This window comes from Notechis scutatus, chromosome 9 (assembly GCF_049901735.1).
Source record: "Notechis scutatus isolate UNSWTSFEM ecotype Mainland chromosome 9, rNotScu1.2, whole genome shotgun sequence".
Taxonomy (NCBI): Eukaryota; Metazoa; Chordata; class Lepidosauria; order Squamata; family Elapidae; genus Notechis; species Notechis scutatus.
Window position 1 is genome coordinate 4,160,166 of NC_142017.1, and position 71,406 is coordinate 4,231,571.

Sequence of the window (71,406 nt, forward strand, 5' to 3'; positions counted from 1 at the left end):
CAGGTCCGTCGAAGGGGGTCGGTACTGGGAGGGAGGGGCCGCCGGGGGCTCCTCGGGGTGCAAGAGCTGCTGCTGCTGGTGCTGGTGCTGGTGCTGGTGAGGATGGTGGTGGAGGTGATGGGGAGCTTGGAGGAGCAGGCGGCCGGCGGAGCCGCAGTGCGCCAAAGGCGGCGAGGCGCCGCCGGCGGCGGCGGCTTCTTTCCCAAGCCCCGTCTGCTCGGGGCTTTCCTTACAATCCGAGTCGCTGGAGGCGCCGTCCGTTTCTTTGCCCCCTCCGACGCCTTTGGGGTCTGCGGGGCCTGCGGAGAAAAGCCGGAGAGGCCCAGGGGGCGCCGCTGTCAGACTTCTGCGGCTCAGCGCCGGCCTTCACGCCCCCCACCCCCCCGGAACCTGACACCCGAAGAAGCCGTTCCTCTGGCCTGCTTTTCCCACCCAGCAGACGGGCCGAGTAAGCCGTCTAACCCCCTAGGGAAAAGGGTGGGTCTTTTTCTATCTTTCTTTTCCTTCCTTCCTTCCTTCCTTCCTTCCTTCCTTCCTTCCTTCCTTCCTTCCTTCCCCATAACTTAATTCTTTCTCTTTTCTTTCTTTCCTTCCTTCCATCCATCCTCCTTCCATCCCATCCTCTCCTTCCCTTGTCTTCCTTTACTTCCTTCTTTCTTTCTTTCTTTCTTTCTTTCTTTCTTTCTTTCTTTCTTTCTTTCTTTCTTTCTTTCTTTCTTCTCTCTCTCTCTCTTCCTTCCCTTCCTCCCACTTTTTTTCTTTTCCTCCCTTCCCTCCCTTCTTCCCACTTTCTTTCTTTCCTTCCTTCCTTCCTTCCTTCCTTCCTTCCTTCCTTCCTTCCTTCCTTCCTTCCTTCCTTCCCCATAACTTAATTCTTTCTCCTTTCTTTCTTTCCTTCCTTCCATCCCTTCCTCTCCTTCCCTTGTCTTCCTTTCCTTCCTCTTTCTTTCTTTCTTTCTTTCTTTCTTTCTTTCTTTCTTTCTTTCTTTCTTTCTTTCTTTCTTTTCTTTCTTTCTTTCTTTCTTTCCTTCCTTCCTTCCTTTCTTTTCTTTCTTTCTTTCCTTTCTTTCTTTCTTTCTTTTTCTTTCTCTCTCTCTCTCTTCTTTCCTTCCTCCCACTTTTTCTTTTCCTTCCTTCCCTCCCTTCTTCCCACTTTCTTTCTTTTCCTTCCTTCCTTCCTTTACTTCCTCCCACTTTCCCTCCCCCCTCTCTCTCCCCACAACCCCAAATTTCCGATTGTGCGAATGAGGGCCGTGAGACACTTTACTGATCTACTTCAAGCTAGTCGTGAGAATACAGACCCTCGGGTTTCCTCTCCCCTTCCCCCACCCCAGCCTCTTCCTCGGGCTACCAAGAGCTGCTGGGCACCTTTTCCGGGACAGGCCCCTTCGCTTTTCCTGCACCCTTTAAAGCTGCTGGAGACCTCTCTCCCCTCCTCCTCCAGAGGACCCTGGCCTGAAAGTGGGGACACCGACCACCCCCCACGCCTCTTCTCCACCCACCCCTCCCCATCTAAGCTCAATTCAGGGACAAAAACGGTCCTTTTCAAGGCCTCCAAGCCCCAAAATTAAGCCAGCTACGTTCGGGGGCAGGAGGAGGAGGAGGAAGAGGAAGAGGCAGCGGTGTCTCTTACCAAGCTGACCCGCCTCGGAGTCGCCCTTCTCCTCGAGTTTGGCCGGTTCTTCGTCGTCGTTCTTCTCCAGGTCGATGTTCTCTTCTTCTTCCTCGTCCTCGCTTCGGTTCCGGGGCGTCCAGGTCATCTTGTTCTCCTTCTTGAGGCGGCGCCGGGCGTTGGCGAACCAGGTGGAGACCTGGGTGAGGGTCATCTTGGTGATAATGGCCAGCATGATCTTCTCGCCCTTGGTCGGGTAGGGGTTCTTGCGGTGCTCGTTCAGCCAGGCCTTCAGCGTGGCCGTGGCGTCCCGCGTGGCGTTCTTGCGGTAAGCCGGGTCCCCATAAGGGTAGGAGCCCAGGGGGGCGGCGTAAGGATGGTACCCCAAGGAACCCGCCATGCCGGGCGTATGGTCGTAGGGCGAGCCCTGCAGGGGAAACGAGAAGGGAGAAGGAGAAGGAGAGGCGAAGCAGGCCCGAGTGAAAAAAAGGAGAAAAATCCACCCCGGCTGGGGAAACTCCACCGTGGGACAATATTTACAACGAAGAGTCCCTTTTTCTCCCGCCCCTCCCTTAACTCCCCCGCCCCCCACCCCGCTACCCACATAATAACAACTCGAATAACGACCACCGAGGTAATAATAACGAATAAACCCGGCCTGAAAGAAAAACCGCGACAAGGTAATAATATACAACCACGCGAGTCGCCCGAACGTCTGAACGCGGGCAGAAAAGATTCGCCACTCGCCACTCCAGCGGGGTTTTTCCCCCACCGCTACTTTTGCTACAGCCTCCCACCCCCGCTCGGTATCTCCCTGCCCCCCACCACCTCTGCTTCCCTCTACGCCGGATTATCCGCCTGTAAACAGCAACAAATTATACACCCCGCCTTCTTCTCTCCCCTTTAATGAAAGGCAACCTTTCGCCCCAACTTCTGCCGTTTCGGCTTTATTTTCCTTTTTTAAACACCCCTAGAAATGGAGAGCTTGTATCGAGCCGGCAAAAGGGGAGAGGAAAACAACCGAAAACCAACCCTCGACGTCGGAAAGAGCCCGGCTGGGCTACTCTGATTTAAAACCCAGCTAATCGGACTCAAGTAGGAGTTAAGACTAAGGAGTATTTTTTTTCCTTTCTCCCCCCTCACCCCCCGTGGCCTAAGGCAGTTGCCTTAAAAATGGATTGGGGTTGCTGTGGCCGGAGCCCTAGGAAGGCAAGGCAGGGCGCCCGAGGCGAATCCGCAGGGCGTAAAAGAAACGCGGGGCTGGCTTGCTTTATTTCACTGGGTTTCCCCCCTAAAGATTTCCAGGGTGACGGGTTCGGTAAGGGACCCTAAGCCGGTTGCCGCAGGTCGCTTTGCACATTTTTATTTATTTATTTATTTTTTTAAACCTATATTTATGAGTAACCGCGGCGGTGATTTCTTTAAGCGACTTGGCGCTTGGATTCCACAGCCGCGGGACGGGGGGGAGAGCAAGGGGCGAAATCTGAGCGGTTTCACTTCCCCACCCCTCCCCAACTCCCCCGTCCCCTTCTTCAGCAGCCAAACTGATGGGCGTCTAAACTGATTGACCTGACTTGAATTCAAAGGAGGGGGGGGGGGCGGGTGGTGGGAGCGCATTGCTCCGACGTGCACGGACAAAAATAAAGGGATGGTGTGGGGAATCTCTGAAGAGCTAACCAGATCACGTCCTAAATTTTCTTTCTTTCTTTCTTTCTTTCTTTCTTTCTTTCTTTCTTTCTTTCTTTCTTTCTTTCTTTCTTTCTTTCTTTCTTTCTTTCCTCTCCCTCTCTTTTTCTTTCTTTCTCTATCTCTCCCTCTTTCACTCTTTTTCTTTTCCGTCTCTGAATTGCCAAAAAACCGCTCTTCGCCTTCCCTCCACTATTTAGACCCCAGTTCTAAAGAGCTGGACACTCGAACCCGTTTCGCCTACGAGTTCTCCCGAATAAACAGGCTGCTGCAGCCGAGAACGGCTTGGGCTTTCGCTGGAGGGGAAGCAGGCAGCAATTCCCCCCTTAGGATCTCCCTTAAGGGCAGAATTGCCCCCAATTTAAGCCGAAGCAGGATCGGACGCAACCTGTCTCCGGGTAAGAGAAACCGGTGGGGCCGAGACTTCGTAGGGAAGGGGCCCGGAGCCTCCAGGCGGCCGGCTTGCTTTCCTTCTGCTCTCGGCCTCCTTTCTCCCTTTCCCGGCGGATTCCCCTGAAGCCAGAGCCGCTTTTGCAAGCTCCCAACCAAAGCTCCAGCTCTCGGCGTCTTCCCCGCCTCCCCTTTGCTCCTGACCTCGGGGTCTCTCTCCTCGCCCAAGCCCCCTGCCCAGCTCTGCCTCTTTCCAACCAGTGCCGAAGAAGGAAAGAAAGGAAGGAAGGAAAGAAAGAAAGAAAGAAGGAAGAATTAAGTTATGGGAAAGGGAGGGAGGGGAGAGAAGGAAGGAAGGAAAGGAAGGAAGAATTAAGTTGGAAGGAAGAATTAAGTTGGAAGGAAGGAAGGAAGGAAGGAAGGTCGGGGGAGCGGTGCTTACCACGTAGGAAGAGAAGGCAGCCGCGGCCGCCGGATCTGTGCCGTACTGGAGGTGCGAGTTGTAGCCGGGCGAAGGAGCACTGAAGGCGGTGGAGCCGGCGTAGGGGGAAAAAGCCGAGCCGGACGACGACCTTCCCAGTTCATCGGTCCGCGGACCGGAGATCACGCTGGTGCTGTAGGCAGGGCAGGAGTAGAGGGCCAAGGAGGCGGACGGTTGGTACAAGTAACCCTGAGGATACGACATGGCCGGAAGCTGCTGGCAGAACTCCGCCAGCCAGCCAGCCAGCCCCAGCCAGCCGCGCAAGCAGCTGCTGCAAGCCGCCGCCGCCGCCTCCTCCTCCGCCGCCGCCAAAGCGCAGCGCCGCTCCGCGCTTCGGCGCTCGGGATCCCGGCTCTCTCCGGAGCGCGTCGTCGAAGCCTTTGCCGCGGCGGGCGGCTCTGCCAACGGCGGGCGGACGGGCGGAGAGCCCCTCTTCGCCGCCTCCCCTCCGCAGCGGCTCTGGCTGGAGTCTCCGGCGCGCGGCACCTTTCGCCCCCCCTCCTCCTCCTCTTCCTCCTCCTTCTCCTCTTCCTCCTCCTTTTCGCAGGCGTCCTCTTCTCGCTTCCCGCTCCCCCTCCCTCCTTCCCTCCCTCCCTCCTTCCGCTGGACAAGGAAAGGGCGCTTTGGGGCTGCGGGCTTCTTCGTCCCCTCGCCTGCCTTCTTGACCGCCCGTCGCCCCCCCTTCCCTGTGCGCGCTCCGCCAAAGGTCCTGCCAAGACGCGAAGTTGGGAATTGAGGATTCTGACGCCTCCGACGCAATGCGCCCAAGCTCCGCCTCCCGCGGGGGGGGGGGTGTTGGTGGAGCGAGAGGCGGGGTGGGGGAGGGGAAAGAGGAAAGAGGGAGGGAGAGGCGGGGAGTGGACGGGTGGTGGTGGTGGGGAGAAGGGAGAGAGAAGTAAAAGTAAAAGAAATGCGAAGGGGCTGGTTGGAGCTGCGGCTGGCCAAACCCAAGCAGCTCTCCCTTTCTCTCTCTCTCTCTGTCTCCCCCCTTCTCTCCCCCTTCTCTCTCCCGCCCCCCTCTTCTCTTGCCGGCTCAATTGCGCCGGCCTCTGGCAATCAACAGCCAAGCTGTTTAGCAAAGATCACCTCCAACTTTCTTCATTTGCTAAATACACCATCAGCGCAATTTCTCTTTTGATTTATGGCAACGGGCATGCCGGCTGGGTCCTCGCTCGCTCGTTCTCCCGCTGGCGGGCCTGCACTGGAATGCGAATGCGTTCGTTTGATGAAATGGAGGGAAGGAAGGAAGGAAGGAAGGAAGGAAGGAAGGAAGGAAGGAAGGAAGGAAGGAAGGAAGGAAGGAAGGAAGGGAGAGAAAGAAGGGAAGAAGGAAGGAGAGAAGGAAGGAAGGAAGGTGAGAAACAAGGAAGGAAGGAAGGAAGGAAGGAAGGAAGGAAGGAAGGAAGCAAGCAAGCAAGCAAGCAAACAAACAAACAAACAAACAAACAAACCTGGGAATAAGGAAGTAAAAAGAAGTCCCAGTAAATCAAAAGCCATCTGTCGAAGAAGAGAAAACAGTTTTTCCAAATTTGGCACTTTGCTTTGCCGTCCTACCTGCCTTAACAGCTTCCATCTAATATCTTTGCTACTGTTGTTAATACAGATATTATCCCATGAAGGATTCCCACCCACCCTCACCTCCCGTTAAATGGTCCTCCTGTAGGGCACAGAAAGCTACCCCCCCCTCCTTATTCCAGAGGACCCCAATTCTGATTTGCTCAGATTCCCCTTCTCCCTTCCGTTTCTCCAGCACAGCAGCCGCAGAAGAAGACCGGGCCTGGGGATTTAGTTGCTTAAAATTACAGCTCAGTGATGGGGACGGCGGCGGGGGGGAGGGGGGGAGGTTGGCCAGGTAGACTTTAAAGTCGCTCCTTTCTACCCTTTTAAGGGTGGCTGGGAAGATACGTTCGGGCCGCGGAGCGACTCCCAGGGATCCTTCTGTATGAAACGAAACGGTGCTCTCCGGTTTCCTTACTGAGTTACTGATATGAGCCAATAAACTCGAAACCGAATATAGTTCAGGTGGTGAACTAACTCTCTGGGTTTGCACACCTGGACCAAAGTTATCTCCCAAATCCAGTTCTCTTTACAGGGCCCGAGAAGAGGCGAGGACGTGCGCCCCCCACCCCGTGTTACTGCCACCCCCACGCCAGGGTCTCTTGTTCCCTCTTTGCCCAGGTAGGCAGGGGAAGAAGAAGCGAAATCTCTCCCACGCGGCCCTTTTCCCGGGGCCCTGAGCAGAGAGGGCGCCCCTTGGCCAAGTCGTCCCGAGAAGAAAAACCAACCGCCCATCCCGCCCTCTTGTTGGGACAGTTAGCAGAAGGGTTAGGGTTGGGATTCTGCCCCCTTGGCAGGGAAAGAAAGGGGGGGAAAAGGAGTGGGGGGGAAGGAAGGGGAGCCCAGGAAAAGCCGCGGAGGGCGACGGAAGGAGAAACGGGGCTGCGGAACGGCCTGCTTGGGCGAAGCTTGGCCTGGGCATCTCGGGGGGGAGAAAGAAAAGAAAAGAAAAATGATAATCCAGGTATCTGTTCCTTTCTCTACCCCCCCTTAAACCCCATAAAAGGGTAGTAGTAGCCAAAGCAGATTAAAACCAGATGGAGTGGAGAAAGTCCATGCCTAGCGCAGAATGTAATCTCCTTTGATTCTGCAGGTATCTATTACCCAGTAGGATCGCGTTCTGTTCTCTCTCCCTCCATTCTTTCTTTCATCATTCATTCTCTCCCCTTCTCTCTCTCCCTCCCTCCTTTCTCTCTCTCTCTCTCTCCCTCCCTCTCCCTCTCCTTTCTTTCTCTCTCTCTCCTTTCTTTCTTTCATTCATTCTCTCTCCCTCTCTCTCTTTCCCTCCCTCCTTTCTCTCTCTCTCTCTCTCTCTCTCTCCTTTCTTTCTTTCTCTCTCTCCTCCTTTCTTCTTTCTTTCATTCTCTCTCTCCCTCTCTCTCTCTCTCCCCTTCTTTCTCTCTCTCTCTCACACTCTCTCTCCCTCTCTTTCTTTCTCTCTTTTCTCTGTCCCTCCATCCTTTCTTTCTTTCTTTCTTTCTCTCTCCCCCTCTCTCCCTCCTTTCTTTCTTTCTTTCTTTCTTTCTTTCTTTCTTTCTTTCTTTCTTTCTTTCTTTCTTTCTTTCTTTCTTTCTTTCTTTCTTTCTTTCTTTTTCTCTTTTCTTTTTCTTTCTTTCATTCTCTCTCTCCCCTCTCTCCTCCCTGCTTTTCTCTCTCTCTATCCATTCTTTCTTTCTTTATTCCTTCATTCTCTCTCTCTCTCTCCCCTTCTTTCTCTCTCTCTCTCACACACTCTCTCTCCCTCCCTCCTTTCTTTCTTTTTTATTCTCTTTCTCTGTTTCTCTCTCTCCCTCCCTCTCTCCCTTCTTTCTCCCTCCCCTCTCTCTCACACACTCTCTCCCTTCTTTCTTTTTCTTTCTTTCATTTCTATCTTCCTTTCTCTCTTTCTCTCTCACTCCCTTTCTTTCTCTTCCTTCCTTCTCTCTCTCTCTCCTTCCCCCTTCTCTCCCACTTCTCCCTTTCACAGGAGAGGCAGCACTGATATCTGTCTACCCCCCACGAAAACGGATCCGTCTTTCCAACCCACGACCAGGCGAAGGACACCTTTCCACCTCCGGCTGCTTGAGCTTCCGAAGTTTCCTTTTCAGCTTAAGAAACGGCCCCCACTCGCGCGCGGGGCCCACCTGGGTGTAAAGGAGCCAAGGGCCAGCCTGCAAAACTAGCCACGGGGGGGCTTCCTGGCTTGGACTGGACACCCCTCCACTCCTTCAGCCCAGGTGGCTGGCTGGGGGGGGGGGGGGGGTGGCGAGATCTCCTTCAGGGCAGGCGACGTCTAAAGCGTTTTTTGGAGAGGCGGAGGAGCGCGAGTCAAAGTTGGGCGCGCCAGACTACAGAGGCTCTGGGATCGCTTTAAATCTTTGCGAAACTTTCTAAGTTCGAGGTTCGATTCGGCAGATTTTGGTTTTTTGTTTTTTCCTTAGGGGGCATGAGAGTGGGGACGGGTGGAGACAGAGAGAGAGAGAGAGAGAGATGGGAGGGAGGGAGGGAGAGAGGGGGAGGAGGGAGGGAGAGAGAGAGAGAGATGTGTACTGAAATCTGAGAAAGGCAAAAAAATCCCCAGAAGATCGGGAAAGAAGGTTAGTTAGCCGAAGGGAAGGACTCGGAGTAGTAGCGCTCTGGGCGCAGAATCGGCTGGGAAGCGAATTTGGGGCGTCGGTATTTTTCCAAGCAAGCGTGTGTGTCTGTTCTTATTCGATTCTTATTCGGAAGAGGCCGAGATCTTCGGAGAAAGGCTCAATTTTGCACGCCTCCACTCACGCCCGGATGTCCAAAGGAGTTTAGAAAGTTCTCCACGAAGTGAGGCCGGGATTAAGGACGTAGCCGGATCGATCCCCGCGCAACTGGCACGGTTGCAAACAAAAAAACTGTTACCCATTTTCGGAAGGGAACCATTGATCGTTAATAATTCAAAAACCACCGGCCCCCCGTTTCTTCCTAAAGAGAGCTGCGGCTTGAGGCTAGGAGGCAGAGCCAAGCCTGCTTTTCCGCGGACAGAAGTTTCGTTTGCTTACACCGGAGCTTTACTCCCGAGTAACGCAGACACGGATACTACCTGCCAAGCGCGGGCGGGTGCAGTTGAGCTCCATCAAAAAGTTTCAATTGGAGTACCCCGCATTTACTTGGAAATAAGATCCATGGGGTTGAATAAGATGTCCCCTCCTCGCTCCCCCCTCCATTTCTCTTCCCCCTCCCCCACCCGTTAGGGAGGGGACCCCGCTGCCCATCACCGTTCCAATTGCGACCCCCCCAAAGCAGCGGCCGCGCCTGTCTCCTCTCCATCCCAATTAAAGAAAAGCAAACACACCCGAGGCTACCGAATATCTTGGCCCGAGGGTGGCGTTTCGAAAAACACACCGAATTCTAGATATTCAAAATCTCTGATCAAAACTTTCCCGGTTTGGGGAGGAGGGGGAGAAGAAGGGGAGGGTTAGGTCTCCCAGGATGGTTTTGTCATTCTTCCGGATCAAAGAAATAAAAGAGACAGAAGGAGGGCTTGCTTGATGAACCTCTCGCCACAGACAACTAACTGATACAAGGCAAGCATCCAGAGGGGGATTATTTTCTTCTATTCACAGATATTGAGTTCTTCTTCTTCTTCTTCTTCTTCCTCTTCCTCTTCCTCTCTTCTTCTTCTCCCTCTTCTTCTTCTTCTTCTTCTTCTTCTTCTTCTTCTTCTTCTTCTTCTTCTTCTTCTTCTTCTTCTTCTTCTTCTTCTTCTTCTTCCTCTTCCTCTTCCTCTTCCTCTTCCTCTTCCTCTTCTTCCTCCTCTTCTTCCTCTTTCTCTTCCTCTTCTTCCTCTTCCTCTTCCTCTTCTTCCTCTTCTTCTTCCTCTTCTTCTTCTTCCTCTTCTTCCTCCTCTTCCTCTTCTTCCTCTTCCTCTTCCCCTTCTTCCCCTTCTTCCCCTTCCTCCTCCTCCTCCTCCTCCTCCTCCTCCTCCTCCTCCTAGGCCTTCGGATGAAGGATTTCATTTGATCCTAAGCTTTCAGCATTTGCTAAAGGCAGAGTAAGAAAGGGGTGTGTGAGAGAGAGAGAGGAGGAGGAAGTAGGATAGAGGAAAAAGGGAGGGAAAGAAGGAAGGAAGAAGGAAAGAAGAGAGGAAGGGAGGAAGGATGAAAGGAAGTGGAGGGAGGACGACAGAAGGAGGAAAGAGGAAGGGAAGGAGTGGAAGGATAGAGGAAGGAAAAAGTGAAAAGAAAGAAGGGAGGAAAGAAGAAAAGAGGGAGGAAGGAAGGAGGAGGATAGAAGGAGGAAGAGAAGTAAAGGAAAGAGTAGAAGGATAGAGGAAGGAAGTAGTGTGAAAAGCAAGGAAGAAGGGAGGAAAGAAGAAAAGAGGAAGGGAGGGAGGGAGGAAGACAAATACTAAAAATATCTAATGATCTGAATAGTTTCATCCTGAAATGGTAGACAAGATTTGGCCTCTATCCCACAAAAATGGGGGCCCCTAAACTCAACCACTGAGACAAGGCCACAATGCCTAAGCCAGTTCTAGACCCCACATCCAATTATCAACCCCCAAGAAACCCTTCTTGTACCCCTTTTCTTGCCTTCCTTTCTCTCTTATCATTTAGGATAACTAAACCCTCCACCTGCTCTTCCTCACTCACCCTGGTCTTGAATCAGAGCCGAAATGAGAGTGAAACCAAGAATCCACCACGGAAGCTCAAAGCTTGGTCTGAAACTAACCCAAGCTACCTTCCAAGGTTGCTTGCATTGTCATTTGGGGAGGAAAGTGAAAATGCCAGCCATGAAAGGGGGATATATAATCATAAGGGTCATAACTCTCTTCCAAATCGGTGCGTCCGAAATCTGCTTTATTGGCACCTGCCATTTTCACGTCAAAGGGCAGGAGAAAGACTGAGATTATTATTATTATTATTTTATTATTATTTTAATGAAACTGGAAGAAGAAACTCCAAACGGCGGTTTGTACGAAGAGCAGCCGCCAGGTTTCGGGACTACGTTACCCACCCGCCTCTCTGCTGTGCGGGTCTCCCTCGCTCCCTTCTCAACCTGCTCATTGGCTACCGCCTCGGGCGGGGTGGCCGAAGGCTCCCTCCCGATTGGTTGGTCAGCTGCCACTCGGGGTGGCCCAGGCAGGGCGGAGGCACTGTGGCCCCGAGAGAGTTTGCGACAAGGGTGGCTTCTCCCTCCCTCCCTCCTTTCCCTCTCCCCCCCTCCTCTCTCTTTTCCTTTCCTTTGCTGTGTTCCTGGGCTGGCGCTTCCCGGAGCGCTCAGGTGAGCCAGTTTGCAGGGCAGGCCACCTCTAGGGGGAGGAGCAGAGCCGTGCATCGTCCCCCCCTCTTTTTTTTGCAACGTTGGGCTCGGGGAAACCTTCCTCCACCCCCCCCCCCTTCCATCTCCTTGCCTTGCCTTTGCAGCGCATCCTTTGCCTTGCCCCCCTCCCCTCCCAGTCTCCCCTTCCCCAATTGGCCCGCGTTGCAAAGGAGTTTCTTTGCATCTGGATCGGGACTTTGCAAAGGGCAAGTTGCGGATGGCAGCGCAGGCTATTCGGCTGTGACTTTTTCTTTTTGCTTTTTTTGGTCTTTTTTTCCTCCCTCCCTCCCTCCCTCTCTCCCTTCCTTCCTTCTCTCCCTCCCTCTCCCACCCTCCCTCTCCTTCCTGCCTCCCTCCCTCCCTCTCCTTCCTTCCTCCCTCCTTCTCTTTCCTTTCTTCCTTTCCTTCTTTCTTTCCTTCCTTCCTTCTTTCTCCCACCATTCCTCACCTTCCTTTCTTCCTGCCTTCCTCCCTCCATCTCCTTCCTGCCTTCCTCCTTCTCCTTCCTTTCCTCCTTTCCTTCTTCCATTCTTTCCTTCCTTCCTTCTTTCTCCCATCATCCCTCTCCTTCCTTCCTTCTCTCCCTCCCTCTCCCATCATCCCTCTCCTTCCTTCCTGCCTTCCTCCTTCTCCTTCCTTTCCTCCTTCCTTCCTTCCCTCCCTCCGTCTCCCTCTTTCTTTCTTTCTTTCTTTCTTTCTTTCTTTCTTTCTTTCTTTCTTTCTTTCTTTCTTTCTTTCTTTCTTTCTTTCTTTCTTTCTCTCTCTCTCTCTCTCTCTCTCTCTCTCTCTCTCTCTCTCTCTCTCTCTCTCTCTCTCTCTCTCTCTTTTTCTCTCTGTTTTGTTTCGCTGTCTAAAGAGATCCCGTTTCCTTTGCAATCCGCAGTCTGGGCTGCTCGCAGCGTCTGGTCGCGGCTGCGGCTGCGGCTGGAGCGCTCCGCAGATGCGGCGCATCCTTCGGGCGCTCCTCGGCTGTTTGGACGGGGAAGAGGCAAGAAAGGGTCAAGTAGGTTTCTCAACCCAGCTCTCTCTATCTCCCTTGGCAGCTTGCCGGGGGAGGGGGAGCCGTGCAGAGTGCAGGAAGGCAGGTAAGTGGCTGGAGTTGCTGAGCCCGGAGAACAATGAATGGGCGCGCGTTTCCACGGCCCCCTGAGGCTGAAACCGTGCTTACTTGGTGTCTAGACGCACGTGGGTGGGTTTTGTGGGGTGGGTGGTTACAGGCAATGCCAGAGGAGATGGCTGTAGATTATTCTGCAAGGAGAGTTTCCAAATAGGTTGGCGTGTCTGTGTCTTTCCCTCTCTGTGCGTGTGTGTTTTGTTTGTAAATGCACGCTGGGGTAAGTGGGAAATCTGTTTGGGCAAAGTGCCAAAGTTGTAGAGAGCCCAATCAGCCAAATGTGTCCATATGCCAGCACAGTTCTTTGCATTGTCTATGGAGGTTCTCAATCATCCAGGCCACAGTTGTCCCAAAGGTGCTTTTTTCCCCCAAAAAGGCAACTGGACTTTCTAGTTGTTTTTCCCTCCCTTGAAAACATTTTGCATCTCATCCAAGAAGCTTCTTGAATGAGAAGCGAAAAGCTTTGAAGGGGAGAAAACAAACCCAAGAAAGTCCAGTTACTTTTTGGAAAAAGCACATATTTATTTTGCATTGACAGGACTTGCTTTGAGTGCATGCTATTTGTTGGGTCAGCACATGGTGTGAAGTTATGCTTGGGTTATAGTTAGTTCTTGGTTTAATTGTGGGTTGTGTTTATTGGTTTTTTTAGAGGAGTTTCAGTTAGCTAGCTTTAGGCATCATTTTAATCTTCACGTCCCGGTTTCTAAACTGCAAGAAAAGCTCACACAGAGCTGAAGAAGCTTCTTGGATGAGAAGCAAAACACCTTCAAGTTAAAAACCAAGAAAGTCCAGCTGCCTTTTGAAAAAGCATCTTTGGGACAAACCATAACCTGGATGACTGAGAATCTTCATAGACATTGCAGATTAACACATAGGCATAACGAGAGAAAATATGTATTAGTATATAATAGGCATAGCTACTGCACACATATAGTATATACTTGCAGAATCCTCACGACATTTGCAAGACTATAATCCCCAAATTAAGTGTCTAATGAAAACCCAGTTAAATTAAATCAAACTTCTAGAATCTTAAGCAGGGAGGGTTTTTTTTTCTCTCCAGAGATTATTATTATTTTCCCATGCGTGTGTGAGAATGTGTTCCTTAATTTCAAAAAAAAAAAAAAAGTCAGTTGTTTAAAAGAAAGCTAAAGTTTACATCCTGTAAAAAAATATTGTGTAAGATTTTCTTTTCTGGAAAGATGCACAAAATGGCATCTTTCCAGAAATGCACCAGATTTCTCAGCATTCTTACACACTCAATCCACACAGGTGTGCCCTTCGATCAGTTTTTAAAAGGCAAGCAGTACAATTATTGGTCATTTCAGCAAATATGTCTCCCACTTTCTTTTCACTCCCCATCTCCAAAAAAGCTTCCGTCATAATTCACAGCACCGTATCTGAGTCAGTAAATGAGAAATCCTTTTTGCAATTTTTTTAAAAAATTTTAAATAAATTTTTACTGAATCAACATTCAAAACAACTGAACACAGTGCAACTTTCTTGGCCATCAAACCAGAAATGTTCTTACTGGGAATTATTAATGAGAAATACAGTAAAGGAACAATATATTTTAATGATACATATAGTAACAGCTGCGAGATTGGATTCTTCCAAACTGGAAGAATGAAGATACCCCTGCAGAAAATGAAACATTAAGGAAAATATTAGTCTGTGCAGAGATGGACAGATTAACTTTAGAAATCAAAGATAAGGGTGAGACAGAGTATTATGAAGTCTGGGGTAGAAGGTATCAATGGCTAGAGTCAAGGGGAAAAAAAGAAAGGGTTGATGCTTTATAGGAATGAAAGTTAAAGTTTTGTAAACCAAAGAGAATGGAATATAATGGACAAATACAAAATGATACGAATGCATGAATATAAAAGATGGTTTAAATATGTATATAATTGTGTATAAATGTAGATAAATGTAAATAGAAATAATATGTAGCTAGCACTATACTAATAACACAAGGGAAAAAGGAAATCAACTGTTATACTCTCTATACTATAGCTTGTATGGTCCTTTTTGCAATATTTTTAACGTATTTAATGCCTTACGCGTGTGAGAGAGAGACACACACACACATACGGAGGGAGAAAGAAATTCCAATGAATAACTTAATTTATTTCTTGAGTCTTTCTTCCTACAGCATAATGTAGAAACGCATCAGAACGGTTTCCATTGACTTGATGGCTTGGGAAAAGGTAAGAGAATGGTTATCTCATTATTTTGTTTGGGTGCTCCTTGCTTAAAGGAATAAATGGTTACGTTTGCAAGCTCCCTGACTCAGGCTCTTGAATGAAGTAAGGCAGGTACAGGAGTGTGCATATGTATATACACCTGGTTCTCCACTTACAACAGTTTGCTTAACGAAGTGACATCGTCACGGAAGAATGTGACTTGTGACCATTTTTCACAGGTACGACTTTTTTTCCAGCATCCCCATGGTCATGTGATCAAAATTCGGAACCCCCCCCCCATTTATGACCATTGCCGTATCCTGGGGTCGCATGATCTCCTTTTGCAACCTTCAACCAGCCAAGTCAACGGTGTGTGTGTGTGGGGGGGGGAAACCCGTGGCAAGAAAGGTCGTAAAACAGAGGCAAAACCTCACTGAACCAACGTCTTGCTTAGCAACAGAAATCAGGGGCTGAATTGGGGTAGTCGTAAGTCGAGGACTACCTGTCTAAACATCTTGGCCCCTTTGCTTTGGCCACAGAGCTCCTCACCTCCCAGAATTCCAGCTTTTGAAAGCCCTGGTAGATAATTTTTTGAAGTACCGAACGATTTAGTCAAAGCCTCCTTCGCTGTGGTTGTCACCTCTGTTTTGCATCAAACTGCAAAATGCGTTTCTTCAAGATCTCTCTCTCTCTTTTTTAATGCTTTATCTGCACATTGATAGATTCTGTGCGTGACCAGGCTGGAGTGAGACATACTTGGGAAGGCAATATATATGTTTAACCCACGGCTCACAGAGAGACAAGACCCAGATCTAATCTCCTTTTCATGGGCTCGTTGGACTCCAGTTGATTAAGGGAAAAGGTGAAGTTTGATTGGGAAGTTTTCTCCTCCTAGATGCTGTAGGTTGTTGCTGCCACAGATCTCTTTGAGAACCATGAAAAGCCATAAATATCATGCTTGGGAAGTTTTCTTTCCCCTGAATAGATGAGGGGAGAATTGTTCGTGGTTATGAATTGGTGCATCTTTTCTAACTGGTTTTTTTTTTTTTTAAAGAAGTATTTAAAATAACAGAGTGGGAAGGGACCTTGGAGGTCTTCTAGTCCAACCCCCTGCTTAGGCAGGAAACCCTACACCACTTCAGACAAATGGTTGTCCAATCTCTTCTTAAAAACCTCCAGTGTTGGAGCACCCAGCACAATTTCTGGAGACAATTTGTTCCACTGATTAATTGTTCTCACTATCAGAAAATTTCTCCTTAGTTCCAAGTTGCGTCTCTCCTTGATCAGTTTTCATCCGTCCTTTCTTGTCTTGCCTTCCTAGTGCTTGGGAAAATAGGTTGACCCAGAATAATAGAATAAAAGAATAAGAGAGTTGGAAGGGTTCTTGGGGGGGGGTGTCTTGTAAATCTCTTAGAAAACCTTTGGGTTTTGCTTTGGATGTTGGAGAATGGAAGGATTTACATTCCTTTCAGACAGATGGTCATTTGCATCCTTTTAGAGGGTCATTGAAGCACTTGGGGGTTTACCTGCATCCTCCTGGTTCCTGTAGCCTGCAATTTTTTCCTCTGGAAGTCCATTCCTACTCCCACTCCGTTCAAAGGGTGTTCAACGATCCTTTGGAAGGATGCAGGCTGTCTGCAAGGAATATAAATCCTTCCATTCCCTACCATCCAGTCAGATCTGAAGAAGCTTCTTGGATGAGAAGTGAAACATCTTCAAAAAGAAAAAAAACAAGAAAGTCCAGTTGCCTCCTGAAAAGCACCTTTGGGTCAACCATGACCTAGATCAGGGGGTCTCCAACCTTGGCAACTTTAAGACTTGTGGACTTCAACTCCCAAAGTTCCTCAGCCAACATTGCTGGCTGAGGAACTCTGGGAGTTGAAGTCCACAAGTCTTAAAGTTGCCAAGGTTGGAGCCCTGACCTAGATGACTGAGAATCTCTAGAGATTAATAGAGATTAATGTTTTGAAGAAGAAAAAAAAGTCATTTTGTGGCTTCCCATACTCAGCCTTCCTGCACAGCCTTCCTTCTTCTCTCCCAACTATGAGAAAATTAGAGAGGAATTCCTCAGGAGATTGATACACTTCCAACATCATCTTCTTGTCTACGATAACAAAGAAGTGTGCAATTTTCCCCCTCTGCCCTGTGGCCACCCACAGTGTTAATAACTTCCAGGAAAGCTGAACCCATGTCTTCTAGACGAAACCCAGCCCTCTAGCCATTGCCTTCCCAACTCCATCTCTTGGTTTCCACCATAACTTGTCTTTAATTTGACAGACAGGAATTTTGTGCGGGATGCCCCGATTATTGAATTGCGATCCAGAGATGCTGAGGTTGCGTCGAGGTCTGTGTTTGTACTGGAAGGACCAAATTTCATTCTCCCTCAGGAGGCAAGCCCTGTCTAGACTGTCTCACCCTAAATGGCACCTCCTTTAGGAAGCTGGCTTCCTTGACACAAGTCTTCCCCTGCAAACAGAAAAAAATAGGTCTCAGGGAGATGCCCAGATGCGACTGTTTTATGAATATTAATTGTCTGCAGGGTGCTAGCCCGGATATTTGCTGTGCCCTAAATTTCTTTGGTGGCCCTTCTCTGGTGCTCCCTATGGATATTTGGATGCCGTTCTCAGGGTAGAAAATGGCACTCAGCCGTTGTTTTATCCATGAGGTGACCTAGGTCTGAACATCATTCCCATCATTCATTGCAGAAAAATATCTTTGACAGCCATATTGGTTTTTGACTTTCCCGTTGAGAAAATACCTGGAATCTCTAAGGGATCTTTCCAGATTGAGTAGTAGATGAACAAGGAGGCTGCAGACAGATGGAAGAACAAATCCCTCGAAAAGATAGATAGATGATAGATAGATAGATAGATAGATAGATAGATAGATAAAATAACAGAGGTGGAAAGGACCCTGGAGGTCTTCTAGATAGATGAGAGAGATGAGAGAGAAAGAGGAAGAGAGAGAAATTGATTTTCAAGCAAAGAAATGATATAGGTGGATGATAGAGATAGATGATAGAGATGATAGATAGATAGATAGATAGATAGATAGATAGATAGATAGATAGATAGATAGATAGATAGATAGATAGATAGATAGATAGATAGATAGATAGATGAGATAGATAGATATAGACATACATATTCTGCTGTTTCCCAGAAAAATAATAAACTTAAAAACACAACCCCAAAGGGATTTTCTTAGGCACCCCAAGACAATACAGAAACCTATTTCACAGGGGGGGGGGGGAGGAATAAACTTAGAAACACAACCCAAAAGGATTCTACACAATCTCTAAGGTCCCCCTCAAGAATAAAGGTGACAATACAGAATCCTCTTTCACAGGGAAAGAAAAATTTCAGCAGAAGCAGAGGACATGTTTTGGCACACTCCACAGAGGAATCCATTACTCATTTTGACTTGGCAAGAGAGGCGAGCCATTAAAAGTGGCATGAATCGCTCTATCAGACGCTAGAGCCAACAGGCTGTTTAAAATACCTTGAAACGAGTACAGATAATAATTTAAAGTATCTGGGTGTTGGTGTTGGTTTGTTTTGCTTTTGGTTAGCTTTTTTTTGGCCAGGCACACCTGAAAGACGGCAGAGTTGGCATGGGCAACGTCTCCTTAGGAATGTCACTGCTGACGTTGGGCTGTCGAAAGGCCTTTCTTATCCCACGAATCTTCCAACCCACGAGATCCCCTATCTCCAAAATGATCTGAGAACATTAGGCCACCCAGCTGCAGTCAATTTAAACAAACCAACCAACCCAAAGAGGGGTGGTTGAAATTTGGTACAAAAACTCAGTATAATAACATCTAAACCACCGACAAATCATCATGAGAGCAACAGTGGTATTCCAAATCATGGAGAAATGAGCCAGGCAAGACTTATGACTTTAGACACTTGCAAATAAATTGTTAGGGTGCCAGAGGGTTCTCTCCAGGTATGAAATCCCACAGTCTAGGTGTGGCCAAGGTGAAGACTTTATTTTGAGTTCTTGTGGACCTTGGTTCTCCACGCAACCACGTTTGCCTTAAAGGTCAGCCTTGCAAGCTCAGTGTGATGACCTGGAGTGTGGCACAAAGGCAACACAGCCACATAAGTAAAAAAAAAAGTCTTTTACATACCTCCAACTTTGCCCCCAATGTCCAGGTTACCTTCAGCTGGAGAAAAAACTCTCCCAAGAACAGTCTTGAAGTGGAGGAAATTCAGTCTGAAAACAAAGTACATATAAACTGTAAATAAAAATCCACAGAAACCATGCTGCAGCAGTTAACCGAACAGGGCAGGATAAGGAATTGCAGAACTCAAAGGCCAACAAAACACACACAGTTGGGAAGATGCCAGGAACCCAGATAAGCCTCGACAAACAAAGATAACTTCTAGCAACTTTGCAACTTTGCTGTGCATAGCTTGCCTTTTTAAACACTGTTTTCCCAGCTGCAGCTAATGAAGGGAATCAGGGCCCTTTCCTCCCCCGTAAGCCATGCAACTCACAAGCAGAGTCCTGCCAAGAATGTAATAAGGGTTAACAGGCAGTTTCTGTAAGCAACTCCAGAACGTTTCCTTCCTGCCTTCCTTACAGGATTAGGTCAGTAATTTCTTCTAACAACCGGTTCTCCGAACTGCCTAGAATGTTAACAATTGGTTCTAGCGAATAGGTGTGAATTGGTAGAATCCCAACCCTGAATGGGCCCATTTCCGGCCTTCCCAAACTTCCGGGAGGCCTGGTTTTCACCCTCCCTTGAGCCTCTGCATGTACCCTGCACTTACTTGCATCCAAAATGGGCTATGTTGGGACTCCTGGGAGGGGAGGAGAGGGGTGGGCGGGACCAGCCAGGAGTAGGATTTGGGGTTTGTCTGAACTGCACAGAATCTTAGCTGGGGCTGTCATGAACCCATGCGAACGCCCATCTGCCTACCCTTGGTCTAGGTAGTAAATTTATGAGTGAGAAAATATAATTTTTCAGCGCTTGTGGTTTTAGCAAAGGCGGATAGCAAGAGCTATTTTTGAAAACGAGTCTGGAAATGAACAGGCAAACAATACAAATGCCATCCACAGGGCTATTTGTATCAAGAAAGAGGTTGTGGGACAAAGTTTAGTTAGAACTGAACTTTTGGGGGTAAGGAAGTTTGGGGCAGCATTGATCTTTTTAATTTCTCACAAATCTTTTAAAGATAATTGGGATGTGTGTCTGTGTGTTTGTGTATTTCTATTGTTTTAGGTGGAAGAAAATATACTTATCCAGTTGAGTTGCTTCAATTACACAGGGGTTAAAGATGTATGTATAAGTCTTCTGTCTTAACACATGGAGGAATTATCTCAGTATCACTTGACTTCTCCACCGAAGACCTAAGAACCTCTCATAAATGCCATTCAGTCCATAGAAGTTAGGGGGTTAGAATAAATGTATAATGATGATAATAATAAAATACTTATAAAATATTATCATCATTACATGTTTAATATAATTGCCTAATTTCTATGGACTAAATGGTATTTCTCTTTTCTTAGGTTAATTCTCCTCCTGAAACTTGGAACGTTTTTCTGGTTAACCAAACTTCTCCATCTGGAAATGATCAAGTGAAGGGTTCTTCAGAAAGTTCTTTAGATCGTCTTGATGGAGCATTTGAGAGCATTTTCTTCTTTTTCCCCTTCTCAGTAGCCGCATTTTTCCCTTGTAAAGTGGGACGGTGTGTCCTTTTGCCTTTTCTTTTTATTTCTCTTGTGGCTGGTTGGCAATATTATTTTAGTGCAGATAGTTTTTCGAGGGCTGGTTCTGAACAGCTGAATTTTCAGAAACCAACTGGAAGACAAGGCTTGAGGCACCACCATGCAAGGACTGTATCTTTAGATGTCCATAATTTTTACAGTAGGTTTGTTGTGGGTTCACTCATTATCTTTTAATCCTCTTCTCTTCTCTTCTCTTCTCTTCTCTTCTCTTCTCTTCTCTTCTCTTCTCTTCTCTTCTCTTCTCTTCTCTTCTCTTCTCTTCTCTCCTCTTCTCTCCTCTCCTCTCCTCTCCTCTCCTCTCCCTTCCCCTCTCCTCTACTGCCTTCCCTTCCCCCTTTCCTTCTCTTCCCTTCTCTCATCTCTCCTCTCCCCTCCCTTCCCTCCCCTTTTCTCCTCTCTTCTCTTCTCCTTTCCCTTCCCCTCCCCTTCCTTCCCTTCCCTTCTTTTCTCTTCTCTTCTCTTCCAGAGAGTCTAGCAAGGCTGAGCCGAATCCTCTATGGAAATAGCATCAGAGAACCTGTCAAATGGATGGAAACAGATGAAAAATACGGTTTGTTGAAGACAAGACAGTCACCTAATGTTTTTTTTTAGAATTGCTTAGTATTCAGCTTCCTAGTGGAGGCCAAGCAGGTTTTGTTTATTTATTGATTCTATTTTTTATTTTTATTTTTAAAAAACTCTTTTTCTGCTTTTCTGTTTTCAAAACACTCCTAACAGTGAACCCAATAATTAAAAACAGAAGTTAGAAAAGAGAACCAATATTTAAAACAACCGCTTCAAAAGTGCAACAAAAAGAAAGAACGGATCCCCTCAAAACAGAATAAGAATGATAAAGAAATAACATACATCACATTCATCCGGAGGTAAACAATTCTAATAAGTCCCCAAATACACAACCTGGCAACACTGAGATCCTCTTTGTGAAATGAAAGGATGTAGATATTGAGAAAGGGGCTGGGTGTGGTGTCATGATTGAAGCCCAGCCACTTTTAATATGTGCTTGCAAGCCTTACCAAGAAAGAGAGTTTCAAACGTGCCATTTTGTTTGTTTGTTTGTGGATTAGACTTGTATGCCGGCCATCTCGTCTGAGGGAAACGCTGGGTGGCTTACGAACATTTTGAGCTTCAGGATTCCTCCGGAAGGACAGGCTTGAAGAAAAATGCCTAAATCACTGTGCAACCGCGTGTTTTGCTTTAGGAATTCTTTTAAAAAGAATTAGCCTTTTGCCTCTATAAGTTTCCTCTTTGGTAAAGAGTGAAAAAAAATCCATAGAAAAATAAAGCCCTTTTCATTTTGTTTTCAATGCAGTAATTTCCTGTATCTATGTCTGTCTGTCTGTCTGTCTGTCTGTCTCTATTTATTTACCAATCCATTCACCTACCTACCTACCTATCTTCTATCATCCATCCATCTACCATCCATCTATTCACCCACCCATCCTCCATCCATCCATCCATCCATCCATCCATCATCATCCATCCACCCACCCTTCCTCTATCCATCCATTCACTCACCCACCCTCCTCCATCCATCCATCATCCATCCCTCCCTCCATCCACTCACCCACCCACCCACCCTCCATCCATCCATTCATCCATTTATCCATCATCCATCCATCCATCTATCCATCCACTCACCCACCATCATCCATCCATCCATCATCCCTCCATCCACTCACCCACCCACCCACCTCTATCCATCCATCCATCCATCCATCCATTTATCCATCATCCATCCATCCATCTATCCATCCACTCACCCACCACCATCCATCCATCCATCCACCCACCCACCCATCCTCCCTCCCTCCCTCCCTCTATCCATCCATCCACTCACCCACCATCCATCCATCCATCCATCCACCATCCATCCGTCCATCCATCTTATTTCTATGGCCGCCTTTCTCACAAAACATGACTCTCGATGCCATGCAATAAAAATAACCATAAAATGACAAGATTAAAAACAAGCACCCCACAATTTAACCGTTCATATTATTTTTCAAAAGCAAGGAGAAAGCAATTAGGAGCTATGGGCAATGAAATCACCCCCTTAAACCAACATTTCCTTGACACCCCGAAGACTGTTACTGTTAAACTTCTCATCAATCCTTATCACCCATAACCTCCCACTTGTGATTGTAGGACTGTAACTTTGTCGCTTGTATCCTTACAATTTATATATTGACTGTTTCCTAGTATGATTTGACTGCTTATTGTACCCTATGACCATCATTAAGTGTTGTACCTGATGATTCTTGACTCTTGACGAATGTATCTTTTCTTTATGTATACTAAGAGTATTTACACCAAGACAAATTCCTTGTGTGTCCAATCACACTTGGCCAATAAAGAATTCTATTCTATTCTATTCTGTTGAGGGACTTATGAGAGGACGTCAAGGATGGGGCCAGTCTTCACCTCAGGGGTGGGGTGGGGTAATATTCCACCGGGGGGGGAGGGGACAGCAGAAAAGGCCCACTGGCGGGGTCCCATCAGTGGTAGCTCCTTAGCTGATGGGATCTTCACCATACTCCTTCTGCTGGACCTGCCTATCTTCTTCATAGCCCTCAACTTTAAACTCTACTAATTTTCAAGTGCCTTGTTGGTGAAATGTGACACCGCCAGAGCAAACTGAGTTAAGATTTTCTCTTCCCCTCTTTTTTCCTTTCTTTCTTTCTCTCTGTGTCTGTCTGTCTCTCTTCAGAGTCTGCTTTGGGGCTCAAGAGCCGACAGATTGGAAGCAGGTTACGAAGCGAAGGTAAAACGCCAGGTTGCCCCAAGGTGAACGCTAGCAGGCCAGCCTGTGTCTGCATCCAACCTGCAAGCTTGATTACATTACAGCACACAATCCATCTTCAGAGGCAAATTTATAGGGAATCAAATCATTATTGATTGGCTAGGAGCTGGGAGCTGCAGCTGACAGACCGTAAGCCCAATCGGACAACAGTGACTTAATTCCGCAAGCATTTGCAGGGACCACTTTGTTTGTGCAGCTAAAGCTATTGCCTCTTGCCCAGTTTGGAGCGGTGAGTGATGGAGACAGTAGCCGGGCCTGCTAAGTGTTTAAATGATGACCACCATTATGTTGCTGTGATTTTCCTCTCCCTCACCCTCCTTTCTTCTCCGAAATGTGAGATTCTGGGCAAAAATTACACCTGTTCTCTCATCTCCTCCGAATCTCCACTCGGCTGGCGATGGGGTGATGGTAACAATGATTGATTCGTTTGTGACAGATTGCAGGAAACAACCATTGATTTTTCAATATTTTTGCCTTAAAATTATTTACAGTTGTAACCATGGGGATGTCTTTCCATGGGCTGTCGGCTTCTGAAAGACGCCAAGATAATATTCCCGACTCCCTGACAAGACAAATTACCTGTAATGACTGCACTAGCTGAAGGGTATACTTTTATTTTAAAATATGTCAATAACTGCAGTGACTAAACGAATATTGATTCAGCATAATGAAGCCTGAATAATGGGAAAATGGGATCCTTCAAGGGAAAGAGAGAAGGAGATATTTCTCCCCCTCCTTCCTTCCTTCCTTCTTTCCTTCCTTTCTTCTCTCCCCCTCCCCTTTCTTAGCTTGTAGCAAAGAAGTCTTCTTATCTTTATGGCCATTGGTCGAAAATGTGCAACTTATAAGCATTTTCAAGACAGATTGGATTTTGCTGGGAGCCTCCGTGGACAACATCTTTCTCAAATAAAGGAACCTTTTTCTAAGTTAAGTCCTTTGAAGAGAAGGGGAAAAACAAAGACTTCACACTGGAAATCTTTGAAGGTTGGAATTTTGGGGAAAGGGGAAATGACCGAAGAATCAAAGGATAGATCAGATGCTCTCAAATTTATTCTTAGCAATCTCTCTTCAAGGCACTTCTGTAGGAAATTGAATTGCTGACTTTGCAATTCTGGACTTTTCCCTCCGCCATTCATCTGGAAAAGAACGCAAGGGAGGTGTTTGACCTGGTGGGACCACCAGGGCTGCTTCCAAAAAATCATGGATCAAGCAGGACCAAGGAGTGGCCAGCACTGGGACAAAGCTCAAGACCTTCTAGCAACATCTGGAGGATGGTAAGGAATCAAAAACATGGGAAGCTTGTTTCTTTCTAGCAGGAATGATCCCCAAACACATTTCTTGGAAATATTCTTACAGCCGCGGTACAGAATGAAGATAAAAATCTATATTCTTATTTTGTGTGCAGGAAAGATCTCAAAAACCTTTTATTACTGAGCGAACGCTTTTTTGTGGAAAATTAAGGATGACTGGTAAAGATTATGTAGCAGGAAAACCCATATTTTAGCTTTCCACCATTTCATTATAGCTGTAATGCATGTTCCTGTGACATTTATGGCTTAATTCAATAAGTGCCCATGGAGTATTTGGGGAAGAAAGTCTTTTAGAATCCCTGCATCATAGTCTGGGGTGCTGTTTGCAAACTAATAAAATAGTCTGGGGTGCTGTTTGCAAACTAATAACATAAGATTGGTATTCAACTGTCTCCTCAATTTCAAACACTTTAAAAAGTTTTCAGCAATTCAAGTGTGTCCGATATCTCTTTGATTAAAGGTTTATTTTTCATGGGCGTTGTGTGCCTGCACATATATATGTATAAAGGTATATAGCAGAAGATTATTAGCAAGAAAAAGAACCAATTTGCGAGCCATAATAATTACTGTGAAACCGATGCAGGCTGAAGATTAAGATCCTGCCCCCATTTTAAACTGAAGGACCAACGAAAACACAATCCCCTCACGTCTGTTTTATTTCTGCTAAAGATGGCAGAATGTTTTTTTTTCCTTCACGTGGTTCCATTTTGGGTGCATTGGTTAGTCTGGCTCCACCCTGATCTGTAAAAAAAAAAAAAAAACTTATCTATATAAATCCACTTCTTCTTTGAAAACTCACTCTTTTCTTGAAACCTGTCTCATCCATTTTTGCTTCAGCATCCTTGGCATTTTTTTTTAAAGAAAAGCTAGAGGAGGTGTGTAGGTATATCTCTTTCTTTTCCAATGGAAAGAAAAAAAGAAAGGAAAGAAAGAAAGAAAGGAAAGGAAAGAAAGAGGAAAGAAGGAAGGAAGGAAGGAAGGAAGGAAGGAAGGAAGGAAGGAAGGAAGGAAGGAAGGAAGGAAAGAAAGAAAGAAAGAAAGAAAGAAAGAAAGAAAGAAAGAGAAAGAAAGAAAGGAAAATAAAAAAAAGAAAAGGTTCTGTGATTCATTTGCCTTTTTGCAAATAAATAAATAAGGCCCCTATCTCGGCCTCTCCTTTCTAAACGAATGCATTTTATTCCACTCTTCTAAAGGCAAACTCCAGTTTTCTAGCTCCACTGATGTCCTTGGAATGCTGGGAACAGCTGGAGCTGGAGACTTGTACATAATTTACAAACAGTGGAAACTTCCCGCTTTCTCTTTATTTATTGTGTGTGCACATTTCATTTCCAGCTTGGTTCAGGTTGCTTTCATTTGATCCCTTTGCCATTCTGACCTGCCGTATTTTATGGGGGTGTCCTGAAAGCCACTTCTTTCAGTTGCAGTGGCTTAGCGTAAAAGGAAACAGAAGGCAGCTGAGAGAAGGCAGCCCCAGTGCCTGTCCTAAGTGGATTATACAGAGGTTTAGGAGTCGATTCTCCTCACCAGGGTCCCTAGATCCAGGAATGGGGTGTGATTGATGATCATTCACTCCAAGGATCTACGTTCTTCCTATCTAAGTACCATCATTTGCTGGATCAATGCTAGCATTTCCAGTAAAGTATTAACAGAATAACAGAGTTGGAAGGGGCCTTGAAGGTCTTCTAGTCCAACCCCCTGCTCAAGCAGGAGGCTCTATATCTTTTCCAGTGTTGGAGCATCCACAACTTCTGAAGGCAAGCTGTTCCACTGATTAATTGTTCTCATTGTCAAGAAATTTCTCCTTAGTTCTAGGTTGCTTCTCTCCTAGATAACTTTCCATCCCTTACTTCTTGTCCTGCCTTCAGGGGCTTTGGAAAATAGGTTGACCTATTCTTTGTGGCAGCCCTACAAATATTGGAACAATACTATCATATCATACTAGTCCTTCTTTTCATTAAATGAGACATACCCAATTCTTACAACCGTTTTTTGTATATTTTAGCCTCTTTGTTGCTCTTCTCTGCACTCTTTCTAGAGTCTCAACATCTTTTTCATGTTTTATCATGGATATGAAGGAATTTCTAATGCTATAAATGATGTTATGGGAGGAAGAGGTGAGTGTGTTTATGAATGTTTAGGAGTCCAGAGGGTGTGGGCCTAGTGGTCAGACACCGCTGTGTTCTGTAACTTGTGAAATAATCAAACACACCCGAATCTTTCTGCTTTCAGTGATTCCTCTGGCTTTTCTGCAGTCATGATTAAGTTGAAGAATACTATTTTTTGCTTCCACATGAACACTGGCTTGAAGGACCTGAAATGACATGTGATGGGAAGGTGTCTATGGATGGACCAACTTGAGATAAGGATTTCCATTAACTTTACCTCCTATCTGGAAATGGTTTATCAAGGAAATGATGTATTGAAAGCATCTGATCATGCTTGGTCAGGAAGACATACTTCCCTTTCTCCTCTGTGGCAATACTGAAAATATTGAACTATTGAAAATATTGAAAATTCTCAGTTATAATTAGTTGAGCTACCTAGAATTCAAGATTCCTCTTTTCAACTTGTCTCTTGAGCTAAAGTTATAATTTTGACCATAAAAATGATAACTGAAGGTGATACTTGGAGAAGAAAAGACAAACACATCTTGGTTAAATGACCTTGAATATTATGAGGCTTGATGGGCTACTTAAATCTCAATATGAGGAAGACATCATGATTGTTTGATTTTGTGCATGCAAATGGATGGAAATTTAATGAAGAAGCACCTCCAATGATACAATAGATTTAGCGGCAACCCATCTTACATTCTACCCTTTCTCCTCCATGGCCCAGTTTCCAATTTAACACTCATAGTTAATTGTTTCCAGAGTGCAATGAGTACCAGAAAGTATGAGTACTAGACAAATTTTCCTCATAAAGAATAAAATAGTGAGACACAAGGCAGTTGACCTTGAAAAATTATACTTATGTGTTGACTACTAAACAAATGATGAGTACTGGGACAAAATTTTATCATCAAAATGCATTGAGTACAAAATTTGATGAGTTTCAAAACAGTTGAGTACTAAGGTACCACTGTACCAGCCCCAGAGATAAACCTGAATGAAGCAACTGATGAATAATTGGACTGCTGTTGCATGGTATCCTTTTTACAAATAAGACTCCCCCCACCTTTAATAGGTAAACTTCTGATCCCAGTAAAAAATGCCTTTTCCCACCTGGCACCTTCCAAATTGGGCCTTTTGACTGAGATATTTTGGGAACGGAAGCTGGAAGGCAATAATTGTGAAGGTTTGTGGAGGAACTTCTGGGCATGTTCATTGTTGTTCAACATGCCGTGAAGTAGCTTCCATCTAAGGTGTTGGCAATGTCACAAGTTGGTTGACTTCATGCCTTTTCTCCTGTGATTCCTGCATAGCTTTTAAAAAATTGTAACCCCCATAGAAGTAACGGTCAGTAATTCTGTGTCCTGAATTGTCAAATTGGAATCAAATGTGGATTCTGCTGAAGTCAAAGACTCTCCAGTCACCACACACATTTTTAATGATTATTTTTAATCCCTGTCCTTCCAGAAAACAAGGACTGAAATAGGCTTGTTCCTCCTGCTTCTTAATCCACTATGTGTGGCTCTGGGAGAACCATGTAGTTAACTTTAATTAAGGCAGCATAACGGGAACCTAATGTGTTTTTTATATATCTATATCTATATCTTTAGGAGAGCATGACATTAGGTCAGCAACTCAAATCATACCTCTGCGTGCACATAATGACCAGGCATTAGAGTTTAGGATTGCCGTGGTGTTTGTTCAGTACTCAAGATAGAAAACAAAATGTAAACTTGGAGTAGACAGAATCCATTTTTTATGCTGATATAAATACTCCAAATAATAGGTTGGTTTTTGACTAGACTTCCTGGCTCTACAATGATTGCTGTATTCTGTGTGTAAATATTTCTAGATCCCAAACCTTCTCTCCTGGGTTGTTTCGAAGTTCCTCTTTTCACTGCACTTACAAAAAAAAATGTTTTGGCCATTGCGCACAATTTACCTTTTTAACCAAGGCTATAAATTGCCACTTCTGAAATGTTCCAATTTTGGCTTGCTTGTGGCAAACCAAATGTAACATGTTTATTAAGGAAGTAGAAGGGATGTCAGCACAAGTCTTCCTTGTGTTGGGACATCAGAGCTGACCAAAGGATCTTCTAGATTGTCATTGGTGTCAACAGCAAACAGCCAGATGGCTCCTGGAGTCTGTAGTAGGACATGATGATGATTCCACTGTTTATTCCACAGGAGCATTTTTTTAAAAACAAAATTTTTATTGAATGAATTGTTAAAAACATTGGATGTGGTGTGATCATCCTGACAATCTTGTTTGTTATACATACATATGGCATAAGGTACGTATTTTATATACATTTATACAACATTTTCTATTTCTACTCATCCGTTTTGCCAACCCTCCTATCTTTGGTTCTAGATCAAAACATACTTTATAGTATTCTGTTTCATCTTTGTCTTTTATTTCCAAAGTTAATTTATCCATCTCAGCGCAAATCCAGATCTATTTTTAATCTTCATCGGAAATTTCTTTATCTTTCCACTTTTGAGCAAAAGCTAACCTTGCTGTAGTAATCACGTGTATTATTAAGTAGATCACCTTTTTTCTATTTTTCTGTTATGATTCCGATTAAGAAAAATTCAGGTTTATATTCCACTTTTTGCCCTGTCATCTCCTCAAGCCACCTCTGAATTTTATGCCAAAACTCTTGGGTTTTTCCACATTTCCACCATACATGGCAATATGATCCATATTCTTGGGTACATTTCCAACAGATGGGTGATATATTTTGATACATTTTGGCCAATTTTGGTGGAGGAAGATGCCACCTATAAAACAATTTATATAGGCTTTTCTTATACAATGTGGCTAATTGGGAAAAAAGAACTTTTTTTTTATAAAAAAGAAACTTTATTTTCCAATTAGCTCCCGAATCCATCCCTTTGGATCAGCTGACATCTTAAGGTTGCTTTCAGAGATCATTGCCAACCTTAAAATTCGTATGGTTGTCCTATTCTAGAAGGAACGTCTTCTCAGAGGTGACTTCTATCTAGTGAACTTAAAAAAACCAAAAGGGACATAAAGTCCCAAAGGTGCTTTTGCAGGAGGCAACTGGAGTTTCTTGTTTTTTTTTTCATTTGAAGACATTTCGCTTCTCATCCAAGGAGCTTCTTCAGCTCTGACAGGAATGGAAGGATTTATATTCCTTGCTGACAGATGGTCATTTGCATCCTTTTAGAGCAAGGGTCTTCAAACTTGGCAACTTTAAGACTTGTGGACTTCCAATCCCAGAATTCCCAAGCTAACATGACTGGAGGTGGAATTCTGGGAGTTGAAGTCCACAAGTCTTAAAGCTGTCACGTTTGAAGACCGCTGTTTTAGAGGGTCATTGAGGCCAGTTGGAGGTTTATCTGTGTCCTCAGGGTCACCTGTGTAGCACTCCTGGTTCCTGTAGTCTGCAATTTATTTTTCTTTGGAAATCCATTCCTACTCCCACACCACAATGCCAAACTGTATAGCTAAAAGTCTGTAGAGATTCTCAGTCCTCCAGGCCATGGTTGTCCCAAAGGTGCTTTTCCAGGAGGCAACTGGACTTTCTGTTTTTTCTTTGGAAGATGTTTCGCTTCTCATCCAAGAAGCTTCTTCAGCTCCTTCCATTCTCCACTATCCTATCGGAGCTGTATCCATATCTGTATATTGATACAGGATCAATCAGCTTGATTGGCCACAAAGGAATAATGCAGTTTAAGAGTGGGAAATTCTTTTAACAGCAATCCGATGGATATATATAATCCAATGGATTATAGCAGTCATTTTGCATTATTAAGCTCCTCTCCCCCCCCACCCCCCCAAAAAAAAACTTGTATCGAGTGATGTGCATTCAAATGCTGCTTTCGGATATTCTGTATGCTCCCATGGCAGATCAGTGTTTACTTTCCTTGTACAACCAAACACCTGTGGCGACACAATGTCTGGCTTTGTAAAGAAGTTTGCAACACCAGTGTATAATTCCTTTGCATACGTTGCGTGCAAAATACAGACTTTGTCACAGAAGTATAATCCAGCTGTCCAAGGAAGACTGTATTTAACTGGATTTGGAAAGAACAATGTAAGATTATTCTAGCAAACGGTCTACAAATCTTATCTTTGTAGACTATATTTACATAGAGATGTATTGTATAATAGATGGATATATCTATCTGTCATCATCATTATCTCTCTCTCTCTTTCTATTGACTCTTTCTCTCTTTCTCTAATATCTACTTTCAGTGTCTTTCTATCTATCTATTATCTAACATCTTCTTCCCTTCCTCTCCTCCTCCTTCCTTCCTCTCTCCCTCCCTCCCTCCTTCCTTTCTCCCTCCCTCTCTTCCCCTCGCTCTTTAATTCTCTTCACTTCCTTCCTCTCCCTCCTTAATTCCCCTTCCTTCCTCCCTTCCCTCCCTCCCTCCCTCTCCCCCCCCTCCTTCCTTAATTCTCCTTCCTTTGCCACTTAGAACAGTCACTAAGTGAACTATTGTAAGTCGAGGACTACATATGTAGTGGGCAACCACATATGTTATGTCTGAGAGCATTCTGGCCTGTCACCACAAGACCAGATGTGTTTTCCTTTCTTGAGTTTCTTCTGGGCTAATTAGATTCTTGTAAACATTTTCATCCTCCTTTCCATCCTTCCCCACCTCCTTAAATTCAGCCTTGCGCGCTGGGCCTGTAACTCTTAGGACAGTCTCTTGATTCGACAGCCCTTTTTAAATTAATAGAATAACAGGGAGCAGACGAGCATATCTGTTAATTTTTCAAACCGTTTTTATTTCGCACAAATTAGCATGGGTCTTGGAGGGCAAACTGACAAAGAGGTTATTGGTAAACTGTGTATTTAATTAATTGAAAGAGAGAGAGAGAGAGAGGGAGAAAGAGGAAGGGAGACTCCGATGGCTCTTGCCGTTGTTATTAAAAAGTCGAATCCGTGTTGTTGCCAGTCCTTGATTATAATTAGCACCTGGGGGAATTAAATATTTAGCATTAGTAATGTAACAACGCAAAGGACACAAATTTCTATTTTTGCAATGAAAGCAATGCCACATAAGTGCGAACGCCGGAGCCGACAGCTGTGACAGCCCAAACAGCTTGGGATATTTCAATAAGACACTCGTCGGACAGCTAGACTTGCTGGGTTATTATTTGGAAAAAAAATATATCTGTGAGCAGAAATCCCTCTGGAAGGCTGTTACCCCAAGTATTTAAACGTGCTTGCCGTGCCAAACAGTTGAGCAAACGTTTTGTGATAAGGACTTGAAACGTAGAGTTTTCCCCAACCAGCCTTTTCTTTTTTTTAAAAAAAAACCAACAACTAAAAACTCAGCTTTTAAAAATACGTGTGTGTGTGTGTGTGTGTGTACTTCCTCCCCCCCAATGGGGTGTGGATGAAGGGATAAGAACACAGAGATTTGTTTCTTTTAAGTTTAATTACATTTTAAGCATCAGTGCTTTTGGTAAAACAACATGAGAAGTTGGGCTGTGAGGCCTTAATGAGCTGCAGTTGGCAAAAGAGGTCTAGAAAGCCAAAGGCATTTCTTCACGAAATGAATGGGATAAAAGGAGCTGAGCTGAGCTTAAGCCCACTCTGATGGTTGAGCTAAGCTTAAATCCTTGCATTAGAACTGGGACTCCTCTCAATTTTCGTTGTTTTTTTTTTTTTTTAATTTGATCACGTCGAGACCTGAAACAGCTGCCTGTTGCTGCGTTTATTGTTTACAGCAGACTCAGTTATGGGTGGATTTAAACCCTAAGCCCAACCTTCTCAATATGCCTTCATCTTTGAAATATTTCTTTCTGAAAAGCTGGTCGGGGAAGCGAAAGCTGAAAGGTGAGTTAATTCAGGGGCTGCTTTGTTCTTGTTTCGAACAACGACAACCAATATCCCAAAAGATCTTTCTAGACAGAAAATGCACCTTGAGTAGCTAGAAAGATACCTTGTTGTCTGTAATCGTTGTGGTGTGATGTATCTAGTATCCAGATTTGGGGTATGATTTGAAGATTGTTCTTTATTTTCAACACCTGTTTCTTGGATAAATAAGCTTTTTTCCTGTCACTCTCAGGAATTCTGTTTGGTTGTCTGCTTTTTTAAAATGAGTTTAGTGGTACAGGTAAAATGTTTCCATGTTAATATCACACTTCTTCTTTTACCTTTTTGAATAGTGTATGTGTGTGCGCAAATACAGGTAAGTCCTCAGGTTAGGACAGCAATTGAGACCGGAATTGGTGTCACTAAGCATTGGGGTTGCAAAGCATGAGATCATGGGACCGCATCGTTCGCCAATGGCCATCCCAGCAATCTTGGTTGGTCTCCTAACTACAGACTCATGAATGTTACTCAAGGACCTCATATCCTACCTTGCCAGCTGGGTGACTTTGGGCCAGTCAATTCCTCTCAGCCCTAGGAAGGAACCCAGGGCAGACCACTTCTGAAATCTTCTCAAGAAAACTGCAAGGACCTGTCCAGGCTCTACCTGAGAATCAGACATGATGGGATGGAAGGGAGAAAAAAAAGTTTTTCTTTTCTTAAAAATCAATTTCTCTTTCTCTCCATCTGTTTCTCTCTCTCCTATCATATCATGTCATGTCATGTCATGTCATGTCATGTCATGTCTGTCTGTCTATCTATCTATCTATCTATCTATCTATCTATCTATCTATCTATCTATCTATCTATCTATCTATCATCTATCTATCTATCTATCTATCTATCATCTATCATCATCTATCTTCATCTATCATCTATCTATCTATCATCTATCTATCTATCTATCTATCTATCTATCTATCTATCTATCTATCTATCTATCTATCTATCTATCTATCTATCTATCATCATCTATAATCTATCTATCTATCTATCTATCTATCTACCTACCTACCTATCATCCTCATTCCAGATCTATCTTGAAGGAGATGGGGGGGGGGAAAACACAGCTGTTATCCAGAATGTCAAAAAGAGTGGGGCCACTGGGAAAAAAATTACAAAGAAGCGAAGTCACAGTCTGTCAACAAAGATTTCAGCATTTCAAAGCTTTCTATCCCAAACTTAAAATCAAAGGAGGGATACTTCGCATCTAAGTCTCAGCAGCAACCTGATATATTATCTCCCTTGACCTGCAGAACCTGAAACAGAGATCTGACATACTGCAAGAGCCTCAGATCCTTTTAATCGGAGATGCCAGAAATGAAACCTAAGGACTTTGTGACCCCTTAATGTCTCACTGTAAAGATTTGTGGTGGAAGTTGCTTTCATTCATTGAATAGAATAGAATTATTTATTGGCCAAGTGTGATTGGACACACAAGGAATTTGTCTTGGTGCAAATGCTCTCAGTGTACATAAAAGAAAAGATACATTCATCAGGAGTCAAGAATCATAAGATACAACACTTAATAATAGTCATAGGGTACAATAAGGGAGGGAGGGAGGGAGGGAGGGAGGAGAGAGGAAGGATGAGAGGGAGGGAGGACTAGACTAGACTAGACTAGACTAGACTAGACTAGAATAGAATAGAATAGAATAGAATAGAATAGAATAGAATAGAATAGAATAGAATAGAATAGAATAGAATAGAATTCTTTATTGGCCAAGTGTGATTGGACGCACAAGGAATTTGTCTTGGTGCAAATGCTCTCAGTGTACATAAAAGAAAAGATACATTCGTCAAGAATCATCAGGTACAACACTTAATAATAATCATAGGGTACAGTAAGCAATCAAATCATACTGGGAAAAAGTCAATATAAATTGTAAGGATACAAGCGACAAAGTTACAGTCATACAGTCACAAGTGGGAGAGGATGGGTTGAAAGGAAGGACGGGAGGATTAATAGTAATACTAATAGTAATGCAGACTTAGTAAATAGTTGGACAATATTGAGGGAATTATTTGTTTAGCAGAGTGATGGCGTTTAGAAAAAACTTTCCTTGTGTCTAGTTGTTTTGATGTGCAGTGCTATATAGCGTTGTTTTGAGGGTAGGAATTGAAACAGTTTATGTCCAGGATGTGAGGCAGAGGTGGTATTCAGCAGGTTCTGACCAGTTCTGGAGAACCGGTAGCGGAAATTTTGAGTAGTTCAGAAAACCGGCAAATCCCACCTCTGATTGGCCCCACCAACCCCATCTCTTTTCTGCCTCCCATTGAGTCCCAGCTGATCGGCTGGGTCTTCTTTGGTTGTCCTGCACAGGAGAATGGAGCTGGAAAGCAGGCTAGTGGGGTAGGGATTTTGCAGTAATCTTCCCCCCAGGAGTGAGGAGGGAATGGGGATTTTGCAGTATCCTTCCCCTGCCACACCCACCAAGCCACACCCACAGAACCGGTATTAAAATTTTTTGAATCCCACCACTGATGCGAGGGGTCTGTAAATATTTTCACAGCCCTCTTTTTGACTCCTGCAGGATACAGGTCCTCGATGGAAGGCAAGTTGGTAGCAATTGTTTTTTCTGCAGTCTTAATTACTCTCTGAAGTCCTTGTGTGACACCTGTAGAATTGTTGACGTTTTGTGGAAATCATCACCAACAGAAAAAAAATCTAGGACATATATTTAGGGCCTATTAACTCTAAGATATTTCTAGATATTTCTGAACTGCTCGAATAATACTTATTTATGAATCAAATTGACACAGCTTCACTTATGACTCAGATCTGGGTGGCCTTACCGCGCTATTGTAGCCATTCCATTGCGGTGTGTCTTCTGTGGGAATCGTGTAGTAAAGCCGATGTAATCTGTCAAGAACATTTTTGTACAGTGAGTTCATCCTGGAAATCAGACATGACAGGTTGCAAAGCAAATACATTATACCTGCTTTTTAAATATAGAACGATGTGGTGACGGGGAGGACTTAACCACATGGGAGTATGAGAGGAGCAGGAGATACACCGGTATATCTTTTAAGAAAGCATGGTATTAAAAAAAAAAAAAAATGGGAAAAGACAACAAACATTCCAGCTACTGTTTGTGTCTACACATTCCTGGACCAACTCCACCAAATTTTGGTGGAAGAAGTGTCAGCTTGAGCTCAGCTTGGGCCAAAATTGTTGGAGAGCTACTTTGAACAAGTTGAGTAAGAAGCATCAGCCATGGGCCTCATGACTTTGCTAGAAAGTCATTGTATTGTTGTTTCTCCAGCAACCTGTATCTTTCCTGGCTTCTCAGAGTCCAATTAAATCCTAAAGTGAGCCTCCAGCAGGGATCCCTGAATCAGATTGCCAAGATTCAGGCTGTTGTGAGAGGCTTCGGGGTTGTGAAAAGTTCACAACCGAAGTACTAACAGGTAACAGATAATCAGAGTTGGAAGGTATCTTTTAGGTCATCTAGTCCAACCCTCCATCCAAGCAGGAGACCCTACACCATTTCTGACAAATGGCAGTCCAATCTCTTCTTGAAAATATCAAGTGATGAAGCTCCTACAACTTCTGATGGTTGATTATTCTCACTGTCAGAAAGTTTCTCCTTATTCCCAGCTTAAATCTCTCCTTGTTCAGTTTCCATCCATTATTCCTTGTCTGGCCTACAGGCACTTTAAAATATAGCTTGACCCCTTCCTCCTCTCTGGGGCAGCCCCTCAAATATTGGAAGACTGCTATCCTGTCTCCCCTGGTTTTTCTCTTCCCTAGACTACCCAAGCCCAGTTCCTGTAACCGTTCCTCATATGTTTTAGTCTCCAGTCCCCTAATCATCCTGGTTGCTCTTCTCTGCACTTTTTCTAGAGTCTCAACATCTTTTTTATAATGTGGTGACCAAAAAAAGTGTATATTCTGCTTCCTAAAAATCATTGGTAACAAATGTTTCTAGCTGTTGAAAGAGACATGGCAGAGGATCGAACCAAATATTGCCAAAGAAATATTAATTTCTTTTTGCGTTTTGTTTTGAAATGTATAATAACCATGATCTAGGATCCAGGTGTAATATAAGCAGGTCCGCATGGATGTTTCTCCAGCCATCAACTTTTTGAATGGGCCCCTCCTGTTGCACCATTGTCCTCTTTTATTCTGTATTCTGCTTATCCCAATTTTCATTAGGAGGAGAATTGTTTTCATTCTTGAACTCTGGTTTCTCTCCCTCTCTCCTCTAAGGAATCCTGAATTCTATCACAATGATCTTGTCTGGGGACCTCAATTTCAGAAGATCACAATGGATAATCTGACTTTCTGGTCTTCTGCTAACTCATTCATGAAGAGGACACTGGTCCCATGAGAAGAGGGAAGAACAAACTGGGTGAGACTTTGGGAACAGCAAATTCTTTCACTTCCTTCGTACCTACTTCTGGTCCAGTGATGTCCCAACCCCAGCAATTGTGGCCAACCGAAAAGGAAACCACTAATTTATTGTTTCTCAATCTTAATAACTTTCAGTCTGGCTGGCTCTGGAATTCTGAGAGTTGGTTCACCTGTCTTAAACTTGCCAAGGTTGAGAAATCATCTACTAATTACTCGGAAGGGGTTCTACTAAGGTGCAATTGCCAATAGTTTGAAAGCAAGAAAAGTATTGGGTTTCAGGAGCTCCATTTCTTTGGATTTTCTCCACCAATCTATGACTTGAAAAGAACCCCTTTGGTGAGCCCATCACTATATTTCCAAGCAATTGAGCTCTCGATCCAGAATAACTGTGGAGATTCTCAGTCATCCAGGTCATGGTTGTCCCAAAGGTGCTTTTTCAAGAGACAGCTGGACTGAAGAACTGAAGAAGCTTCTCGGATGAAAAGTTAAAAGTCTTCAAAGACAAACAAGAAAGTCCAGTTGCCTCTTGGAAAAAGCACCTTGTGGATCCAGAAGTGCTCCCACTTCATCAGGTCATGAAAAATTTGCCAAGCTTCTGTTGTTATTGAACTTGATAAGAAATCTTCTTAAAACAATTCCTATTTTGGAATTAGAACTGCTTAAGTTTGTATAAAGTTAACCAAGAGGGAAATCCTTGCTAAGTGATGATTTGGAAGTCGGAAGAACAATTGTGCTAAATAACATGTAACAACTCCCCTCCATCCCAATTTTCTCATCCCTCCCTCCCCCCTCATTTCTTTCTTTCTTTTCCTTTTTTTTTAAAGCCTTGTATATGATGGTTAATTAGACAACATCTAATTTGGCTTAACATTTTTGCATGTGTCAGTTTTGTGAAAGGGAGACTATAATTAGGGAATACGGATCAAGTTTCTGTCAGACTTATAACCTCTCACTCTAATTTAATGTTCCTTTCCTTGGTGCAATGTCACCGGCAGTGTGCAGAATGCCCCTCCTCCTTCACACTGTCTTTTACGCATGGCTAGTGACCACATTGCCCAGATTACAGTGACTTTAACATGGAATGGCTTGCACATTGCCAACAGCAAATGTCTCTACAGATGGAAGAGATGTACTTGGGAGGAGCAGTTTTCTTTCCAGACCCAGAGATTGACACCTTGGGCCACCCTCAACATGAAGACTCATGTCAAAACACTTGAAGTTCTGACCATTGATCAGTATTACAAATACAACTGCAAACAGGTGTGAAGAAGTTGGCACCTCAAGTAGGGGAAAGAGGAGAGAAACGCCACATCAGTTTATCATACAATGATAAACATATGAAGAACAGTTGCATGAACTGGGCTTGGCTAGTCTAGTGAAGAGAAGGACTAGGGGAGACAGGATAGCGGTCTTCCAATATTTGAGGGGCTGCCACAGAGAGGAGGAAGGGGTCAAGCTATTTCCCAAAGCATCTGAAGGCCAGGCAAGGAACAATGGATGGAAACTGAACAAGGAGAGATTCCACCCAGAAATAAGGAGACATTTTCTGACAGAGCAATCAACCAGTGGAACAGAAGTTGCCTTCAGAAGTTGTGAGAGCTTCATCACTGGAGGCTTTCAAGAAGAGACTGGATTGCCATTTGTCAGAGATTATAGGGTTTCCTGCTTGGGTGGGGGTTGGACTAGATACAAGGTTACTTCCAACTCTATTAATCTGTAAATCTATCAATCAGAAGGCACACCTCAATCTCTTGATGGCCTACAGAAAGCCAACATCTAGTATAACTAGAAGCTATTCTTTGATTGTCTTAGATTAAAAGTAAAAATGAGAACAGGAGATCTCCCACTGGTAGAGTCTCTAGGTTTTCAGCCTTAAAAAGGTAAAGGTAAAGGTTTCCCTTGCACATACATGCTACTCATTTCTGGCTCTAGGGGGAGGTTCTTTCTTTCTTTCTTTCTTTCTTTCTTTCTTTCATCTCCGTTACAAAGCCAAAGAGCCAGCGCTGTCTGAAGACGTCTCTCTGGTCATGTGGCCAGCTGTTACCTTCCCACCAAAGTGGTCTCTATTTTTCTACTTGCATTTTTTAACATGCTTTCGAACTGCTAGGTTGGCAGAAGCCGGGACAAGCAATGGGAGCTCACTCAGTTACGCAATGCTAGGGATTTGAACCGCCGAACCGCTGACCTTTTTGATCAACAAGCTCAGGGTCTTAGCCATTGAGCCACTGCGTCCCTTCTCAGCCTTAACTTCTCTCCAAATAGCAGTATCAAAAGAAAGTCTTTTCAATTCCTCACTGGAAAGCAACTTCTGGAAGTTTGAGTGCTAAGGAAGTTCTGCTCCTCTCAATTCTGTAAGAAGTTACTTGGAAGGGTCACCTACAATGATGACGGATGTTCTACCAGTAGGTTCTTCATGGCCAGTTGTGTTTATCAGGCTCACTTCAGCTAAGCTAAGGTTGAAATGAATGAGACAGAATGAGACGGAAAGGAATATGGCACAAACTACAGAAACCTTCTCGTATCAGCCATGGTTTTCCAGAAGACATTGAATGTGTTGAGGAAACATGCCAGGGCGGAGTTTTATACTCATACATTTAATGAGATGTGTTTTGTATCTTTGGCAGAATAATATAGATGTTATTGATTTATTGTTTATCAGTACAGTGAAGGAGAAGGGTTGATGATAATTCCTTAGACATAGATTCCGACATAGAAATAGCTGTTGGATGCCTAAATGCCAGTTATTTTGAGCAGACTAGGAATATGAAAAAATAGAATAATTTAAATTTTTATTATGAAACTACTTTGCGCATCAGTTGTTCTTTGTCTCCTTCTGTAAGATTTGGGACTCAGTTAAAAGAGAGTTACCATGTTTTAATCTATTTTTAACTTATTAAACCTTCCTTCCATCCTTCCCTTCTCTTCATCTTTTCTCTTCTTCTCTGTACTCCTTCCTTCCTCCAACCTTCCCTCCCTCCCTTCCCTCCTTCCTTTTTTCCCTCCTTCCTTCCTTCCCTTTTTCACCTTTCTGCCTTCCTACCTTTACTTTCTCTCCTCCCTCCCTCTCTTCCTTCCTTCCTTCCTTCCTTCCTTCCTTCCTTCCTTCCTTCCTTCCTTCCTTCCTTCCTTCCTTTCTTTCCTCAATTCATTTGAGGCCCCTCCTTTTTTTCTTTTTCGTCCCCAAAAGACTCTCATTGATGTATGTGGTGTGGATTATCCTACAGTATTTTAACATGCCCTTAACAACATATCATCAGATACATGAGAAGAAGAAAAAAGAGAGAGAGAGAGTTAATAATCTCAATGCCCACTATCTTCTAGTCCTTTCCCTCCCTGCGTTTTGTTGAAAAACCACTCTTAATTTGATCCATATCCTAAGTGTGCTTTCCAGTTACAAAAATTTATGATATGTATCAAGGAGAAGTGAAATGGTGATACAAAATTGTGACTGATGTAAAACAGACACAGAAAATGAGAGGCATTATGAAGCTCACTTTGAAGTTGGGTAAAGCCAGAAAGCGATATTCATTTTAAATTAAACCTGCTGTTATAGATGGGTGCAGGGAAGTTTTTTTTTTTAAACACACACACACACACACACACACACACACTCCTTCTTTGAATGTGGCTTTGTTACTTACTAAGAAGTTTTTAGAAATGTCCTAAGAGGAGGAGGGAAAAATAAAATAGCTGGCATTGTCAAGATTACAAGGACAAGACAAAATATGTCCATTGCAGGATTTTCTGTCCCTTCTTCAGACATTTCCTGGATCGTTTCAGGATTGGGTGGGGGTGGGGGGGAATGGAGCTTTGAAAGGCTACGCAGGTAGTCCTCGTCTTACAATGGTTCGTTTAGTGACTGTTCAAAGTTACAACTTTGGGGGGAAAAAGTGACTTCTGACCATTTTTCACAGTGACAATCTTTGCAGCATCTGCATTATCACGTGGTCAGAATTCAGAGGCTTGGCAATTGATTCGTATTCATGATGGCTGCAGCGTCCCGGGCAGTGGTGGGATTCAAAAATTTTTACTACCGGTTCTGTGGTCGTGGTTTGTGGGCATGGCTTGGTGGGGGTGGCTTGGTGGGCGTGGCAGGGAAAGTTACTGCAAAATCCCCCTTCCCTCCCCACCCCACTAACCTGCTTTCCAGCTCCGTTCTCCTGTGCAGGGCAACCAAAGAAGACCCAGCCGATCAGCTGGGACTCAATGGGAGGCAGAGAAGAGATGCAGGCAGAGCCAGTCAGAGGTGGGATTGGCCGGTTCTCTGAACTACTCAAAATGTCCGCTACCGGTTCTCCACAACTGGTCAGAACTGGCTGAACACCACCTCTGGTTCCAGGGTTACGTCATCTCCTTTTGCAACCGTCTGACAAGACTGGTCAATGGGGAAGCCATATTCCCTTAACCACAGTTTGACTAATTTAACAATTGCAGTGATTCACTTAACCACTGTGGCAAGGGAAGTCGTAAAATGGAGCAAAATTCACTTAGCAACTGTCTGGCTTAGCAACAGAAATTGTGGGCTCAATCCTGGGTCGTAAGTGAAGGACTACCTGTACTGGAGAACTCTCAAAGGCGTTTTTTTTTTCAAAATTTTTTCCAAATTGGACTTCCTTTGTTTTTGCTTGAAGTCGTTTCGCTTCTCATCCAAGAAGCTTCCTCGGTTCTGACTGAATGGTGGAGAACGGAAAGGTTTATCATTCCTTTATATTCCTCCAGTCCTTTCAGTCCTTTCAGCAGCTTAAAAAGGTTCCACACCAGGGGTGGTATTCTACCGGTTTCAGCCCGGTTCTGCTGAGGTGGTAGCGCCGATGAGCAGCGGAGAACAAACCGGTTCTCTGCGACCGACTGCTGTTGGTCCCGCCTGCCCGCCTGGTCTCCCATTCTAACCTTCATTCCCTGCTTTCAAGGTGCAGCTCCTTTGCGCGGCACACCAGATTGCCACGCGTCCGCTGCTGAAGCGACCGGGAGAGTGCAGGATTGCAGGAGGTGAGTCGGAAGTGCCAAATTCTGCGCCTGCGCCAAATTCCAATTGTTGGAAGAAATATCCTTCTGGGTTCAGTTCCAAGTGGGGAAGAAAGACAGTGGAAACCTGGTGACTGCTTGGAAAGATGGTTTAATGGTGGACCGGATCACATGCCTGGGAGCTCCAGGACGAAAAAAAGAGCAGAGATGCTGACAGTCCCTGGGTTTTATACCCTCTATTGGGATTTGAATTTGAGCTTGTATTCTGATTGGTTGCCAGACTCCCATGAGGCCATGCAGGGGCAACTCTGTAGGCTGTCCTGAGTCCCAGGCTTGGTTGAGCCTCGCTGGAGGGTGATGTAATGAAAGGGCTTTGGGCAATTCCTATTACGGCTTTACCTGGAGTAGGTCTTTGTTATGTAAAATAGACTGGCTTAGGCCAGAGATAGCAAAGGTGGAGGGGGGGGCTGAGTTTCTGGCCCTCTGAGTTTCTACTTTTCTTTTTTAGAGGAAATATTCTGCCTCTTTTGTATATCCTAAAATATTTCATTTTCCTAGGAGAGGGGTGGGTTTTAATTTCCAACAGTTGGGATTGTAGGAAGAAAGTGCGCATCTGGCATGTGTGCATGCGCAAAGTGCACTCACCAAGCCACACCCGCTGAAATTTTTTTTGAAATGCACCCCTGTTCCACACCCATTTACACTCTGATTCAAGAGACCCCGAAGACACTGATAAACCTCCCAAGCGGCTTCAACGATTCTCAGAGAGAGTACTAATGACCAGACGACTGCAAGGAACATAAATCATTCCATGCTCCACCGTTCAGTCAGAACTGAAGAAGCTTCTTGGATGTGAAGTGAAACGTCTCCAAGGAAAACCAAAGAAAGTCCCGTTGCCTTTTGGAGAGAAAAAAACAAAAACAAAACATTTTGGGGACAATCAGGACCTGGATGACTGAGAATCTTCATCGACATTTACTGGAGAACTCCTTCAGCTGCCTGCAATGCTGTTGAATGTTTGAGAGGTTTAGCTAAATTGCTTGCCGATAAAATTTCATCTGAGCATCTTTCAAAGTTCCTATGGCTGGAATAACCATACCCTGAAACATCCCAGGGGCTATTAAATCAGCCACATAAACACGGCATCACCAATTAGGATGACGTTTGCTACGGAGGGAAAGCATTAAAAAAGCAAGCGTGCTGTTCATTTGCCCAGAAAGAGGGAAATATGTTAACACTTATGCAACTGTTTTAAAACACAGCTCAAAAGTGAAGTATTAAATCCGCCTGTCGGGATCATTTATCAAAGCTTGATTTAATATTTCTCCTCTGGCTGGCAGAGGAGAAAGTCATCGTTTGCCAGGGTCCACGTGAAATTGTTGTTCAAGATTACCCGAAGGGACATTGTGATTTTCTCCCAATTAGGCTATCAAAATTAGTCTGGGAAGGGGGCTAAAAAAAATCTTCAGTCTCTTTACAAGCTGTTTAATTCTTCTAAAAAAAAAAAAATCAGAGGCGGTATCCAGTAGGTTCTGATCAGTCCTGGAGAACCGGTAGCGGAAATTTTGAGTAGTTTGGAGAACCGGCAAATGCCACCTCTGACTGGCCCCGCCAACCCCATCTATTCTCTGCCTCCTATCAAGTCCCAGCTGATCGGCTGGGTCTTCTTTGGTTGCCTTGCACAGGAGAACGGAGCTGGAAAGCAGGTTAGTGGGTGGGGAGGGAATGGGGATTTTGCAGTATCCTTCCCCTGCCACGCCCACAGAACCGGTAGTAAAAAATGTTGAATCCCACCACTGAAAAAATTGTGCTGTTATCAGACATAGGAACTTCCTTCAGTCTCCATGGAAAAACTAGGAAGAAGTCTGAAATTTTAGTGTGTGTCCTAATAACACGTCCTTGCAGAATTGAGGAGGAAAATGGCAAATGTCCTCATGTATCCACCCTAAAAATTTGAGAATAGATTTAAGAGAGGTGACCTTAGTATATCCCCATCAGAGGGAAATCCAGAGGAATTTTCTTCCACCCTGAAGTAGGAGCTAAATCAGAGGACCTCTCCATGAGTTGGTTTATTTCAATAGAGTCGGTCCAATTTCCCTTTCAAAGTTGTGTCCCTCTTCTAACACAAAAGCTCGGGAGGGAAGGTTTTCTCCATAGGATCGCTCCCATGGCCATCTATTTGTGAAACATCCTTTCTAGGCAGGATTCTGGACACACAATGAAGATTAGTAGTTTTAAACGAGATACTTCTTTTGATCAGTCAGCACTTCAAAAAGCTGGGATCAACATCCATGACATGATAACTGACCCATCCTTACACAGTTACACAAAGAAGGAATGTATTAATGAAACCTACAAACTCTTTTAAACGATGATGCAAGTATTAATCATTCTATCTGCTCTTACAATCTTTAAAGGGAATTACATTCACTTATTAACAGTATTAATGATCAAACTATTTAAATTCATTTTTGTTCCTTTCCTTCCCTCCCTCCCTCCCTCCTTCCCTCTCTCTTTCCCTTCCCTCCCTCCCTTTTTCTTACATCCTTTCTTCCTTCCTTTCTCTCTCTCTCTTCCTCCCTCCCTCCTTCCCTTCTTTCCTCTCTCTTTCCCTCCCCTCCCTGAAATATTTTTTTCCAGTGATAACTTTAAGTGGATTTTGGGAGGACAGCAAGGCCTGCTGGAAACACGGTGATGATTCGTTGACGTGATTCGATTGTTGGAGGAGATGAGATATTCTGCCCTTTTTCATTTGGAAAGAAGGTGGCCTTTTTCCCCCTGTTTAAAATGAAAAGTGGATGCGCTGAAAGCCCTGAGCAAGCCGAGTTAACTTTTCCATTTGCTTAAAAGGCTGCTGAAAATTGCATCCCTGGGATTTGATCATTTGTTAGTAAATTTCACTGTCATGGCATGTGGGGCTTTCTAGGAATTATGGTCTCCAATGCTCTGTGCTCCTTCTCCTATTCTAAGCCCTTTTCATATCCCCAGATTTTTAGAATGGAATAGAGGGATAGAGAATATAACAGAACAGAATAGTATAGAATAGTGGAACAATAGAATGGTCTGGAGTGGAGTGGAGTGGAGGGGAGGGGAGGAGAGGAGAGGAGAGGAGAGAAGAGAAGAGAAAAGAGAAGAGAAAAGAGAAGAGAGAAGAGAAGAGAAGAGAAGAAGAGAAGAGAAGAGAAGAGAAGAGAAGAGAAGAGAAGAGAATAACTTTATTGTCACTTTGAATGTACACTAATTGGCCTACATTAAAAATGAAATTTCATTGCATACAGCTCTTAAAGGGTCACCCCCTCCAATGTTATACTACATAAACATGACAAGATAAAGAAATAAATACAAAATCATGTACCTACCCACCTATATTATATGACACAGAGAGACAACACAGTCTAGTTTGGGTGCATACATGTTTATGGCGAGAAAAATGAACGTTGTGAGTTTGCCAGTTTTTTATCTTTAGAAAGATCACAACCAAATTTCCTTCTTCCTCGGCTAATCACCCGTGATTGGGACACCCTGAAAACACCCTCAAATTAGTGTAAGGCCTATATATTTGTAGGGGTCTTAAAAAGGAGGAAGATGTTTGTGGGGGGGGGAGAGGAGGGGGCAAGAAACCTTGCCTTGTGTTTCCTCTTGCGGTTGTGTTGGCTTCTCTTTAAGATTCTGTCAGCGTTGTACACTTAGGTTAGCTGTTTAGCAAGCGCAATTGTGTAATTGTTATTTGTTGCTTGACCAGTAGCCAATTACACAGGTTGATTCTAACCCCTTGTTAGGAAGCCGTTGCTGCCCCTTCCTTGAGCATTAATTTTAATGTCTAAATAGCAGGGATGGCTTTTCCCCTGGCTGCATAAAGCGGTGTTTTTAAGGACTGGGTTGAGAAGATCCAATGCTCACTGAAGCCTTTCGCATATATAGAATACTGAATATCCAAACTGTTACTTAGCATCAGAATCAGTTCTGCTTGTCTGGCTGATGGACAATTTTGCCTGACCCGGTATCTTTGTAACTGACCTACCCTGTCTAGACCGTTGTATGTTATTTATACATTCATTTTAAGAGCTTTAGATGGTTTTTTTTTTCTTTTTTGAGAGAAAAGTTGAGAATGCTAAAGCGTGCTCTTGGTTTCCGTATTCCCATCACCACCGAGGGCCGGGGAGCTGGAGGGAGGAGGGCTGGGGGGAAATCAAATAATAAACAAACAAACAAATAAATCCCATTAACTGTTTGTGGGTCCGCAGGTTGCTCTTTGAGGCGTGCTTTGAGCAGGCTCATCTGTTGCTGCACTGCTGATTTTGGTTTCCTTCCTCCCTCCCTCCTTCCCTTCGCTTTCTCTCTGTACTCCTTCCTTCCTTCCTTTGTTCCTTCCTTCCCACTTCCCTTCCCTTCTCTTCATCTTCCATCCCTCCCTGTTCTCCTTCCTTCCTTCCTTTTTTCCTTCCTCCCTCCTTCCCTCCCCTTCTCTTTATCCTCCCTCCCTCCCTGTACTCCTTCCTTCCTTCCTTCCTTCCTTCCTTCCTTCCTTCCTTCCTTCCTTCCTTCCTTCCTTCCCACTTCCCTTCTCTTCATCTTCCATCCCTCCCTGTTCTCCTTCCTTCCTTCCTTTTTCCTTTCTTCCCCCTTCCCTTCTCTTTATCCTCCCTCCCTCCCTGTACTCCTTCCTTGCTTCCTTGCCTCCTTCCTTGCCTCCTTCCTTCCTTCCTTCCTTCCTTCCTTCCTTCCTTCCTTCCTTCCCACTTCCCTTCCCTTCTCTTCATCTTCCATCCCTCCCTGTACTCCTTCCTTGCTTCCTTGTCTCCTTCCTTGCCTCCTCCCTTCCTTCCTTTGTTCCTTCCTTCCCACTTCCATTCCCTTCTCTTCATCTTCCATCCCTCCCTGTTCTCCTTCCTTCCTTCCTTTTTTCCTTCCTTCCCCCTTCCCTTCATCCTCCCTCCCTGTACTCCTTCCTTCCTTCTTTCCTTTTTTCCTTCCTTCTTTCCTTTTTCCTTTTTCCTTCCTTCCTTCCTTCCTTCCTTCCTTCCTTCCTTCCTTCCTTCCTTCCTTCCTTCCTTCCTTCCTTCCTTCCTTCCTTCCTCATCCTATCAGGAAACCGTTTTTGGTTTTTTTTGCATTTTACTAGTTCAACGTCACTTGCCCCTATTTGGAGGGTTCCCACCTTTCAGAAATGCTTTGCGCTTCCAAATGATCTCTTCTGCAGGAAAAAAAACAACAACCCCAAAACCAAAACCCCTCCTTCTTCTCCCTCCCTGCCAAGCAATTTCCTCCAGTGTAGAGAAGGGGTCATGTTGAAACAACCCTGAACAACTTGGCACGAGACAAAATCCGCACCAAACTAAGCTGTTACAAACCTCGATAACTGGAAGGTTTACCCTGGAATCTCGCTCAAGAACTGAAGAGCACCGAGAACACGAATTGTTCATGTTTAGTGATTTCTCCTCAAAGCCTTCAAACTCTTGGGGTTTTTTTCCCTTCTTCTTTTTTGACCGCTTCCAAAGAGATGGGACCTGTTCTGCATCAGTGGCTGTAAAGATTTCAGGGAGGAAAAAAAAACACAAAATACACCTATCGTTTCCCCTGGTATTCACATCTGGCCTTTATCAAAGGAGCTGCTGCTGTTGGCAATTTTTTTTTTTAAATAAAAAAATAAAATAAAAAGAAGAAGAACGTCATAATTGTTTTTTGTTTTTTTTAAAATGGGAAACATCTGCCAAAATTACAGCCACCGGTTGACATGAATAATGAGGCTGTTGTGATACGGGGACAATAAAGTTCTTCGCCTCACCCAGGTTCTCCTTATAAAAGGTAGGAAGAGAAAACAGCCCTACAGGTTGAAATTAAAACGTCGGAAATTCAGAATTCTGCAGACAGGCTCTCAAGATGCCACTACTTTAAAAGAGCATCTTCTTCGATTTCCTGGTGAGGCCACTTATAGAGTCAGTGAAATGAACCCCAGTCAACCCTCAAAAATCAGGAACGGGGGGGAGAGGGCACCTTTTATACACACACACACACACACACACACACACACACACATATATATATATATATATATATATATATATATATATATATATATATATATATATATATATATATATATTTCAGCTTTGTTAGGTATTTTCCCACGTCATTGTAGTTGTGCTTTTAAAGTTGTAGCAACGTTTGGCAGAATCTCATCTGCCATCATCAGGCTTCTGTATAGATACAGAAGCCTGTATACTGTATACAGAAGCCTGTATACAGAAGCCCTATACAGAAGCCTGATGATGGCAGATGAGATTCTGCCGAAACGTTGCTACAACTTTAAAAGCACAACTACAATGACGTGGGAAAATACCCGAACAAAGCTGAATGCCATACATGTAAGTACCCGCGAAAACTTAAGAATATATATATATTAAAATCACCCTTGAAGGACCACTGGTATGGAAGGAAGAACATGCAGATAAGTGATATTGCTGGAATGGGCCCAAAAGGCCAGCTCCTCTTTGCTTTATGGGGATCATGACTGAGTAATTTTGAAACAAACTGGGTGTTTTTGTTAAGGTTTAACAGAAGCTCAAAGGAATTTGGTGTGTGTGTGTGAGTGTGTGTGTGTGTGTTGCTGAATTTCTGTAGTGGAGTCTCAGAGATTGTCCCCCAAATGAGCTAAGGGCTGCATAAATGACCTATCCAGGCATCATCCCAAGAGAGAACCAGTTTGGTTAAGACTAGAAACTGGGAAACCATGAGTTCTAGTTCCACTTCAGGCATGAAAGCCAGCTGGGAGACTTTGGGTCAGTTGCTAGGAGACTGTGAATTCTAGTCTCTAGTTGGCTGGGTAACTTTGAACCAATCACCAGGAGACAGAGAGTTCTAGTCCCACCTCAGCCACGAAAGCCATCTGGATGACTTTGGGTGACCCCACCAGGAGATGATGAGTTATAATCCCATCTTCGGCAGTTGGCTTGAGTGACTTTGGGCCAATCTCCAGGAGAAGGTGAGTTCTGGTCCTATCTTAGGCATGAAAACTGATGGGAAGGTAAGAGGAGGAGGAGGAAGGAGTGTTGGATATGTTCGCCATCTTGAGTTATTTGTCAAACCAATAAAGGCTGGATACAAATAATCAAACAGCTGGACCTTCATCACTTTAAATTGCTTATCAACAGTGTTCTTAATGAAGATGCTGCTGGTGTGATTGAGAACGGGAATAATTTCTAAACTGCATCTAAATGATACCAGCAACAATTTTTTTTAAAAAAATAAACCATTACAGGTAGTCCTCAACTTACAATAGTTCATTTAGTGACCATCCAATGTTACAACTGCACTGCAAAAAGTGACTTATGACTGTTTCCCCACACTTACGACCATTGCAGCATAGGGTCACAGGATTCAAATACAGACGCTTGGCAACTGACTCGTGCTTATGACGGTTGAAGTGTCCCAAGGGGGTCTTGCGATCCACTTTTGCCATCTTCGGACAAGCGTTGGGGAAGCCACATTCACTTAACAACCATGTTGCTAGCTTAACAATGGCAGTGGTTGACTTAACAGCTTTGGCAAGAAAACTGTGGTAAGATGGGGAAGAGCCCACTGAACAAACACCTCTCTTTGTGACAGAAATTTGGGGGATCTATTGAATTGAACAGAACAGAACAGAACAGAACAGAATTCTTTATTGGCCAAGTGTGATTGGACACACAAGGAATTAGTCTTGGTGCAAATGCTCTCAGTGCACATAAAAGAAAAGATACATTCATCAAGAGTCAAAGATCATAAGGTACAACACTTAATAATAGTCATAGGGTACAATAAGCAATCAAATCATACTAGGAAACAGTCAATATAGATCATAAGGATACAAACAAAAAGGTTACAGTCATACAGTCACAAGTGGGAGGGGATGGGTGATAAGGAGTGATGAGAAGGTTAATAGTAATAGTAGTGCAGACTTTGTAAATAGTTGGACAGTGTTGAGGGAATTATTTGTCTAGCAGAGTGATGGCTTTCGGGGGAAAAACTGTTCTTGTGTCTAGTTGTTCTGGTGTGCAGTGCTCTATAGTGTCATTTTGAGGGAAGGAGTTGAAACAGTTTATGTGAGGGGTCTGTAGATATTTTCACAGCCCTCTTTTTGACTCGTTCAGTATGCAGGTTCTCGATGGAAGGTCGGTTGGTAGCCATTGTTTTTTCTGCAGTCCTAATTATCCTCTGGAGTCTGTGTCTGTCCTGTTGGGTTGCAGAACCGAACCAGACAGTTATAGAGGTGCAGATGACAGACTCAATCCTTCCTCTGTAGAACTGGATCAGCAGCTCCTTGGGCAGTTTGAGCTTTCTAAGTTGGTGCAGAAAGAACATTGTTTGTTCTGCTTTTTTGATGATGTTTTTGATGTTAGGTGTCTACTTTGTGGTCACAAGTCGAGGACTACCTGGCAATGATGCTCCCTGTTATTGGATGGGAATGAGAATCCCAGCATGCGCTTCAGAAAATTGTCTCTTTCCCATTCTTAGCCTCTTTCGGCTTTGCTAATATGGCAGAAGATTAATTTCTCTGGGTGAGCCCAGTCTAAACCTCCCGTACTTATGTTCCTCCCGTACTTATGTTTAGTGATGTGTGTAGTTCTCCAACATGTTTAGCTCTGGGTTGGTGTTTTTTTTTTTTTTTTTAAATACACTGTCAGGAAGTATATTTAAAAGCAATTGCTTTCGGGAGATTGAAATTACAAAAGTCCAGATATCACGTAGAAAAACCCCTTGACAACTCATGCAAGCACATGAATGGGGAAATCTTAAGGGGGTGGCAAAAAAATAAAAATAAAAAATAAAAAAGTCCTTGGGATTCATACGAAGGTAAATAGGATTAGTTGCATGCATTTATTTTCTGGAATGCCAGGGGAAAGTCCTTTGCTTTTAAGTTATTCTTAAGGGCAGAATCGAAAATATGCATTTGAGTAGCACTCTGATGTATCGCCCAATATTGATTTCTCCCCAGCCCGAACCCCTGGAAATAAATCTGCCTGACAAAGTTGATATTGCTTATTGACAACTTTGTTAATAATGGATTTATTTCCCCTTACAGTAAAGGGAGTTCAGTTAGTCTAAATTTGCTGTCAAAATATATTTGAGACCGCCGCGGTGCAGCAAAGAACAAAGGGGTAGGCAGAAACACAAGCAAACATATTTATACCCAGGGAGGATGAGATTTAGACATATAGAGGAGCATTGACATGCTTGGAAAATATGAATGTGGCAAGTCAATCTCCCAGCTAGCTGGCAAAGAAACAACAAAGAGAGAGAGAAAGGAGAGAGATTTGATAAACGTGGATATTGGTTGTTATTATTTTGTCTTAATGCAAGATATAGTGGCGAGATCAGCTTTCTCGACCAAAGGAAAAAGAATGAGGTTCACTGCCCATAGATTTCTTTGGCCCATATTTCTGGACCCAAAGAATTTTTTGAGACACGAAGGCCCTGGGAATGAATAATGAAAAAACTGAATGGGCTGAGAAGTAAACACAATATCGAGACTTTCCATTTTTCAGACGGAGGGATTTTGGAGCCAGTGGGCTGGGGAATGAGAAAGAGCCAACCCTTCCTTCCTTCCTTCCTTCCTTCCTTCCTTCCTTCCTTCCTTCCTTCCTTCCTTCCTTCCTTCCTTCCTTCCTTCCTTCCTTCCTTCCATAAACTTCTTATTTTTTCATTTAAGCTTTCACCTGCTTTGGCCATTTCTTGGTGGGAATGACAACCTTAATCTGCTGCTCCACCAGGACCATTGCTGAGACTATCCTCAGTGCTCTTGATTAAAATCCTCAATCCTCCTCATCTTTTAAAACCCTCTTTCTTCTTCTTCTTTCTTCAAATATAACCATTTTGGGGGCGGGGGAGCCATTCCAACACCTGAATCTGCTTCCTTGATAGTTTTATAAGCCATTCTTCTTGTGTTTTGACAGTAATATATTTTTAATTCTCTCGTGATAACAGCCTTTCTGTCATAATCTTCGGAAGATTATTTAAATGCCAGCTGCTAATTATAAGAAGCATATTCTCCCTGTTAATACACCTGGAACACAGTCCATAAAAATGTGCAGCATTTAACCTGTTATTTCTTTATACTATTCGTAATAGGGAAAGAAGCAATGGATTACCGAGTATGAATCCTGAGAAACGTAAATACAAACCTTGATATGGAGAGTTTTAAATGTCTCTTTGCACCTGTTGATATTTGGCCACATATTTTTCAAAAGACATTAGAAACAATCCCTCCACCGAAACAATATCTATAGGCATCTAAGATATTTCTGGCCTTCTGTCATGACCTATTGGGGAAAAAAAACTGTGGTCTGTTTTTCAGACTGAGGGGCTTTGGAGCCAGTGGGCTGGAGAATCACTGCATAAAGACAGCTGGGTGACCTTGGGCCAGTCACTTTCCCTCAGCCCTAGGGAGGAGACAATGGCAAAGCACTTCTGAAAAACCTTTCCAAGAAGAGTGTAGAGACTTGTACAGCAGCCTCCAAGAATCACAGAAGGAAGGAAGGAAGGAAGGAAGGAAGGAAGGAAGGAAGGAAAACTCAGCCAATCTTATTGTACACATGTACTCTGACAATAAAGGTTTGAATCCCTCCAAACTTGATTGCAGGAAATACGACTTCAGCAACAGAGTGGTCAATGTCTGGAATACTCTACCTGACTCTGTGGTTTCTTACCCAAACCCCCAAAAAGTTTAACTTTAGATTGTCTAACTGTCAACCTCACCCCATTCCTAAGAGGTCTGTAAGGGGAGTGCATAAGCGGACCAAAGTGCCTACCGTCCCTGTCCTAATGTGCCCTTTTATTTGTACCCATTTCATGAAATCATAATCATGTTCTAATTATATCTGTTATCTAATACATGCCTGATAAATAAAATAAATAAATAAAAATTGAATAGTGATTAAGTTACCAGGCTAAAAGACCATGAGTTCAAGTCCCACCTTAACCATGAAAGCTGATTTGGGGACTTTGGGCCAATCACCAGGAGACAGTGAGTTCTAGTCCCATCTTAACCATGAAAGCTGGCTAGGTGACTTTGGGCCAATCACTAGGATACAGTGGTTACTAGTCCCACCTTAACCATGAAAGCTGACTGGGTGACTTTGGGCCAAACACTAGGAAACAATGAGTTCTAGTCCCTCACGGAGGCCAGTGGGGTGTCTTTGGACCAATCACTCTCCCTCAATCTAATTTACCTCACAAGGGTTGTCGTTGTGTGGAAAATGAAAGGAAGATCTGTTGGATATATTCTCTGCCTTGAATTGTGAAAACAATAAAGGTGGGATTTTTAAAAAATGAAAAAAATAAACATGAATAAGTTATAGTTTCACTGGAGGTAAAGAGCTTGCATTTTTATAAAGGATTAGAAGACATTCCTGTGTCTTTTGTTGTAAACAATGATTCCGGTCCCCTTTAGCCCATGTAGGAAAGGGCAGATAACATCTAATTATTTGTAATTATACACAAATAAAACAAGATTACAAATGAGTCCCGAATAAAGCTTCGAAATGTTTACAGAAATAAAAATGGTGTTTGCACTTTCTCATTTTATATTATTTATTTCTCCCCCCCTCCCTCCAATGGCTCAAGCTGATTTAATGTGAAGAACATGAATATGCATTGGGAGTGTTAATTCTTTGGGGTTTTGAAAATTCTTACAACCACATAATTAAATGAGTGCCTTTAGAAATACTGATAAAACCCATTGCCATTCAAATATACGTACAAGACAACAGGGCTGAAAGCTCCAGGCATCAGAGAATACTTTGGCCACCAACCAGTGCTTATCGCAACATTTCCATCTTGGAAGATAAAATTTAATCATTTTTATTTAAATATAAATCAGAATTAATGCCCTTTTCTTTTCTTTTCTTTTCTTTTCTTTTTTAAGAGATGCAACAAACTGATCAGAATATCTTTATTTCTGGAAATACTTTGACACCATTGTCTTTATTTAAATTTCAGCCTTTGTTGTTCTTTTGAGGGTCTTTTTTTAAATTCCTTTTCTCATCCTTGCATTCCTTCCTCTGCTCTACTACAGGGTGCAAGTGGAAATTACTCTAGGTCTCTGACCCAAATTTTGCCCAGATCAAAGACGTTTCTAATGGATGCTTAGGCTGTTGTTATTATTGTTTTTTTTTTCCAAGGGATGAAATCTGCAAATTGTGCATGAAAGAACTTTCTCCTCTCATGTTCTAAATACAGAAAATTGAAACTCTCAAATATCAGACTTCAAGAAAAATAGGTGTCTCCATTGTTGCACCTTTTCTCAAACCATATGCCTCTGTTGTCAATTTTTGCCTACAATTCTCTCTGATATCGTGCCTTTTTCAACCTCTTATTTAACAATATGTGCTTGTTGTTTGGACTTTTCTTTCCAACTGTTGACAACTCAGAGAACTGCAAATATTTATTTATTCATTCATTCATTCATTCATTCACTTACTTACTTACTTACTTACTTATTTACTTACTTATTTACTTACTTATTTACTTATGTATTTACTGACTGACTGACTGACTGACTGACTTACTTACTTACTTACTTACGTCGGTTGGAACTGAGTCAGAGGACTAGCCCAAAGTCACCCAGCCAGCTTTCGTGCAGGACTAGAACTCCCTGTCTCCTGGTGATTGGGCCAAAGTCACCCAGGTAGCTTGCTTGCTTAGAGCAGAACTAGAATGGGATTGGACTTTGGGCTTCGTGAGTTCTAGTCCTGCCTTAGGCACAAAGCCAGGTGGGTGTCCTTCGACCAGTCGTATTCTCTAAGCCCTAGGAAGGAGGCAATGGCAAACTGCTTCTGAAAAATCTCTCTGAGAAAACTGCATACACACAGACACACACAGACACACACACACACACACACACACACACACACACACACACACACACACACACACGTAAGCCAACCGAAGCCTCCCAGATGCTTGAAACCTCAGTTTCCAACTTCAGATGCCACCATCAAGATAGGTGGACCTATAAATCTCAAATACCCTGTCTTCTGTGATAATGTAATCCGTACTCTTCTTACGCAGATTGGAAGCAAGTTAAGACTTAGAAGGAGGAGTCATTATCATGTAGCATGAAGTTTTTAAGAAAAGATTGGACAACCACTTGTCTGAAACTATATAGGGTTTCCTGCCCAAGCAGTGGGGGTTGGATTAGAAGACCTTCTTTAATTAATTTCTGGTTATGATTTGACTATTTTCCCCCTTCTTCGCTGGTATTTACTCCATCCTCCCTTCACTTTGCTAAACAAGTCTGATCCTTTCCAATCCTAGTAAGACTGCTTTCTGATATTCGTATTTTATTTAGTGGGTTTGCATTTTCCAGGAACAGTTGTTTGTAACCAAATAAACAGAGTCTGAACTGCTGGTAGTAGCTATTAAAGTGGAACCCTCCATTAATTTCTCTGCCAAAAATAAACAGTGCTTGTTTAAATTAGGAGACAATAATGCGGTGGATTCTTTTTAAAAAATTATTATGATTATATTTGCCCATTTAGGATATGCCCTCTAAGCTCAACGGCCTTGCTACTATTTCTTTAAAGGAGATTCACAAACGGCACCAATTAAATTCTAGCAATCTAATTCTTGTATGTCATTTGTGTTTGTATACATGAGAGAGAGAAGAAAGAGATAATGAGTATTATTGGGAAAGCTTAATTTAACTTGGCAGTTGTTTGAAAGGGTAGCTTTGAAATGTTAATACCAGTAAAATTCCATGAGAATTTTGTGGTTACCTTTCATTTTTCTCATGAATCTGTCTGTCTACCTGTAACAGGGGAAAACAACCTGGACTTAAGTCTATTGAGATTCTCTGTCATCCAGGTCATATAAATCCTTCCATTCTCTACCATTCAGTCAGAACTGAAGAAGCTTCTTGGATGAGAAACAAAACATCTTCAAGGAAAAACAAAGGAAATCCGGTTGCCTTTTGAAAAAATCATCTTTGGGACAACCTGGGCTTATAACTATAGCTGTGATTCTTGGCTATTGACTATGATGGTTAAGACAATCAGAAACTGAAGTGAAAAGTATTTGTGGGACATCAGATAGGCATCTGACTGGGGAATTCTGGGAATTGAAGTCCACATATCTTAAAATTGCTAAAGTTGAAAAAAAAAAAACTGCACTAGGCAACCCCAGTAAATAGTATTGAGACCATAACTGGAAGAAACCAGCAGCTTTGAAATGTGACCTGAGGTTTCATTGGAAGCAAGGATGTCCACAAACCATGGTTAACCCAAAAAAATCCAGATGATGCTCAAAACTCGTTTTGATGTGTATTGCACCTGTGATCCACACCAACAACAGATATAGCTTTAAGTGCACCCTTGCTGCTGTCATCACCATCATTTTGACTCCACCCTGTAGACATTGTTTATTGGAGGGAAAACCACCATTCACAAGGAGTTTAGTTATGCTTAAGGTAACTGCAGTCTGTTGTAGAAATTATGGCATACTTCTGTCAGTGGGTTTATTCTAAGCCAGATGAAACCTGGGTCCAATGTAACCTTCCATTCCATTTATCACTAAGTCAGACTAAGAGTTGATTAAGAGCTCACCGATGGCTACAGTCAAACCCTCATTTCATTCAACCACATGTCCTACTAGATAAGAGATGGGTCAACACAAATATGTACAATTAAAAGCAGCTGTGGGGTGTGACACATACAGTGCAGCAACTTGATCAATTCTTTCACTTTTTCTCTAGTTTTTGGTGCCTACAGAACAATGTTGGCTCCACGCAATTGACTGGACAGTGGTCTTGGCAAGTTTTCAGAAGTGGTTTGCCATTGCTTGCTTCCTAGGCCTGAGAAAGAGTGACTGGCTCAAGATCAAGTAGCTGGTTTTGTGTCTAAGGGGGATGAGTCCAGATCTCCAGATCTCTTAGATAGCTGGTGTCTTCACCACTGTTTTCAAACTGGCTCTCTCCAACTGTATTTGTTAGCTGGGCCAAATGAATCCATCAGAAGTTCTTCTGCTAAGATGGTCTTCTCTTTGCTTGGGACATTGGGTCATTATTTCAATGCAATTTTTCAACCCAGGTATAGATGTGCCCCCATATCTCGAAACTCACAAGGAAGCATCATCTCCTGGTCCAAAAAGATTAATCCTGAGTGTTGATCATTTCCACCCTGGGCTTGTTGCGCGGAGCTGGCATCTCACACACTCTGAGACTGGCAATGCGCATCGCATTCCAACAAGCTAATTATAGGATAAATGCTGTCACTTAACTAAGCAGCAAGCATGTCTTCTCAGCATGGAGCTATCATATTATATACTTTTTTCTGTCTGTGGTGTAATTAACAGGATGAAAATATTACTGCCAGACGCCATAAAAATTAATACATTATCTTAATTGTCTTTTCGGCTCAGGTAGCACCTATCTTTAAAAAAAAAAAAAAAGCTGTTCTAATTCACTCGATCTTCTCTCTCTCATTCTCTCTCTCTCTCTCTCTCTCTTTCTTTCCTACTTTCTCCTTCTCTCTCTCTCTCTCTTTCTTTCTTTCTTTCTTTCTCTGTCTCCTTTCTTTCTGTCTTCTTTCTTTCTTTCCTTCTTCTTTCTTTCTTTTCTTCTGAAGATACCATTGATCCTCCCCACTTTTTACCCATTGATCATTTCTTTCAGTTTCCCTCCTCCCTCTTTTGAACTCATCTTATAAAATCATCCTTGAGATTTATTGACTTGTGCTGGGTAGTAAAAGTTGCACTTGTGTCATCTTTTAAAAGAATGCTACAGGAAGGTTTGATAAGGAACAGTCCATTTTTTTGTGTTTAGCATCCTGTTTCCCAGGCTGGTGATATGACTGAATATTTTACTTGAGCCATATATCTATTTATTTAAACACACAACCACACACATACAGATTTACATTTTCTTTTTAATTTTGAGTCTGTGCATCAGATTATTTTTTTTAAAGTCCATGCATCAGATTCTTTTAAAGAATGTTTGTGGTCAGCTGGAACCCACTTTTCTGATGATCTTTTAGAAATGATGATTTTTTTCCCCTTGATTTTTTCCTCATAACAATTTAGAAAAGCAAAGTTAGTCACCTCCTAGGCCCATGTTAGATTTCAGCAGGAAAACTTGTAAGGGGGCAAGAGGCTAAAACATCTGAGGAATGGTTGCAGGAATTGGGTATGTCTAGTCTGGTGACAAGAAGAATTTACATCAATTGCAGTGTTCCAATATTTGAGGGGCTACCATAAAGAAGAGGGAGTCGAGCTATTCTCCAAAGCTCTAAAAGGCAGGACAAGAAGCAATGGATGGAAACTAATCAAAGAGAGAAGCAACCTAGAACTAAAGAGAAATTTTTGAACAATGAAAACAATCAACCGGTGAACAGATTGCCTTCAGAAGTTGTTGGTGCTCCAACACTGGAGGCTTTTAAGAAGAGACTGGAAAGCCACATGTCTGAAATGGTTTCCTGCATGATCTAGGGATTGGACTAGAAGATCTGGTATTATATATGTGTTCTACGTAAAGAAGCTTTGTGGGATCACTCCCTCTTTTAATGGAGCATTTAAAGTTTCCCAAATCCAGACTGATACCCACCCCCCGTTAGAATTAGCAAGCCATTAGCTAGACATAGAAATGGTGAAGGTGAAAAGGTGAGCAATGAAGTGGTTGACCAGAAATAAACCTAGACGCCAACAAACCTGAAACAGAATTCCAGATAGCTCCTCTGATGACAACTGAACATTCACGTCATGATGGAACCCGCTTAGTTTTCTTTTGACTCATCCCTAGGTAATACGGATGGTTTTCCCACATGTTTCTCCAAACGAAACTTTTAAATTCCACTCATTGCTTTGAAAACTCGAAGGGACGGCGCTGAGAGTATTCAAAGCCAGTGATGAAGAAAATCTGGGTCTTGCTTTGCTTTGTGACCAAAGCAATCTCAAAGCAACAAAACAAAACAACAAATGCATTAGAACAGCCCGACGTCTTCGGCACAAGAAAAAATACTTCTGCAAGGACCAACTCAAATGGAATTCATTAAAAAGAAGGCTGCACAAGTAGTTCTCAATTCATGACCACAATCGAACCCAAAATTTCTGTTGGTAAGTGAGACAGTTGTGAAGTGAGCGCTTTATCACCTTTCTTTTTTTGTATTTTTTTTTGTATTTTTAACAACAAACATAAACACAAAACATAATACATAAAACAACAAATAAAATCTTCTTTCAATTGTACAGTGTGTCAGTTGGTACATATGTCCTGTGCACAATATCTATAGTCTTTCCCTTTTAGATTTACATTCATATTGCATTAATTAACTTTTCATATCATCTTATATTATTGCTATACAATCATTAGACCTTGATTTCAATTCCATATTATCCTTTAGAGCACATCTCAATTCTCACTAAATTGTTATTCACATTATATTTTATTTAAAAATAATCAGTTATAACATATCATTACTTCTATAATATACTTCAATTTCTTACTTTTCTATTTAGCCATTAATAGAATAAATCCCATATTTTTATAATACACTTTTTCTTCTTGCTCTCTAATTGCTAGTGTTAATCTGCTCATTCCATTATTTTCTTAATTACTTCCTCCTCCATCGGAATTTTATCATTTCTCCAATTTTGAGCAAATACAAGTTTGTTATAAGTTTGAACGACCAACAACATAACTATTATAAGTCGAAGACGGTCTGTGTACATGCATAAGATACAGAAATGGTTTTATTTTATATTCAGCATAATACATCCATTGTTGGGAGCTTTTTATTTTGAAGTGGCTTCACAGAAAGTTAATCGTAAAAATGGATCGGTTCAATGATTATGTTGGATGGCTACACCTGTAGCCATACTGGAATTGCCAATTCTGTCTCTGTATGTCAAGTGAAACACTCGGGTTACAGGAAGAAAAACAAGCTACCTCTTAAAAAGAGAAGAATGCCAGCTTAGTCCCTTGAAGCAGGTAACCGCGAACAGGGATTTTGGATGTCTATCTCCACGTTGACAGCAGGAGCAACACAGATGGTGAACAGATTTTACACATGTTTTCCTCTCTGGAAGGCATCCTCCATGCCCATCAGGAGTTCCCAGTCAGATCCCAAATCTTGCTGAGTGATTGCTTTGAGAGAATGAGATGTGCTGAAAACACCGGAATGACAATCCTGTGACAACATCTGAAGGCAAAAAAGTTACATCTATTTGATGCTGAATGTTTTATTTTACTTTATTGGTGGAGCTGGAGACACCTGAAAACTTTTGTGTTGGGCTCTTCTTCCCTCCTTTTTTTTTTTTTTAAAGGTCTTAGACATTTCTGGATTGTAAATAAAATAGAATAGTGTAGCGTAGCGTAGCATAGCATAGCATAGCATAGCATAGCATAGCATAGCATAGCATAGCATAGCATAGAATAACAGCAATGGAAGGGACCTTGGAAGTCTTCTAGTCCAACCCCCTGTTTAGGCAGGAAACCTTACACCATTTCAGACAAATGGTTGTCCAATCTCTTCTTAAAAACTTCCAGTATTGGAGCATTGGGTAGATAATTGATTGCGTATTGTACCCTATGACTATCATTAAATGTCATACCTTACCTTGACTCATACCTCGACTCTTTTGATGAATGTATCTTTTCTTTTATGTATACTGAGAGTATTTGCACCAAGACAAATTCCTTGTGTGTCCAATCACACTTGGCCAATAAAGAATTCTATTCTATTCTATTCTATTCTATTCTATTCTATTCTATTCTATTCTATTCTAGTCTAGTCTAGTCTAGTCTAGTCTAGTCTAGTCTAGTCCTCCCTCCCTCTCTTCCTTCCTCTCTCCTTCCTTCCTCCCTCCCTCCCCTATGACTATTATTAAGTGTTGTATCTTATGATTCTTGACTCCTGATGAATGTATCTTTTCTTTTATGTACACTGAGAGCATTTGTACCAAGACAAATTCCTTGTGTGTCTAATCACACTTGGCCAATAAAGAATTCTATTCTATTCTATTCTATTCTATTCTATTCTATTCTATTCTATTCTATTCTATTCTATTCTATTCTATTCTATTCTATTCTATTCTATTCTATTCTACTCTACTCTACTCTACTCTACTCTACTCTACTCTACTCTACTCTACCCTACCCTACCCTATCCTATCCTATCCTACGCTACCCTACCCTATCCTATTCTGTTCTATTCACAAGTTCTGGAGGCAAGTTGTTCTACTAATTGTTCTCACTGTTAGGACATTTTTCCTTAGTTCTAGCTTGCTTCCCTCCTTGGTTAGTTTCCACCCATTGCTTCTTATCCTGCCTTCAGCTGCTTTGGAGAATAGCTTGACTCCCTCTTCTTTCTGGCAACCACTTAGATATTGGAAGACTGCTATTAAGTCTCCCCTAGTCCTTCTTCTCATTAGACTAGACATACCCAGTTCCTGCAATTGTTCTTCGTATGTTTTAGCTTTCAATCCCCTAATCATAACTAAGGAACCTAAGCATGTGTTGCTATGTCTCCTAAACTGCTCAGATAGCTATACTGTCTTTATTCATCACTTCCTACTGTGTTGTCCTCTAGTTACACTTTTCCTATGAGCAGGAATTCTTTTTTTTTTTTGGTATGCTTCCCCCGTGACTTCGATGCAAGTTTCTATCACAGCATCTCACACCATGCCTGATCTTTCTGCCCTGCCTCTGGAGCCCTTCTCATTTTGACACTGTTATCCAAGAGCAGGTTCAAGCTTTTGAGTTGGAATAACATTTCTCTTCTGATTATGCTTGAACCTGTTGGAGTAAAACGCTCTGAAACATAATTTGTGACAGGTCATGGCTTTGAAGATCTTATCAGTCACATTGAGCATTTCAGGAGCATGTCAAGCAGCTGGAAAGAGACAGACAGAGAGAGAGAGAGAGAGAGAGACAGAGACAGAGAGAGACAGAGAGAGACAGAGAGAGACAGAGAGAGAGACAGAGAGAGAGAGAGTAAGAGAAAGAGAAAGAGAGAGATGGAGAGAAAGGGAGATAGAGAGAGAGAAAGAGAGAGGGAGGGAGGGAGGGAGAGAGGAATACTTGAAAAAACCTGTATTTCTTCTATCTTTTTTTTTCCAGCTGCTGTAGCAATCTTTACAGCAGATGGATTAAGGAGACCCAACAGTAATTTTCTAATAGATGGTTTCTCCTGGCTGATTTTGAGGAAAAGTTGTAGAGAGCAACAATTGAAGATGCTTATCTTCATTCTGGTAGCAGTAATCAAAAGGAGTGGAAGATTATTCTTGAAACCCTAAAGATCAGTTGTCTAGCACAACAGAGAACATTGGACTACATGAGCCACTGGCGGAGGGCAATTTATGCCTTCATCTGTCCAGTCTCAAGTGTGGAAAGGAACGACCACATCACTGGCCAACCATTTTCACAGGGGAAAAATCCACTTATGCCTGACAGATGATTATGGGCATCAAGTTGCTGTCAACTCTTAGCAACCACATAAACAGATCTTCTCCAGGGTGATCTATCACCAGTCAGGCCTTTTAGGTCTTCCAATGATGCATTTGCACCCAACCATAGCAAAATGTGCTCCGTTAATCTCTTCCCCCCCCCATTTCTTTTTGTCTGGATTGGTATAGGGGGGCTCCTGCTTGAGCAGGGGATTGGGCTACTAGAAGACCTCCAAGGGCCCTTCCAAGTCTGTTATTCTCTTAAAGCAGGTGTCGGCAACCGGCAGCTCTGGAGCCACATGTGGCTCTTTCATCCCTCTGCTGTGGCTCCCTGTCTCTCAAAATATGTATCACACCTGCCAATATGCAACATCCACCCAGCATGTGATTGATTGAGTTTTTTTGACCCCCGGTAGGCTAACCATGGATAAATCCAAGAAAAGAAAAGTTTCAGAAGAAAACAGAATCTTTAATTCAACTATATATGCTACTTTTGTGGCTGCTCAGGAAATAGTCAGGCATGGGGAAAGGTTTGGTGGCTTTCTTTTCTGTGGAAAGAGGTCCAAATGGCTCTTCGAGTGTTTAAGGATGCCGACCTCTGTCTTAAAGTCAATGTTCCACTCAAACCAAATGACTGCTGAATGACAATGGATCAAGATACTCCAAGATAGTCCTTTTTTCTGTTTCTATGAATGGGAAATGAATGGGAAATGAGTGTTTCTATGAGGGACGTGGTGGCTCAGCGGCTAAGATGCTGAGCCTGTCGATCAGAAAGGTTGGCAGTTTGGTGGTTTGAATCCCTAGTCCTACGTAACGGAGTGAGCTCCTTTTACTTGTCCCAGCTTCTGCCAACCTAGCAGTCCGAAAGCATGTAAAAATGCAAGTAGAAAAATAGGGACCACTTTGGTGGGAAGGTAACAGCATTCCTTGCACCTTCTGGCATTTAGTCATGCCGGCCACATGACCACGGAGACGTCTTCAGACAGCACTGGCTCTTCGGCTCTGTAACGGAGATGAGCAGTGCCCCTTAGAGCTGGAAACGACTTGCACATATGTGCGAGGGAAACCTTTACCTTTATGAGTGGGAAAAACAGAATAGGATAGAGGGAGTTGTTACGTGATATGGGAATGAGATGGAAGGACCTCTGTTTAGAACTGAGAATTGCATGGTTGCAAATCTGGTAACGGGAAACAGATGTTACGTAGCTCGGGACATAAAAGATTAGTATCCAATCTCAGTGCAGAAGGCTGAAGTTACCGACATGAGGTGACCCTCTCCCACCTCCTCCCCAGAAGAGTAGCTCCAAGGTCTTCTAGCCAAAGTTCATGGTTGATGATGACCTCCAAACAGGGTTAGGTATGCTATCTGGCTGCTATGGAAACTCAAGGAGATGGGAGTTAAGGTGTAAGTTGAGGGCACGGAAGGTTGAGACAAAGGAAAGGAGAGCCTATTTAGTAATTTGAATTGCCTACTCAAGGACTTGAACTAATCTCTCTGGGTTTTAGCCTAGATCATGGCAGCATAATTGCCTGGTTATAAGAGGCTGGTTAGAGAGAGGCCGTCTAATGCCCTTTCAATCTTCTGAATATAAATCCATTTTTATTAAATTCAATGTTTCCTCTCCGGACTGCAAAAAAAACCCAACAACAATATTTGACCTTCTGAGTGGGAAGGAGCAGGAGTTTACCTAGTGCTCTTCTTATCTATAAAAAAAATATTTATGAATAGAAAGTGATCTTCATCCCGAGACCTTCTCAACTTCAATATTATACAGAGAAAAAAAATCAAGTGGGGAGGCAGGGACAGGGGAAGAACTGAGAAGGGCTGTTTGTCATCTTCTGGGATTCATCACCTATGGCTAAGATGGAGAAGACATAGGAGGGCAAGAAAGTCGGGACATGAATTGAGACATTTGTTTTTTTAGACGTCAACTCAAAATTGTTCTATTTTTATTTGTTTGCTTGTTTATATCCCAAATAAGAATTACGGATAAGTCAAGGTGGAAAAGATACCCAACATATCTTCCTCTTCTTCTTTTCCTCCCAAGAACAACCCTGTGAGATAGGTTGGACTGAGATAGTGGGATTGGCCCAAGGTCACCCATTTGGCTTTCATAGCTAAGGTGGAACTAGAACTCACCATCTTTTGGGGATTGGCCCAAAGCAAGGGTCTTCCAAACTTGGCAAGTTTAAGACTTGTGGACTTCAACTCCCAGTATTCCTGAGCTAACATGACTGGAGGAGGAAGTCCACAAGTCTTAAAGCTGTCAAGTTTGAGGACCCCTGGCCCAAAGTCACCCAGGTGGTTTTCACATCTAAGGAAGGACTAGAACTCCCAATCTCCAGGTGTTTGACCCAAAGTCACCCAGTTAGCTTTCATGGCTAAGGTGGGACTAGAACTCACTGTCACTTGATGATTGGCCCAAAGTCACCCAGCTGGCTAGATGTAAATGAGATGTAAAAACATAATTCCTTTTTTTTTTTTTTTTTGGGGTAGTGAAAGAAATCTCAAAGGACAGATTTAAAAGTAATTCCTATGATTTGTAGAATATGGCAAGGTGTTAAAGATGAAGTTGTGGGCAGAAAACTTGAGCCTAAAACTCTCGGTGATGCCACCAGAGCCCTGCTGGGATCTGAAAGAGTTTGAAACTGGGAACTTGAAAATAATCCAGATTTTTTTTTTTTTTAAATTTGATTTGAAGGGCTGCATGAGGAATGACTTAGTCTGCCAAGTCCAGTTCAAATAAAACTCCAGAGAGGAGTTTCAAAGCTCATAAAGATTCCTTTTCAATGATTTCCTGATGAGTCATAAGTACAATGGCCATATTTTCTTGGCAAAAATAAAGGACAGACTTGAATCAAGGGGGCAACACCAAAAGAGGATCATAAGGATTTTTTTTTAAAAAAAAATTGTTTATGTTTATAACTTTGCTTTACTAAGGAAAATTCAAGAGCCAAACCATGAAAATAAATAACAGAATCAAATAATTCTAAAGGGCAGCTTTCTGAAATAAAGGGCTGTCTTTTATAATAAAGGACATATGTCTGTTATATTCATAGGTGAGGGCCCTCTATTGAGAGAATATCAACTCTGTCTTTATGGGAAGGAGTTTTGAAGAGTTATTTTAGTTCCCACAGCCCCAAATTTAAGGATAAACTAATCAAGGAAGTTGGCAGCAGATTACTGAGGGCAGAGCTATGGGGTGGGCTGTCTATCATCAGAGCAGTGAACAAAACTGTCTGCCTTCACAATCAAAGAGAGATTCATCCCCCCATTGAGTTCAAATTGAACAGGCTGCCATTTTGTTTCTTGATGGAGACTACTCAGTATCTTGAATGAACTTTGGCTGGTGTGAAATAGTGCTAATATTTAAGATGGCCAGAATTAGCTGAGGCCATTCAATAAGATGAATCCACGAAAGGCTGATCCATACTTTTGGGGTTCTCACAAATAAGGTTGTGGGATTCTCTTAACAGGAACACAAAACGTTCTTGGATGAAGGAAGAGGTCAAAACATTCACCCCAAAAAGGAAGCCATCTTTTTGAGGCCTACCTCCTGCTCCCAAAGGTGCTTTTTCAAAGGGCAACTGGACTTTGTTTTTCCTTGAAGATGCCTTGTTTCTCATCCAACAAGTTTCTTCACTTCTGAAGAAGCTTCTGGATGAAGAAGTGAAGTGTCTTCAAGGAAAAACAAAGTCCAGTTGCCTTTTGAAAAAAGCATTTTTTGGGATGACCATGACCTGGACAATTGAGAATCTCCACAGACATCGATCTCCTGCTCCTTGCCACCACTGATGGATGCTGACATTCAAAGACCTTCCCTACATTACAGCCAGTTAACACCTCCTGAAGATTATGGAATCTCCCCATGGCTTCACCTCAAGAACTCAAATGGGAAGACAAATGAACGGTATGCAGAATTTTCCAAAGTTTGGATAAATCAAGCTGCTTTGGATGAAGGAAGCTTCTCTTTGAGAATTCCCAGAGATGTTCTAAATCTAAACTATGATCTCTTTTGTGCCCCCCTTTTTTTTAAATATCAGTGCTTTTTTTTTTTAAATAAAGACCAAGAATCTTTGCATTAGATTCCTAGAAGAAATAACTGCCCCCTCCTTTCTCTTCCTCTTAAAACACATGCACAAAAGCAAACAATTAGTTTCCTTTCTGCCTTGAATCTTTTATGGGTGGGAAAACATTTTGAAACTGGATGAAACTGGAGTTCCAAATCCCCAATGACCCTCAGCCTCCCGTGGATATATTTCACCATTCTATTTGGGATACGAACAACAAGGAAGGATCTTCATATTTTCCTATGGTCCAAGTGGGAGCTTGTACCCTTTGCAGATCCTCCCAGATATGCTGGTTTTCTTTGTGCAGAAGCCACAGAGAATTTATACATGCTAATTTGCATGCATAAATGCAAATTTGGAAGCCAGGATTATAATTGAACTAGGAAGACCCCCCTGGTGTACTTCAGCTAAGATCACATGAAGTGTTAATACCATTTATAATTCCTTGGTAAAGCCACACTTGGTTTTGGTTACCACACTATAAAAAAGATGTTGAGACTCTGGAACAAGTGCAGAGAAGAGCAACTAAGATGATTAGGGGACTGGAGGCTAAAACATATCAAGAACGGTTGCTGGAACTGGGTATGTCTAGTTTGATGAAAAGAAAGACTAGGGGAGATATGATAGCAGTCTTCCAATATCTCAGGGGCTGCCCCAAAGAAGAGGGAGTCAAGCTATGCTCCAAAGCACCTGAAGGTAGGACAAGAAGCAATGAGTGGAAACTAATCAAGGAGAGAAGCAACTTAGAACTAAGGAGAAATTTCCTGACCGTTAGAACAATTAATCAGTGGAACAATTTGCCTCCAGAAGTTGTGAATGTTCCAACACTTAAAGAAGAGATTGGATAACCATTTGCCTAAAGTATTGTAGTGTATCCTGCCTAAGCAGGGGGTTGGACTAGAAGACCTCCAAGGTCCCTTCCAACTCTATTCTAATTCTGTTCTGCTCTGTTCTGTTAGTTGCCCAAGTGTTAAGTTCAAGGGGACAGCCTAAGGATGCTATTTGAACCTTGTTGTTAAATTTAAGTAAGACAATACAACTACTGAACAAAGGAATAGGATGTCTAGGAAGGAAGATCCTAACACATCTGGATGAGACTTACTTTGAGGAGGCTAAAATGCCCCATTTTTCTGCAGCTTGTTTGCTAGAAAAGTTCACATCTGGTCCATCTAGATTACAATCTCACCACGCTGTCCTTTATTTTTAAAAGATGGTAACTTGGCACATACTACAAAGGTCTCACCAGGTGGTCTCCCCTCCACAGTGCTTGTGTGCACACATGGGCAAAGGTGGAAGTACACACCCATTGTACTCTTCCACAATTCCAGCTCTGTGCAATGTAAAAGAACAATCCCTCCGTTCTCCATAGAGAGCAATTTCTAAACAGTTTGGGATAGCTGGATCTGTAATGTCCTTTTTAAAAAAAAAAAACAGAGTTTTAATATGGGGCAAATTAGAACTCGTTTTAATGTCTTTCGGGCAACTTTCAACTCCCTAAAAAGAAAAAGAAAAATCAAATGTTGTGTAGCTGTGTTGACTTGTTTGTTCATTTGTTCATTCTCTTCAACTTCTCTTCTCTGTTTTAGATCTGACTTGGTGTAATTTTAAGGCACAGATTTATCCGCCTGGATTTTTATGGCATGTTTGCATTTTTAACTGCCATTTTTCTACTGTAACTAAAACTGCCCAGATATTCTTTTTCAAATAATAATAATAATGAAGCAGCCTATTAAAAATCTAAATGAAGAAATAACCTTTTAAATGTACCCGCCTGATTATCTTTCTTCTGTCATGCAGGAGCATGGGCTATATAATGTTCCAGATGGCCGTGCGTTTCTGATTCATATTGGTTATGGTTTGTGTGCAAATGAATCCCTTTTGATCCGCGAGGACATTCTTCGATTCTGGAGCACCTCGTGCATAAGGTCTGTTTCTCCAAATGTTTCCAATTTTGATGATCAAAGAGCTGCCGCAAACAGGCTTGCTTATTTACAGCGATGTGTCTAGATCAAAGGTTAACCTCTTATGTATGGAATATTGGTTTTTCTAGCATTGGTTTAACACCCCGCATGCAGCGTGGTTAGGAGCCATAGCTTAAAGATACGCCATCATCTTTAATAAAAAGGAAACAATGCTTCCCCTTATTCTCTGAAGCAGGATATGCTTCCAGCAGGAAAGGATTTTGTGAATCTTGGCCTGTTCTTAGGGAGAAGAAAAAAAAGCTGATCAAAGAGAAACTGATGTACTGAAAAGTTTTAACTGAAGAATCTGATTTACTAAAGTTTTTTGGGCAATTTCAGAACACGAACAATGGGCTGTTGAAGGCGAGAAGGGATATGGCTTGTGAGATTAACTCTTTGGATGATCTTCATCTAAACTAAACAGGCATATTTTTGAGGGGTCCTTGGTGGTTTCTGGGCTTGATGTTTCACTACCCTACTAGGTAACTTCATCAGTGCTAGCATGATGATCCCAACTGGGTAACCTAGCAGATACTCCCTTCTAGCACCGATTACCTAGTTTGGGTAGTGAAACGTCTACAAGAAAACCATCAAGTTCAGAGAGCACCAAGGACCTCACAGTCCTCCTCCTCCTCCTTCTCCTCTCCACATGCCTCACTCCATTCTAGCACTGATGCTATTATCTAGTTGGGTCATGAAACGTCTACAAGAAAACCAACAAGCTCAGGGAGCATCAAGGACCCTATATTCCTCCTCCTCCTCTCCACAAACCCACTTTTTATTAGCACTGATGATGTTACCAAGTTGGGTAATGAAAACAACCAAGCACAGGAAGCACCAATGACCCCTCATTTCAACTCCAAGCTACAATTTTTTTTCTTTTATAGGCATCCTTCTTTCCTGAGATTTCCAGCCCTATGATTCTAGGATTTTAGGTTGATGCTAGCCAACACAGATCTTTCTGAATGAGTCAGGAAACTAATTTAATGACAAAGCAGTATTCTGCACTCTATTTAACTATCCTTAGTATGGGAGTATCCCACAAGGGATCCTGGGAAATCATTATTTTCTGATGAGGTTAAAGATTTAGAAATAATCCTAGCTCTGCATCCAAACAACTGGAAATTTCCACTCTGAAACACTCTTAATTCTAGAGGCTGGAATTGCCTGAGATTGGGAGATGGCTAAGGCACAATGTTGGATGGTGCTGGAGAAGTTAAAATATTTAAGCCATTAACAGCGCTTTTTTTTTTTTTTCCTCCTTCCCCTACCCCGAAATGGGAACAATGTGCATCTCTGTTGCTTGGAAGGCTATTACAAAAATTCAGGGGTCTTGAAGGTTGACACAAAGAAGGTTGGGTCATATCCGTGGGTCCCAAATTAACCACCTCTGCTTTGATCTGTAAACATTCAAGATCAAAGGCATGTTCATCTAGCATTCCATTTAGTGCACTGCTCAGTTAGACGCTTCAGAAAGCCAAAAGTGCAAGACGATGATCTCTGCCAATATCGTTTTCCAGAAACCTGGAATTAGAGTAATCCTGATTTTAATATTCTGAAATTACATATAGAAATCAGGAATGCTAGCCACTGGATACCTCCTTTAAAAAAAAACCTTGGTCCAGCTGCCCCGGCTGCTAGCACCCCGTAACGGCCCCTTTCCAGGGTTACAGGAGAAGATGGTCAACAGTTTTGAAGGTGAAAAAGGGCAGATAAAATGGCGGAACCATCTTCTAGGAGAAGCGAAACACTGATTTCAAACCTCCATTGCCTTGTGGCTATATCTATTATTGGAAAAGGCTTCAAGAGTTCAACCTCAAGGCAAAATCTGGAGCGGGAGTCCCAGAAGCCGTTTGTGACTGTGTACAATCACGTACTGGTAACCCCTGCGATGCAGTCGGAACTAATCGTATTGGCTCTGTCATTCCATTAGACTGTTTCAGTGACATGGAGAGGGGGGAATCTACTGCTCGGGTAACAGTTTATCCTCCATATGAAATTACCCAGGCCTCAGGCTCTGGAGAGGACACTCCAGCTTTGCATACAGCAAAGCAGATAGACCTGCTGAAGGATTGCATGATTCACTTCACAACTGCAGCAAAAATGGTCATAAAATAAACATGGGAAGTGGCAGTTACTGGTTTCATAGCATGATACCATAGTCTCCAGAGGCTGAAGGATGCCATTTCAATTCAGTAGCCACGGGAGAATCAATTAATACAGTCGCTGTTTTCAGCTAAGGTGCAGGTAAAGTCCTTGACTTGCAATCATTTTGTTTAGCAACTTTTCGAAGTTACGACGGTGCTGGCAAAAGTGTCTTTATGATCCGTCCTCACAGCTATTGCAGCATCCCTGCAGCCCAAATTCAAGCGCTTGCCACCCAGCATTCATTTATGATGGTTTGGGCATCCCAAGATTACAGGATCAGGATTTGTGACTCTCCCACTTGAATTCCGACTAGCAAAGTCACTGGAGAAGATAGACCTGCTGAAGGATTGCATGATTCACTTAACAACTGCAGCAAACATGGTCATAAAATAAACAGCAAGACTCCCTTAATGGCTCCCTCACTTAGCAGCAGAGGTGCTGGCCCTAATTGTGTAAGAGGAGAACTTGTGGTGATACAGTTATCTGAGGGACCACCTCTTGTTGGTCACTTCTACCCAACCCACTAGAGCAGGGAGGCAAGGAATCTTGCGAGTCTCGTCTCCTAAGGAGATACATCTTGCAGGATCCAGAAGTAGGGCCTTCTCTGTGGTGGCTCCTTCCTTCTGGAATATCATCCCTCTGGAAATTAGACTGGTTCCCACTCTAACACTCTTTGGGTAGGCTCTGATTCTGCCTACAATCCAAGGGGAACCCAGAGCGGGATGGAGCCCATTAAATGGCTGGTATGAACATGTGTAGGGACATGATGGCTCAGTGGTTAAGATGCTGAGCTTGTCGATCAGAAAGGTCAGCAGTTTAGCGGTTCGAATCCCTAGCACTGCATAACGGAGTGAGCTCCTGTTACTTGTCCCAGCTTCTGCCAACCTAGCAGTTCGAAAGGAAAAATGCAAGTAGAAAAATAGGGACCACCTTTGGTGGGAAGGTAACAGCATTCCATGTGCCTTCAAAGGCGTTTAGTCATGCCGGCCAGATGACCACAGAGACGTCTTCGGACAGCGCTGGCTTTTCGGTTTTGTGACAGAGATGAGCACCGCCCTCTAGAGCCAGAAACGACTAGCACATATGTGCAAGGAAACCTTTACCTTTTTATGAATGTGTGTTATCGCTGGAGTGGGGGGTTATTATTTTATTATTTTTTATTATTTTTGTTTCTTTTATATTGTGCCCCGTAAGCCGCTTTGAGTTACCATGTGCGAGTAAGCAGCAATATAAAATTTCTAAATAAATAAATGTGTCAACCCAGCTTTAAAACGTCCCTTCTGTTGGGCTACAGTAGCTCCATAGTTTCCTTCCCAGATGTATTCACAGCAGACTCGGCCAGCTGCAATCCCTTTCTCGCCAACATTAATCATCTGC

At 43.1% G+C, this 71,406-nt stretch overlaps 1 protein-coding gene and 2 long non-coding RNA genes across 5 annotated transcripts in view; 2 read left to right on the forward strand and 1 right to left on the reverse strand.

Moving 5' to 3' along the window:
- IRX5 (iroquois homeobox 5) overlaps positions 1–4,999 on the reverse strand; it is a 6,210-nt gene extending 1,211 nt beyond the window's left edge. The window contains exons 1-3 of one of the 2 annotated variants that reach the window (XM_087971450.1): positions 4,131–4,999; positions 1,634–2,039; positions 1–299 (exon numbers count right to left, since the gene is read on the reverse strand). The exon at positions 1–299 is cut by the window's left edge and continues 1,211 nt beyond it. In XM_087971450.1, coding sequence (XP_087827576.1) covers positions 1–299; positions 1,634–2,039; positions 4,131–4,373 — 948 coding nt within the window. In that variant the 5' untranslated portion in view covers positions 4,374–4,999. The remainder of the gene's footprint in view (positions 300–1,633; positions 2,040–4,130) is intronic. The other variant, XM_087971451.1, reaches the window with a different exon arrangement.
- Positions 5,000–10,703: 5,704 nt separating this feature from the next.
- LOC113422617 (uncharacterized) lies at positions 10,704–37,121 on the forward strand. 2 transcript variants are annotated; one of them, XR_015750613.1, is made up of 6 exons: positions 10,900–10,961; positions 11,884–12,085; positions 14,267–14,321; positions 20,503–20,899; positions 22,744–24,110; positions 33,372–33,614. It is a non-coding gene; the product is annotated as an uncharacterized LOC113422617 (long non-coding RNA). The 2 variants fall into 2 exon arrangements; XR_015750614.1 differs by lacking the exons at positions 22,744–24,110; positions 33,372–33,614 and adding an exon at positions 36,329–37,121 and having other exon boundaries at positions 10,704–10,961; positions 20,503–20,586.
- Positions 37,122–67,730: 30,609 nt separating this feature from the next.
- The window catches only part of LOC148129805 (uncharacterized), an 8,092-nt gene continuing 4,416 nt past the window's right edge, over positions 67,731–71,406 (forward strand). The window contains exon 1 of the long non-coding RNA XR_015750570.1: positions 67,731–67,845. This is a non-coding gene — a long non-coding RNA (uncharacterized LOC148129805). The remainder of the gene's footprint in view (positions 67,846–71,406) is intronic.